This window comes from Tenrec ecaudatus, chromosome 14 (genome assembly GCF_050624435.1).
Source record: "Tenrec ecaudatus isolate mTenEca1 chromosome 14, mTenEca1.hap1, whole genome shotgun sequence".
In the NCBI taxonomy this organism is placed as follows: domain Eukaryota; kingdom Metazoa; phylum Chordata; class Mammalia; order Afrosoricida; family Tenrecidae; genus Tenrec; species Tenrec ecaudatus.
In genome coordinates, this window is record NC_134543.1 from 16,624,859 (window position 1) to 16,696,947 (window position 72,089).

Consider the following 72,089-nt stretch of genomic DNA (forward strand, 5'->3'; position numbering starts at 1 on the left):
ATGTTTCCACTGGTCTTAGATTCCAGAAACTCAGCACCCACTTCATCTTCCTGCATCGTCAGCCTGTAGCTGAAAGAGTCTGAAGTGGGTGCTGGCTGGCCTCGAACCCATGGTTTTGAGTTGGACTGGGAGAGGATGACTTCTTGACCAATTACTTCTTGATATAAAATCATTTCCCACATATATGCACATGTCACTGGTTTTGTTTCCCTTGACAACCCAAACTAACCCCAAAATATTCAGAAATCTGGCCACACGGCATGTGAGGTGATGACAGCTTCTTCCCAATATCCAGGAAGTCTAATCAGCAGTGCACATACTCTGCCTATTACACTTGTACAGGCCAGCATATGTTTCACACCTTATTTTTCTTAATTAATCGCCAGTCCAAGATTAAACACAACCAATGCTTCTTGTTTCCCCTGAACAAATGACTTAAGACCAAATATAATGAATATTTGGTTTTAATCTAAATCCAGTTTGTTTTTCATCTAAATCCAGTTTAATCTAAATCCAGTTTAGCTTTTAATCTAAATCCGTGATGACATTTGATAATCACAGATCCGGAGCACTAAGTGTCAGGCCTACCATTTTAGACTCATTATCATATTCATATATCGAAAATCAAACCTAACATTTTTTGTTTTATGACTGAATTGTCCGGTTTTAGCATCATTGCAATAGAGGCTGTGAACAAAATTTCCATTTGTGCAATTGGTAACATCAACATGGAGGGTGAGCGCATTTTGGGGACCTGGAAACATGTCTCATCAAAGTGTGAAACGCCAGCAAAGTCTGTGTGATTGTGGCCCCACAGACATGTACCACGAGGGAGAGATCTTCTGATTTTCGAGACTCCAGATTTCTAGGTGCTGTCATTTATTTTGGTCAATTAAAAAATACATACGTTGGGGTGTTCTGACAAGATGGCAAAGCAAACGGATGCTCATCCTTACTCCAACAGCAACCAACCCACTGACTGCTGAGCACCAATGAGCATGAGTTGAGAGCTCAGAACTCTGGGAGCAGACACAGTGTTAGACCTAGAGACCGAGTCGGAAATGGGCCTGGAGAAGGGTGCGGATGGCAGAGAAGTTAGGAGCACCTTTGCTAACATTGAGATCATGCTTTCATCCCAACCAGGCCTGGGAAGCATCCCCAAGGAGGAAGATGAATGGGAAGCAATCTGGAAGCGATAGCCCAGGGGTGGTTTTGTTTCTAAGGTGGCACACAGTTCTCATGGATGCTCACAGTCTGTGCAATGAGAAAGATGAAAGGAGACTGTGGAGCTGTAAGTTCGTGCTGTTGGATCAAGCTGAGGCACCAAGACAAGGAGACACAAGAAAGGGCAGGAAGGTAGGGGACTACCTTGAACTGCCACTGAGGGACACAGCTGGCTTCCTTCTCATCGAAGGACATTTTGGAAGGGCCTGTACAAGAATATCCATGAGAAAAGGAAAAACAAATACACATATAAGCAGCCCTCACCTTCCCTACAGGGAAGAAAGGCCTCCCTCATTACAGCAACATCTGCAACCAGCTAACCCCCCACTTCCAAATATGCTTTATAAATTCCAGATAACAAGCGTCCAGAAAAAGCACTAAAAAGAGTAAAGGTGAATCCCAGTGGTTATCAGGAAAAGGTACCAAGCCCAGTGTTATTGTGTAATTTCTGATTCATAGAGACTCTATGGGGCATAGTGAGTCGACCCAGTGGACTTCCTACGGATGTGGATTTTCCTTGTTTGTGATAGGTAGGTTTCTTTTGCCAATCTGGTCAATAGGAACATGTGGGATCAATCAGGTTGCAATTTGATTGGAGGGCAAAGAGATAAATGGCTCTGCAAGGTCCACCCCCCTCTCTCTTGCTCTCTGGTGATCAGAATGTGCTGGATTGTTTATGCTGCTGCTGGAGCTAAGTTCTCTGCCTCCACCTGTGAACTCTACCACCTGTGGACCGGGCCAACCCACGGAGCGTGTCCCTAGAGCTTGAGGCTCCTTGAGGTCCGCCTTGCCATGCTGCTGGTGCATACATCGTACATTACTAGAGCTTGAGGCTGGTAAATTCTCTTGTCTTGCATTTCTTAGCTTCGCTAAGCTCCTGAGCTCTGACTGTTGCTCACCCACCCTGCTGCTGGCTGCTGTGGGAAGACTCTGCTTGCCTTGTTCCAGGGAAGACACTGCTGTCTGCTTCCTTGACCTTGGGCCCCTCAGTCCACGTGAGTTGAAGGACTTTCAGTATATTAACTGTTCCACAAAAGTGAGTTGAACTGAGCCCTCTGTGCTGCTTGTGGACTAATTTGCTGTTATTGTATTCCTTCTTGCTGTATAAACCTTTCTCTCTCTCTCTCATTCTCTCTCTCAATCTATCTATCATCTGTCTATCTATGCGTGTCCTGGTCTCATTTTTCTAGAGAACCCTGGCTAACAGATTGTTGAAAGACTAGTAGGTACAAATTCCCAGTCTTTAGACTTAGGCAGAAACTTAGTAGCAGTACTACAAGAATGCCCAGTTAGAAAAATTTCCAACCAAATTAAAAATGCAATATTAAAAGGAATAAAAAATAATAAAAAATTAAAAATAATAAGTGGATCAAGTTCAACAACAACAAAAATTGTAAAACACATGAGATCAAAACAGAAGGACCAATCAACAAAACACAAAGAGGGAATTTCTCCTGTGTTCCCAGACTCGTATAAAACATTGATAATCTGTAGACTAAGGTGCTAAATATGTATAAAGAAATAAAACTAAACACAAACTTTCAAAGATCAGGTCACAAATGGGGAAACCAATTTGAGAGTTTTAGCAAGGAAATAAAAATACCAAAGCAAACAGGAGAAAGAAAACTACTAAAACTGAGGATAAGGCAACTCAACTTCAGAAAGCAAGAGAAATAGTCAACAATAGAGACAAACAGAATAAATGAAAGAAAACACAGAATAATGGAATGATAAATTTCAAGAAAAACAAAACAAAAGCCAAAAACCTAAGAACACATATGTGGTGAGATTAAAAAACAAAAATACCTAATATTAGAATTATTTAAAACGCATAGTACCATGGCAAAAATAAAGGCAAAGAAACATTTTTTCCAAGAGATAATCAAAATTTCCCAACCAGAACAGAGAACCACACACTGAAATAGAAGTTACACAAACCCCAATCAAAGAGAAATAAAAAGCTAAATAATTTGCTATATGTTAAAGAAATTGCCATGTAATGACTAGGAGCAATTTTGAGAGTGATACGTACATGTTTTCTGAGGGTCTTTGATAAGAATGATTGCAGTTCCCCCCCCCAGAAACTATAGACTAACAGATATTAGGGTGACATATATAAAATAATGAAAACCATAATTGATTACCAAGAGTGAATTTTACAAAAGAAGTTCAAAACTTGTATTTGAATATATTGTTCAAATCAATTAAAGGATAAATAAATAGAAGAAAATTGTTGATGAATCAAAACAATTATTAGAGCATCAAGACTGCAATACTTCTCAAATTAACCTGCAGATACCGTGTAATAAATGCAGTTTTTTATTTTTCCCTCAGAATTGATGTTGATCAAGAATTCATACAGAATTATACAATAGTCTTTGTACAAAAGAGAAGGGAAATGTTGAAAAGCGAATGTTTGTCAATTTCAGAAATTATTCAAAGCTACAGTAAACAATACAATGTGATATTTACAGAGCATATATTAGGAATTTAGAGAATGGAATCAATTGTCATAGAAACAAATCCGTTTTTTGTTTGTTTGGGGTTTTTTTTTTTTTTTTGATGATCAAATTGACCCTCAGCAAAAACGCTAAGACAATTGAATGGCGATGGAGATATTTAAAAGTTAGGGGTGATAGTTGAAAATTTCCGTGAGTACACTGTAATAAAAATCAAGTAGCAACAACAACAAAAATACCCTAAAATCTGTAATTTTTAAAAGGTGACTTTTATGATATATCAGTTATCCTTCAACAAACTGTTGTGATATAATTAAATTACGTTATTTGTGAACCAAAAAATAGAAACGCATAAGTTAGTATGGATACCCAGAGCAGTTGGTTGCATGGCCAAGTTGAATGAGAGTTGTGCACCCTACCAGACGGCCAGCTGCTTGAAATCGCCAGCTGCCCTGCAGGAGAAGGAGGAGGCTTTCTACTCCTGTGAAGAACTACAATTCCAGAATCCCACAGGGCAGTTCTACCCCGCCATGCCAGGTCACTATCAGAAGGCATTGACCTGAGTTTGGTTTGCAGTTTTAACTGAATGGTCTTAGGAGATTGAGATCTCATCTCGTGGAGGGCATGGTACGCTTTCACCAATAATTATGGAAAGGGAAAGAGAGTGGAATGGAAGATATAGATGCTAGAATGCAGGCATGGGAGAAGCCTTGCAACCAGATTCATTCTCCAGGTAGGAAATCAACTGCAGACAGACTTTTTGATAAAGTCACACTTACATATTTATCTCATGAGCATTATTTTCAGGTAGAAAATTAGTGGCTATAAGTTCTAGTTCCATATTGATCGGCATGTGAAGACATCAGAGTGACTATTTTCCTTAGACTATTTTTCTTTTTAATCACTCTTAGTACACATCACACAGACTAGTCATCAGTGAGAAACCAAGTAAGGAATCACTGGCTCCAAACATTACAAAATTAGCATTTACTTAAACAACCTCAAATATCTTTCTAAACTGCAAAAATTATGTGCAATATTAGCCATGTTCCTTTTGTGTTTATTGACTTATTAACTTTGGAAATCTTATGAAGTTGGTATGACATGATTTATTAGCGATAGTTTCATGCTGCTTGTATTCCATGATTCCATTATCTTCTTTCTGAGTTATGATTTAATTCATTATTTTCCCATCATTTCAATAAATAATTAGATTCATTTTACTGCAAGCCAGGTGGTCATTGCTTCCAAGTGAGTTCTTCAAAAAATTACCACAGTTATACTATATTAGATCACAATTGTGTGATTAACCTACTGTTGGCCTACCTAAGCCAAGAGTTTTGAGACTGTGTGATGCTGTTTTTACTGTTGCTAATGGCGGGCTCATCAGCCCCTGGCCCGTAGCAACCCATGCATAGTTGTCATTTACTGATTTGCCAGAGGTAGAGCCTCAAGCCTTTCTTCCTAATCTGAGTCTGAAAGTTTCCCTGAAATGTATTCCACGTCATGGCAACCTGCCAGATTTCAATGGCAGGTGAGTGGAGGTCCTGTGTGAGGCACACTGGCCAGGACAGAATGCAGTCCCTGAACAGAAAGGAGGAATTTCCATGCAGCCTTCCATGTCTGAGATGTACTGTTTTCACAGCACAAAGCTATTTGCTTTTATTTACCTATTTGTAATTCTGCTGTTAAATATTTTATCTTTATCTTATCTTTACATCTAGAAGGCGAATCTGGGGAAATAGAAACCTCTTACAGTCGGGAAAATGAGATAAAACACACCTTTTAGATACATTACTGTTAATATTATATTCGTGGTGTTTCTTCTTCAATCCTAAAATGTATCTTTAAACCATGGAAGCTGCATCAGAATTCATTTGTGTAACCACTTCTGAGCATTATTATAGACCACAATCTCTTCATTTGAGCCTTAGAGACTTTTTCAAATGAATCTATTAGGATGTTTCCAGGAATCATAACCAGTTCTAACAGGATACAAATATTGCATAAGTCCCTGTTGCTGGTATGTCACATCTCTCTGAAGTACATTCCTAATGGGTCCCACTTAGAGCCAGCAGAGAAACTTTCTTTCTAAGGCTGCTTAGGTCATTTATTCTTTTTTGAGCTATTGCTTTATTTTATCATTAATGAAAAAGAATCCATAGTCTGGCAGAAAAGAACAAGGTGTTCTTGAAGATTATTCAGGGAATATCCCTGACTTAGTGAACATTATTTACTTTAACGCAGACATTTAGAGAATGCTTGTAAGGTGCTAGTTTCTGGTCAACTGGCTTCACAAAATGCCTTAGATCTAATCTCGATAATATACCTACAAAATTGGTATTAATGTTACCTTAAGTAAATTAGCATGGGAGGATGCTAAGCAGGTAAGCATCCTGGGAGTGAACTAGCTATTAATTGGAAGATGGGATGATGTTGTTTGGTGTCATGGAGCTGGCTCCCAGAGAAGGAAGCTCTGCCCGGGCCTGCACCCCCCTCACAAATATTCCCACGCCTGAGTCTCTGGTTGCAGACACTGGAAAAATGCATCTCATTGAGGGCCTTCGTCTTTTGGGCTGCCCCTCTGCTTTACCCAGCGTGATGTCCTTCAAGAACTGCTCTCTCCTGGTAATACGGCCAAATTTCTTGAGCTAAAACAGTGCCATCTTTGCATCTAAGGAGTATTCTTATGATAGTTCTTCAAGACAGATCTGTTTGTTCCTTTTTTTTTCTTCAATCATTTTATGGGGGCTCGTACAACTCTATCACGATCTATACATACATCGATGTATCAAGCCCATTTGTACATTTATTACCATCATCATTCTCAAAATATTTGCTTTCTACTTGAGGCCTTGGTGTCAGCTCCTCATTAAAATAAATCATTTTATTAGAGGTTCATACAACTCCTATCACAATCCATACATACATCAATCGTGTCAAGCACATTTGTACATTCGTTGCCCTCATCATTCTCAAAATATTTGCTTTCCCAGGATACTTTCAATAATCTTCGCTTACACCACAATCCAATGGATCAGTTTTAAAAGGTCTTCCTTAGAATGTCTAACTTTCACAGGAAAACGAGGCAATCAAAATACCATGGCTTGGTCAGGCACACCTTAGTCCTCAAAGTAACCTCTTGTCTTCTCAACAAATGGGAGAGCTCTTTTGCTGCAGATGTACCCAATGCAATGCATCATCTGGTCTCTTGACTGCTGCTTCCATGAGCATTGATTTTTGGATCCAAGCAAGATGAAAACCTTAATAACTTCAATCTTTTATCCATTTATTACGAAGTTACCTATCGGTCTAGTTGTGAACATCAATCAAAAATTCACTGACATCAAGTAACTTCTACCCATGGTGACCCTATGGGCTTCTGAGACTTCCAATCTTTATGAGTCCAGGCAGCGTCATTTTTCTTCTGTGGACTAGCTGGTGGTATTGAACTACCGACTTTGTGACTAGAAGCTCAATTCATAGCCCACTAAGACACCAGGGCTCCTAAATGTAGATACACAAGCAGTGAAAAATCAATACCCAAGTAGCTCTGATAGCAGATGCAGAAGATATCTATTTAGGCAACACGTGTTGTTGGACTGTACAGTGTGTCTATCTTACACAGGAAATATTGCCTAGTGGAAAGCAGGAAAGGCAGAGAATGATCATCTCATGTTTACAATAGGTATAAGCACATCTTCTAGGAGCATTTTTCTCAAACAAGCACAACTCCAGGTCAGGAAATTGTAAATAAGCTGTTTTGGGTTCCTTCCTATATTCAAAGTATACAATTCTGTAAAATACTTTGCACTCAATTCTATCCCAGTGCTAGAGAATGAAGACAGACGATAAATCCTGAATGTCTACCACATCACCGAGCTGGTTTGTTTCTCTTCACTGACGTATGTTTATTTAGATTTCTGAATCCTCAAGTGTAACGATTGGTAGTTTTCATTTGTTTTTTGTGTTTTCTTTTTGAGTGTGTTTGTTGTTAAGCCCAAACAAATATACTGCCACATAAGAGATATTCAAGAGAAGGACGAGGCTGTCTGCTCCCACAAACATTTACAGTCTTGGAAACCATATATAGGGTGACTGTGAGTCAGAATCAACTTGATGGTGGTGGGTTTTGATTTTTAATAGATTTTATAAATTTTTTTAATGAAAGAAGACAAGAAAGGTGAAGGGAAGTTTAATGAATAAACAAGTTCAATTTCCATAGTGAAATGGCTAGGTATTTTTATGGGAACATGGTTCCCATAGGAAAATGTGGGAGGAGTTTAGTCTGTCAATCAGGTCACAGCTTGCTTGGAGGGCGACCCATATTAATGACTCCCTGAGGCTGCCACTTGCTCTTTCTTCCTGGTGATCAGACCAGCCTGCTGCTCCCTGAGTTAGCTGCTCTGCCTCAACCATGTGCTGTGCTACCTGTGGACCAGCCAACCTGTGGACTGTGGTGGATCATGTCACCTTGCCACACATCCCTATGTCTTCAGGCTCCATCAAGACCTGCTTCTCTGTGTTGTTCCTGCATTACTGGTTTATTGCTATCCCTTGACAGCTCATCTTCCTGCTGTTGCCGCCATACCTTGCCTTGTCTGCGGTCTGCAGGCAGACTCTTGTTTGTCTTGACTGTGGGCAGCATCCGTACCTCCTTCCAGCAACCTCACTGTCTACTTTCTTGACCATGGACTGGCAGCTGGCATAAGTAGGTAGGACCTTCAGTGTATTAACTTTCCCACAAAAATGAGATGAACTGAATCCTCTGTACTGCTGTGTTACTAATTAGCTATTGAATTCCTTCTTGCTATATACATTTCTCTCTCTCTCTCTCTCTCTCTCTCTCTCTCTCTCTCTCTCTCTATATATATATATATATATATATATATATATATATATATATATATATATATATATATATATATATTCATAAGTGTCCTGGTTTTGTTTCTCTCGAGAAACTTGCCAAACACACATGCTAACTAAGTATGTTTCTTATATCCAAAATTAAAGGAAGAATCATTGTCTCAGCTCTGTTTAGAATTTCTTATAATTCCCTTTCATATTATTAGCTCACTCATGTACACAATTCATCATATATGAATTGCTAAAAAGGCACGGAAATCTTTATAAAACAAAAATATCAAAAGCATAAGGTGTTATTTTACCACATATCCTTCATCTAGGTTTATGCACTTCTGAAGATGGAGTTTCCATCTCTCTAAGCCTCCCCCAAAGGGTTTTGTGCTCTTAGGATTATGACACATCAAAATGGCAGTTTTAGCTTCCTTGAATAAGTGAAATCTTGTTCATTTGAAACATTCTTTGCATTTGAGAAATAAAAAGAGAATCTTAAGAGGTGAGATCTGGACTGCCGGGCAGATGGGTAAAGTTTCCAGTGAAATTCTCAGAGAGCAGCCTTTGCTACTGTGTTAGTCTGGGTACTTTAGAAAAACAAATTCACAGAAACTCATGTATAACAGAAAGAGTTTTATATAAAGGTTAAGTGCACATTAAGAAAACATGCCAACCCAGTGTTGCCCAAGTCCACAAGTCCAACATTAGCCCATATGGCCGACACCAATCCACAAAGTCTTCCTCCATCTCACTAAACACAAGCAATGATGCTGAATGCAGAAGGAAAGCAGAATTAGTGAAAGTGTAAGCATCTCAGCGCTGGCAGTGATCTCCACATGGCTGCTCCAGCACCCAGGGCTCCAGCACCCAGGGGTAGGTCCATGTGGCTTCTCCTCAGGAATGTCTTGCAGGAAGTGAGCCTTGCTAGCTGAAGCAGGGAACTGGTTATGGCAGCTGCACCCTGGTCCAACCATCACAAAGCAAGAGACCTTAGAACTAGAAAGGCAAGGCTCACTGAGCCATTTATCCCACTACCCTTCAATTAACCCCCCATATGTTTATCGGCCAGGTTGGCACAAGAAACTACCTCAACTACCTTTGAAGAATGATTAGGTCATGGGGCGGGGTAGGGAGATTTCCTCAATGCAATTTCCTAGTCTCTTTCTCAACAGTACCATTTTCAATTTTCTTAAAAGTTCTTCCTAATAAATACCATGATTTTCAAGGAATTTTATCAAGATTAATCCCCAAGACTCACTGCCATCAAGTCAATGCTGACTCATAAGGGCCCCAAAGGACAAAGTAGAGCTGCCTCCCATGAGTTACTGTGACTATAATTCTTTTTGGGAGTAGAAAACCCAGCCTTTTTTTCCTTCAGACAGGTGGTAGTTTCAAACCACTTACCTTGCAATCACTATACCAAAAGGGCTCCTTGGAATCCCCAAATATGGCCATTCTGTGACCTTACTAGTAAATTTAACTGTCTCCTGCACATCTCCTGGCTTCTTTTTTCTAAAACACCTTGACTTGACTAAGTCAAGTGCATGGTTGCGAGACTTTCTGCAGCCATTAACTTATGGCAGAAGCATAATTAAATATACCTTGTTTGGAATTAACCATGTATGTATGTAGTGGAACCACTGGAAATAGATAACTAGATAGAAAGATAGATAGAATGATAGATAATTACCATGACAGAGATTAGCACCAGTATAATTCACACATTTTCAAGAATAGCACTTCTTGCTTTTAGCGTTTATTAATTGGAATGCCTTCCTATTGGCTATGGTAGGAATTAATTAACAGTAACAGAACAACATAGACCACTCTTGTTTATGCTAGGCACAGAAGATAAGTGAACCTGCGGTGCTGTCTGTCTTTCTTAAAAAAAAAAAAAAAAAACAAAACAGGAAAGCAAATGAACATCCAGGAAACACCTTCAGAAAAGCAGCAGGCAGATAAGGATTTTTCCTCTTTTCACCTTCTTCCTAAATGTGTGGAAGAGGCACTTACTTTGCGGTTCCAATGTTTGCATCTGATTCCCTGTATTTGCATCACTGGCTACTAGGGATATCATTGTCCAGTGAACCTCAGCATAACTACCGTGCCACAGGCGGACTGCAGACTCAGCAGAATGCAGACTAAAGACGGCAGCATATGCAATCCTCTGCAGAAAATAATTACTCCAATTCTTAATGCAGCAAATTTCTCACTGTTGCACAATATTCCTTGGTCTAAAATATAAAATAATAATCTTGACTAATGAGCTGTTCATTAGCAATTAACAGTGACTGTCATCACTTGCAACTCTCCCATACCAAAATCCAGTTGATGAGAAAAATATGTCAGTAGGTTGTTGTGTCTATATATGATGATGCACCTACACATGCACACGCATACACACGCACACACACCTCTCACATGTATGCCACACCATTATGTGCATAAGGCCTAAGGAACATATGAAGCTTGAGACATAAGAATCCAGATAGACTTCACTCCTTTCCTAGAACCAAAAACGCTTGTTGTTTCATTGAGAATTAGTCACAAAAATCTGCAAAACTCATTACAATCTGAATCTTTTACTTTCAATTTGTATCTTCCTTTTATGCTCAATCCATTTCTGTGCCTCTCCCAGCTTGAACGTTGCTTGCTCATGATAAAGTTACTTGGAAAAGAGGATTATATGCACACAGTCTGCCAGAGTTAATTTTCCAACAATTTGTATCTTGCAATAAACTAAAAGTTCAATGATCACATATAATTGATGATATATGAAAATAATAAAATGTCATTTCTATGATTGATTATTTGTATATCATGCCCTTGTGCTATAATTAATGTTTAAAGGCTATTTGGAACAATGTATGCCATGAAAATGTCATAGAGTGAACAATATTCTCACATGTCCACAAAGGCACATTTTCTATAGAAAATATGTGTATGTGTATAAACTAATCGCTATTTTAGACAAAGTCTAGCTCTTTGAGAATATGACAGCATATCATCTGAAAGATCAGTGAAAGCCTTTATAAAATCATCTTCTCTTCCTTTCACCCTCATTCCTTCCTTTTCTGTTTTCCTAAATGTCCTGTGCCAAGGGCAGAATTAATTAAGGAGATGGTCATAGGAAGCTGCATAGATGGAGTCTGGCCTCTGTGATGCTTACTGTCTAAAGGAAGTGATAGAAACATAAATGCATAATCACAATGATGTATGTTATCTAGGTAAATCCATTATACTCAAAACCAGGCAATAAAGCGAAAGTGTGATAAGGCTAAAAGTCTACAGACTATCAATCACTCCACTCTGGTGGCATGAGCACCTAGGCCCCTACACAGTCAGACAATAACTTCATAGACACCACCGACAGCAGAACTGGGGATTATACTCTACCTTCACCATCCATCATCAGAGGCCAAGTTCATTTAGCGGCTGCCTTGGCTGTCACTATGGGAATAACTGCTTTACTAAGAAGTTAGCATCGGCTCAGAGATGAGAGCTAAAGAAAAGAAACCAGAGGAGATCATTTCATGTCTTATTGCCTTGGCTGTTCCTTGACCTCTAGACCTCCTTGGACCCTAGGATAGTGAATGTCCTGCGAAAGGAAGGGTTTCTCGCAGTTTCTCAGGAAAACAAGGGGCTTTATGAATGATCATGGGCAGAAAGCTGGCTGACCCTTCATTACATCAGCTCCCATCGTATTGCATATGAAGACAGCCCTGTTGCACTGGACATGAGTGTGAGGTTCAACCACTTTAGAATGTGATATTAAACTAAGCCCCAAATCGTTTCCAAGGATATCATAAGCGATGTGACCATGAAGTGTCTTTAATCAGACCCAACTCCAGTTGTTTACACAGGTACATGCTGTCTAGACTAGTAATACAATTAAAAGAGCTTAGATGATAATGCTAGGCTTATATTGTTGTTTAATTCAGAGGCAGCAAATTTTCATAATGCAGTTTAAGTTTCAAGAGGACACTCATTTTACAACATGTTAAGTGCTTCATAGGCATCATCTTGTTAAATCCCTAAGCAAGCCTACACAATAGGTATTTTTTATTCTTTATTCTTTTTCTTTTTAAAACGTGAGATGCCTAAGAACTCAGAATGTTTGTATCTAAATAACACAGCTAGCAGTGGCTAGGTCTAGGAGAGAAACCCCTATTGATCAACACAAGCACCAATTATAGCACTTAACTGTCATGATTGTGTCACTATTATTAACCGTACTTAATAAATTAAGAAACTGAGACTGAGCGATCAAGAGGTGGAGAGAAAGAGACTAAGGTTATCCGAGGGGTAAATAAACATACAGGCTTGGTCTATGGAATGCCATAGTCTATTTTGTTAAGAAAAATGCATGTTTATTCCATCCCTTCTGGCATCCAGTCCCACAGAGCCCCCTCACGTCACCTCTTTGTTGGCATGGACTGCCGCTATAGACACAGATGCACGAGGTCTAAGAGACAATAGGTAGACCTATTGGTCCATTTAAATCAAACAAGCTGATTAAAACTCATGACGGTCTCTGAGTAGAACTGTCCCCCACAGGGCTATCGTGGCTGTGCTCTTTTCTAATGAGATTGCCAGGCCTTGCTTCGAAGGCACACCTGGGCAGGATTAAAGCGCCACATAGTTGCTTCCTGGTTGAGGACTTAACTACTTCTATCACTCAGTTGCCCACAGGAGTCCCTAGAACCAAGACTTCCATATTTTTCCCACGTAAAACCTTATAATTTTTATACATTCAGTAGAACAGGAATGCTGTGGGTTTGGAGTTAGTTTATTTATTTATTCATTTTCTATTAGAAGAACCATGTTGCAGTCTACCATGGAGGGTTTCCTGGGCCACACAAGCACTCCAGTGCTTGGCCGCTAGTCAAACTCTTGAGGTTCAAAAGAAAGGCTTGGCCACCTACTTTCAAATGCTCAGAGCCTTGCTGCTTGTTGTTGGTGTTTTTAATCAATTCATTGGTGACCAATCTTTTCCCTCTTTATTTGCATAGGTATGCATGTCTATCCGTATGTGCTTCTGTGGGGTTCTCTCATTTTATTTTGATTCGTTTCTTCTGGCTTCCTTTCTTTTCCTCCCCTGTTCCCCTCCCCGAGACCTCTGAGTAATCTTCAAAGTTTGCCTCTTTGGATGTGAAAACCATTTTATTCATGTGATTGTTTTCTGCTTTAAGAGTAGTCTTATACTGTGTTTACGTTTATGGGCTTGACTGACTTTGCTGATCATAATGTCTTCCAAATTTTTCAATGTCATGAGCTGCTTGACAGTTTAATCATTGTTTTTCAGGAGTGAGTAGTATTTTATTGCATGCATCAAATCAAGCTCAGTGCCACTGAGTTAATTCAGATTTTACCACAGTTTCTTTATTCATTTGTCTATAGATGAACATTTTGTTTGCACCCATGTTTTTGCTACTGTGGCTAGTGCTTCAATAAACGTAGGTATTCATGCATCAAGTCGTGTTTTGCTCTGAATATCTCAGGGAGAGATGACTGGGTCATATGCTATTTTCATTAACATTGGTTTGAGGACATTCTATGCTGGTTTCCATGGTTGCTGGACAAGTCTGCAATCCCACCAGCAGTGTATGAGTGCTCCAACCTCTCCACGATCTCGCCAGCATGTGTTATTTCTGTTGGTTTGTTTTTTAACTTTACTGTCATGACTGGTATGAGAAAGTATCTAATTGTTGTTTTAATTTGCAGTTATCTCCTCGCTAGTGATGAGGAGCATTTCTTCATCTGGTTGTTGGAAGGTCAGAGCTTTGAAAACCTGAACAGAGAAGTTCCACTCTGCAAAACCTGTGAGCATCATGATTTGACCCAACTGGTGTGGTTGGACCTTGCATGAAGTCTGCCCTGGTGAATGTATAAGAGAGCATTAGGAACAATGCCAGTAATTGTCTTTAACCATAAAGATTATAAAATCACATATAAATAATTGTCCATGGGTTTTACATATCCTTGTGTACATAATCTGGTGTCAATTTGGGACTTGACAGAATTAAGAGTGAAGGGGTGAAGTTTAAACTATCAATCAGATCATAGCCAATGAGGCCTTTGTGTGGGCATGGTCTTCTTCTGAGAATTCTGGGAAATCCTGTATTTCTTCTTTGGAGGCAGAAGACTTCTCTCTTTCTGCTGACTCCCTGAGATGTTGCTTTACTGGAAAAACCTGACAAAACACATGGCACTACGCTGATAGACCCCGCACCCTGGGAACTGGAGAAACCATGTAGAGACACCTGCTGTGATGAGATGCTTACAACATCACTGGATCCAAAGACTTTCTACCCTCTGGCCTGTGATGATCCTGAATTCAGATTCGTTGTATGTGTTTCATGAGTCTGAAAAGGACTTTATAGAATGGTTTCAGACCTATGGGCAGACATGGGACTTATGGGCTTGGACTAGACTGGGTTGGGATATTTTCTTAATGTAAAATTACCCTTCATATAAAGCTCTCTCTTATACACGTGAGTTTCTACGAGTTTGTTTCTCTAGACTACCTGGACTAATGCACCTAATGATATAATAGTAGCATCATTGGATCCTCAAGTTAGGACCCAACTATGGAGAGATATTACATGGTGGCAGGGAGAAGCAGCGCTAATCACAGTCACTACAGATGTGATCAGATGCCCTGCGGTCCTCCATAGGTTACTGTCTCTATATCTTAGGCCAAAAGCAAATCTCCTTTGCGTCCACACAAAACTCTTCCTTCATCCCAAGCCATACTGCTTGCAAATGTGTCTTCTGATCTATATTGTTGAGATTTATTTCCTTTGGGGGATGGGCAGGGTGGGTGGGGACTGCAACACCTGCACTGCTCTCCCCACCTCTCTCTCCCCTAAAATGCTCATTTATGGAGGCACGGGTTTTTGGTCTCGGCATGATTACTCAATGCTTGGCAGGTGGAGATTTTGGAGGCAGGTCCATTAATGATTTCGAGGTGACACTGAGGCTTTTGAGACTGCTTGGCAGAACAGCTCGCAGGGAGCTAATGAGTATCCCAGCACGACCCTGGACTATGAAAATGGGGGGGTTGCAGGGAAGAGGGGAGAAAAATAAATTATAGAGCTCCACCTCTGGTAAGACTATTTGGGAAGGACCTTAATAGAGTCTCAGAAAGAAAATTAATCACTCATAATGATTAGGGTGTGTGTGAACATTTGATTTAGCTCCACTTATAAATATTTTCCTGCAGTATGATGCATGACATCAGAGAGAGCTGAGAAATTCAATCTGAACTTGATTTAATCTTGAGATAATCAACAAGTGATAGGAATGGGAAAGACCGCCGAACATATTTGGAAAATATCATTCATTTTCTAATGTACTTGTAATCCTAGCTAAAAGAATATGAAATTCCACTGGAAAGAATGCATCTTAGAATTCATGATCTTAAATATTAGGACAAAACAATTAATAAACTGGCAAATTAGGGGATATTTGCATTAACACTAATCCACTATTAAGTTATTAGTAAGAAACTGCTCTTGAAATCTATAATTTTACAGTCACTAGGTTCAGACATGTAATTGTTAATCATGAAAGTAAAACAATAACATACTAATAATTCAGTAGCTGAATACTAAATCTAATAGAAAAAAGTATTATATGAAGAAATTAATTTTTAAAAAAAGATTTATAATAGAAGAAAGGAAAGGCACCTGGGAATACAATTTTCATTTGCACGATTCATAAGATTTACATGCTCGCCTTATGCAATGGAAGGCAACACACACACACACACACACACACACAAACTAAGTGTTTGGATGTTAGAAGTCACGTTAAACTTGCTTATTCGGGCCTGGAGGTCGTAGTTCCTAAGGAAGAAGCACTCCCACCTGTAAACACAACACTGAATCCATGGAAATGGCAGCTAAAATGTCCCCTGGCCATTTTGGGCTCCACAGGCCCTTGGATCAACAAGTCAAAATGGGTGTCACTGCACAGAGTGGTGTGATTTATCTTGATTACCTAGGGGAAATTGGACTGGTGCTGCATAATGGAAATCAAGAATATGTCTGGACTCCAGGCGCTTCCTTAAGCCCTCCCTTAGGACGATCATGCATGTGATTAAAGTCAATGGTCAACTACAGAAACCCGATCTGGACAGTAGTGCTAATGAGCCAGACCACTCAGGAAAGAAGGCCATCCCCCAGGCAAAGGGCCATGCTGGCTGAGGACAAAGGAAACACAGAAGGGGCAGTGGAAGATCATGTTCTACCTATCAGTTACGACCACATGATCAATGGCAAAAGCGAGGGTTGTGATTGTCAGTATGTCTTCTTTATATGTACTTATTGAATATCTTTCTCTCGTTCATGTACAATATACCAGATACAAATAGGTTCAGTGTGTTTTCATTTATATGTATGCTATGTGTATGATGTTGGATAAAAGCATAATATCATTAATGTCTGGAAATTATAAATAGCTAAATAATTGTGTACAGGTGCCAAATTGGCAATGGGGTAGACTGTGACAGTTATGTTTATTGGGCCAACTAAGCCTCCGTAGGAACATGTGGACAAAGTTTAATCATGTCACGGCTTGAGTGGAGGGTGACCAAGATAGATGCTCTCTGAGGCCAGGGCTTCCGGCTTCTCTTTCTACCAGGTGATCTGACCAGGGTGCTGCTGCTGGAGCCAGTCCATTGCCTCAACTGTGTGCTGCATTTCCTTTGGGCCAAGCCAACCTGTGGATCATTCCTAGAGCTGGAGATCCCATCAGGACCTGCCTCAACATGCTCCAGAGCTACTGACTGTTGCTGCTCCACCCTGATGTCTGCTACCTGCAGGCCACCTCTGCCTCTCTTCCTGTGGGAAGACTTCACTGTCTGCTTCCCCAACCTTGGACCTGCAGCCCTTTAGCGTTGAAGCACCTTTAGTATATCAATTGTTACACTAAAGTGAGTTGAACTGAGCCCTCTGTACTGCAAACCTATCCATATATATATATATATATATATATATATATATATATATATATATATATATATAATGGTTTTGTTTATTTTGGGGGGGGTGGAACAACCCTTTCACAGACCATTGGAAAATACATTTTTTTGGTGATCTTAGAAACTGAGACACCGCTCCTCTATCTGTCTCCAGGCGGTTCTGCCCTCATGCAGATCTGCTGATCTGGTGAGAAAGAAGCTATGTCAAACTTCTCACTGAAGTTGACTTTTTACAAATACTGTTGCAAAATGTAGCAATGTAGTTTCCTGTTGTTATTTTAAGACTGTTACCCATGCTGCACCATGCAACCAGACAATATTTCACGTATTTGTAATTAGAAATAAATATTTTACAAAATATAATTACATATTATTTTGTGATTAATTACTATGTTTTAATTATGTTCAATTTGTAATAATGAAAATACATCCTTCAAGTCAGATATTTATATGACAATTCATAAGAGTAGCAAAATTACAGTTATGAAGTAGCAACGAAAATAATTTTACAGCTAGGGGTCACCACCACATGAGGAACTGTATTAAAGGGTCGTGGCATTAGGAAGGTTGAGAACCACTGCTCTAGAGAGTCCTGCTTAACACACTTGCATAAATATCATCCTTACCCTTTATCAAACTGATTAATTTACTCGTTTCCTCAATATCCCCATATTTAACCTGAGATTCTATTTCTCGGTTCCTAAATTGAGAAACTAGTCAATATGATTAAAATGTTTAATTTTTGATAGTCCAAATCTAGACTCCAAAAAAACAAACTCGCTGCCACTGAGTCAATGCTGTGTCAATAGAGAGTCAATCGTGATCCCCGTGGGGGTGTCTGAGACTGTAACTCTTTACAGAAGGAGAAAGCAGTCTTGCTCCAGTGGATTTGCAGGTGGTTTGGGATCGCTGACCATGCAGACAGATGTGTAACCATTAGCCGGAGGCCAATTCTCCTGGGCAGTCACTCTCACGATGACTCACTGAATATGTCAGTTTGTACCCTGGCCAATTGTCCCAATCATGTCAGGGAAGACCAAGACCTGATTCCAGGAGACGACTAAATCCTGATCTAACCTCATTGGCATTTCATGAGCATTTGGTCCAGGGAAGCCATTACATTTCTTTATGGTTTAATTTTTTTAATCCCCTGTAAAAAGTAGTTGACAATGGGTTGCCTTAGGCTGAAATATTCTAAAAGAAAGAGAATATTTTTTTTAAATTAAAAGGATTTCAAAGTCTACAATTGTACAAAAAAAGGAGGTAAAGTCAAGGAAAACTAGTAATTTCAGAAGGAGGGGCAAGAGATACCATGGATGGAAACTGAAACTTTCAGTAATTAGATGAGAAATTGTTACGTTGTGACACATAAGCGGATACAGACCGACAGTCACACATAGAAGAAAGAACACAGTGTCTTGTCTACCAATGAGCAGTGAATGGTACCAAATGATATCAGAATTCAGCATCTTTCCCATGCCAAATTCTAGATAAGAAAAACCAAAACTAGGAGCCGGGGGGCTTGTGTCAGCCTATGGACTTGCTCCACTTGGCAAAATTTGAGAAGTAAGAGAGTGCTCTGACCTAGAGCTACCAACATACAAATGTGTGACCAATGATGTTATCCCTCTGTTTCCTGAGAGAACAAAAGGAGCAAACTGCCTCTGGTGGACAGAATGTCTGGCAGGATTGTTCTGTGTACATGTCTTCCACCCAAGGCAGTTTGATAGAACACAATTTCCCTAAAAGCCAATTTATCTCGATTTCCTATCAGCTGACGCCAATCGCTGATCATCTACTGTGGCGATGGCTTCCTGGGATGTGCATTGTATAAAGTGTCCCTAAATGGCACCTGTGCCATATCAAGATGCTCTTTTCTTCTGATTGACTCTGAGCCTAAGAGTCATTGGGAAATTTGTTGGAATGTAGGCATTCATGTTCTTCTAAGGCAGTGGTCCTCAAACTTCCTATGCCGCAACCCTTTAATACAGTTCCTCACGTTGTGATGACACCCCCAACCATAAATCATTTTCATTGCTACTTCATAACCGTAATTTTGCTACCATTGTGAATTGGGCAACCCCTATGAAAGGATCATTCGACCCCCAAAGGGGTCACAGCCCGCAGGTAGTGAACCACTGTTCTAGGGTATTTAGAATCAGTTAGCATCAGCCAGGAAATGGAGTTCTCATAAGCAGCTTTTAACAAGCAAAGGAAGATTACTTTAGCCAGTAAGTTGGAATAGGCTTCTGTTGAACATTGACACCCGAAGACAAATAGATTTCATCAAGTCTTTCAAAACTCATTGCCATTGAATAGATTCCACATTATGGTGACCCCTGTCTTAGAGACTGGCACTAACTCCATTTGTTTTTCTTGGCTATTATCTAATCAGAAGGTCAGGCCTTTCTCCCATGTAGCTGTAAGTTGGAATTGACCTGTCAACATTTTAGTTAACATCAACCTAAAATTGCTGGCAACATATGGATTCTGGTTCAAGCAACCCTGTGGGACAGAGTAGAGCTGTCTCCATGAGTCTCCAAGACTATAATTCTTTACTGGAGTAGAAAACGTCCATCTGGTGGGTGGTAGTTTTGAACTGCCTACCTGTCGGTTAGCAGCCCTACGCATATGCCCTATCCAAGAACACAACCCAAATTCACATAGAGCCCCTATCAGAGAGATTAGAACTGCCTTTGTGTGTTTCTGAGGCTGGAGCTCTATGAGAGTAGAAAGCCCAGTCTGTCTCTCAACCACGAAGCCACTTCGACCACAAATGCTGTCACCTATGAACCTCAGGCCATTCAGAAACCTCAGTAGATATGAAGAGAAATTCATCTAGCACTCTTCTTGAGGATACTGGACAGAAGATAAAGAACAGTAGTACAGGAGTCCTGTTGGCATACTCGGCTGGGACCTTGGGCTGCGGGTCTAAGATTTGAACCCACTAGTAGTTCCAGAAGAGAAGGTGAAGTTTTCATTCCCACAGATATGTATAACCTCAGAAACCCCAAGTGGCAGGTTGACTCTGTCCTATAGGGTCATTATGAGTGAGAGGACACTCTGTGGCAGTGAGTTAGTAGATTTTATCAGAAAAGAGGCTGGCAAGAGGCAGAACTTCCACATATACAAGAATGGCCATTTCTTGAATGATATTTTAACTTCTCTTGGAGTTTTTCTTTTTTACTTCCTTTTATACAGTCATAGTTTGATTTCACCTCCTTTTGAATAATACAAGAACACTCCTGCTTTATTTCTTACTTATTTGAGGAATTCACTAATAAACCATGAATGTTAGCTTTTTATGTATATATACTTCTTTGTGTTCCCTTTTTCAAAACCACTTTATTGGAAGATAATATAGATACAATATCATTCCATAGTTCAATCACAGCGAGCAATTTTGTGCAATGGCTACCACTTTTTATTATGACAAATATTCCTGTCTCAGAATTCACACACTGTTAATGTGCTTGGCTGTCAACCAAAAGGCTAGAGTTCAAGCCCACCCACAGGTACCTCAGATGAAAACCTGACAACCCACTTCCGGAAAAATGAGCCATTGCAAATCCTGTGAAGTACAGTTATACTCTGATACACGTCTCAGCTCCACAGTAGTTGATTTTGCTGGTCTGTTTCTGTCTCATGTGACCTTTTAATTTTATTTAAGAAAACCAGCATGTATCTAAAACCATTACAATTGAATGTGCTCATGCTTCCAGAGTGAGAGAGAAAATATGCAGGTTTTGTAACATTCTTGGAAATCCCTATTTTAATTCCTGATTTTTACATACATCAAAGTGGTATATTTTGTTTTGCTATGAAGATTTTTAATTATAACTGTGAATGGGTTTTTAGATATTTATTGGGTCAGTCATATTCTTTAGTTTCTGTATATTATGTTGCAGACTTTTACACATTCTGAAATGGAGAAAATAACTGGAAGATTCGCTTCTTTTTCCTGGAGGACACATAGAATTCTGGGAAAGGTCGAATCGAAATATGATCATCTATCCTCAGATATTGTGTGTATAGGAGAAGAAGGTATTGCTTTGTACTACTAGCTTCAGGAAATATAACTGCCTCACAAGATGCAAATTCTTTGTATCATCTGCCTTTGGTATGCATGTCCTTGCATTTGTGAGGTCCGGAATAAGGGTGCAATTAACCAACCACTGGACTAGGAATTCATTCTCTGATTTTCCAACCTGCCAGCTTCTACTTTGACCGCGGATAAGCTGACCTTGCAGTCCTTATCCAGTCCCGTCACAGCTGAATGCAGCCATCTGTAAGATTAGGTTCGGGAAATGGGATCTTAGATGAGTAAGCGAGGAAGGGTTCAAAGTCTGAGATGAGACATAAAACTCAAAAGCTGTTAGTGCTTGGGATGCCTAAGGAGAGCTTACCTCCTCTTCCTTCACGCCTGCCACCTCCCTCCGTAAAGACCCTTCACAGGTTGGGTCAGCTGCATAGGGCGCGGCACCTCTAAGACAGGGCTAGCTTCCGGCTCTTTAACCAGAATTGTCCTGTGATGACATAGGCTGCAATGTATATTTTATCCAGTATATGTAAAAATAACTTGAAATAAAGGGCAGATAATACAGTGACAATATTCAGGAAGCATACTCAGCCTTTTTGTTTTTAAAGTGACGTTGTTCAGAGTGAATGAGTTTAAAAAGTCAGAATTGTCAAGCAAGATGGAATCTGAGTATTTTTGTCTTGTTAGTTTTCTTGTGTAGAATATAGAGGAATATCACGATTTTGAAAATCTAGGATGATCTGGTTCAAATTGACACAGTCACAGGGAGCCTGGTGGAAATTCAATATTTAAATGCTCATTTCTGATATCCCAACATATTGTCCTTAATATTGCCACACATTTAGGTTAGTGCTCACCTGTGGTAAAACAACTGAGCAGGTCTGTGCTCCGCAAAGATATGAAATCTCTACCAACAAACATTGGTAGGTAGTTCAAATCATCATGCTTTGTCTGACATTTAACACCCAGAAACCAGATAACTAGATAAGCATTGGGGAAAATGAATTGCCCCTGTTCCTGAGTCCTTTTCGTGAGCTATAAGATGGCCCCAAGCAAACTGCTATAGAATACTTCTTTGCAGAATGCTAATGTAAATACTTGTTGGCATCCATTGCATTCCAGAAGTGTCTATCAATTCCCCCTCCCCTGGAAACTAGAGACCATCTGCCGTAATCCAGACCCACCATAAGGAAGCAAAGCATGCTTTCCTAAAGGAGAGCAAGTCATGTTTCTGGTTTGTCATCTGATGAAACCCCAGCCAGCAGGGCCTACCTGGAAGCATTAGTTTGTACCTCATTGTCCAGGTCTATGTGTGCAAGGGCTATTGCTGGAGTCTCTTTAAAGAAAATGACCCGATTGAACATGGAAAACTCCCCAAGCTCCAGGAGACTTATGGGAAAGAGCTGCCCTCTCATAATTTAGGCTGGCTTAGTAGCTGACCTCACCTTCTATTGCCATGAGCGTCCGGTCGTCTCTGCAATGGAGTGTGACAACAGCTTTAACAGCACGTGAAAGCACATTTTATTATGAGGTTGTTAATTTGTCCTGCCTGCTAGGCGATGTTCTCCATATGCTTCATGGGAAAGTGCCCTTCTGCTCTGAGGTCTTTCCTGATGAGTACCCCTGTTCTTATGGTGTGGAACTCTAATGGGTACCCTTCGCCTTGCTCCGTCCTTGGCAGAGGCTCGCGTCATTCCGTCATCTGGTTTATGGATGGGAGAATGGAATGACATGGAGTTACACCCGGCAATTGCACATTTTCTTTTACTACCACGAGATATTTGCCAGGCATCAGGGTTTGAGGACCTAGTCAATGAATTTAAGAGCACTGTTCTCAATGGAATAATTTTTAGCGTATAGCAATAGCAAGGAAAGGCTCTATTAATATTAGAAGAAAGGGTCTATGAGAATGTACCTGGGTGAAAAATGTATATGTGCTCACACACGTGTCTACTCATTAAACAAATCAAGCAAATGACATTCACACACAAATTTAGTGACTGTGGGGGAAAATAAATAACTAAATCCCCCTCAAGTCTGTGTTTTAGAAAAATGAATTCTCTCTATTATAGTGACATTATCTCTGGGGGTAGTCTGTGACACAAGTAGCATTTTCCAATCTCACTTTTTGTTAACACTCAACTTTTGCACATTACTTATTTCATTAAATAGTAGTATATGGCATATTAAGGACAGCTTTACACTGAAAGGGAGTGAAGTGGCCAGAGGCGAATCTGTGTGGTTTCTGCTTTTAGGAATTTCTCCTCTGACATATTGAAACATGGCGATTCTTAAGAAATAGTTGATTAATCAATACACACTTTAGATAGCAAAAATAAACAAAGACTGAAGCCATGGCTCTGTGATCTGATAGAAATCCCAGCCTGGGAAATGGGCTGGAGCACTTCTGCTCTACCCTGCCAGGTTACAATGAGTCAGAATCAACTAGCCCACTCATGACAGTGATCATAATGTATCTATGTGCAATAGGACAAGTATTTAGGGATTCAGAAAATGGGGATGACAGATTAGGGAATGCATTTCCAAGATGCGCATTCTTGAGCTAACTCTTGGGAAAAAAATTTGTAAGAATTCAAGATGGAAGGAGAGGCAGTACATGGAAGTTATAATGCCAGCTCCTTGTGAGAGCAAAGAATGGCTAAAGATTTTACCAAGTTTAGATTCCTCGTTCAGATGGTTTACTATAGATAATGTCATAGATTCTGCCTCCCTCAGAATCCAATCTGGGTAGGCCATCGTTCTAGTATTGCGTGACTGGCATCCGTTTTGTCCCCTGGTGTAATTAACTTCCATTCCGGGAGGTGGTATCCTGTGTCTAAAATCTGCCTTTGTTTAATGAGGATTTGGTTTTGTTTGCCATGTTAATGAGGCAGGGTTAGCACAGGATGCCTCACCTTCCTGAACTTGTGGCCTTGATCAGATATCAGGGGAGAGCCCCTGAGGTGTGGTATGCATCACTTCTTATCTGACAAGAGATAGAGGGATCGAAGTAAAGCAAGAGAAATGGGATTCGGTAACACCAAGAAACAAGAGCATGGAGCAGAGTGTCCTTTGGACTTAGATTCTCTGTACTCTGACTTGCCTGGAGCCCCGGGACGCTTGACAGCCAGGCACGTGGAGCTCTCCAAGGACCGCCAGGTCAGCCACCGTTGAAAGAAGGCAGGACCTTGTAGTTAGCGGTCCCATGCAGAACCCATTGCACCACTAGGGCTCCTTTCTGTAAGTTACGTTTAAAGACGACATTTGTAAAATGTTAAAAAATAACAAGATAACTGTGTCACGAGTTATGGCAGGTAAATCTCAAAAAAATTGATCCTAAGCCCTAAGATTTTCTACTACGTCCCACCTACTGAACATTTCCATAACGAGCTCTGTGGCATAGTGGTTATACAGCGGGCTGCTTAGGGCAAGGTCAGTAGTTTGGAACCACCAGTCTCTGTGAGGGACAAAGATGGGGCTTTCTGCTCCAGTAAACACTTACAGTGTCAGAAATTCACAGATTCACCCTGTTCTCTAGGGTCACTGTAGGTCAGCATTGACTCTGTGGCAATGAGTTTGGTTTTGAGTTTATAAATACGGTGGAGTTTCAATTCAGCTATTAGATTATGTTATGTTGTACAATTGATTTTAAATTAGACATGTAAAAATATCCGTGCAACTGTGGAAGAGGTTTGATATGGGCTATTTACCCAATAGTTGGTGGTTCAAATCTACTCACAACTTCTAAGAAAGAAAGGCCTGGCAATCTGCTTTCATACAGATGACAGCCAAGAAACCCCCAGGAGCTCAGCTCTACTCTGAAGTATATCAAGTTCGCTTGAGTCAGAATACACTCATAAATGATGGGGGGAGGGTCTGGTAAGGGGGGTACTTTGTTTCCTTCACTTGAATGAGCTTAGACTAGGGGACCGTAAATATTTGAGAAGAGGCAAGCCTGCCCACCATAACAATTTAAAAATTATATAAGCATATTTTGCAAACAAATGAAATCATTAGCTGAATAATATCCATTAAATGAAATTATGATGGTTTTATTTTCATTTTCAATTTTATTTCAGAGCCAAATGTATGTGCCAAGAGAGCCAGCGAGGATTTGTGAGCTTGCAGTTTGCTAAATTCATCCCCAAACCGAACCAAATTCACTGCCATCATGTAAATTCTGACTCATAGCGACCGTAGAGGACAAGATATACAGTAGCTGCCCCTGTGAGCTTTTGAGACGGTAATTCCTTATGGGAATAGAAAGGCCCTTCTTTTTCCTAAGGTGCAGCTGGTGGTTTCGAACCACTTACCTTATAGATTGCTGCCCAAAGCATAACAATCTCTGGAATGGTGGTTGTGTTTTTCTCTCGCTCATTAAAGAAGCCAGAGATGGTTTTCTATAAGAAGTATTCCATGGATGTGCTGGCTTGAAGATAGTATAAAGGAGACAGGCAGCCTCCAGGCACTGAGACTAGCTCCCTGCTATCAACAAGAACGCTTCAGATGGCCAAATGAAAATGCACGTATGTTTACAAACCCTGGTAGGACATTGGAAGTTTTTTTTTTCCTACAGAGAATGAATAGATTTAGACAAAGCAGTAATATATTTTTGGATGTATCCAACAAATATTCAGTAGAGCACCTACCCAACCTACCTGTCAAAAAAATTCTCAGCACAATCATCAATTTTGTGTCACTTGTAAACATGAATTGGCAGCAAGGATCAGCAGGAATTTCAAAGATTTCAATAAGAAATGAGGGATCACCACACATAACTAGGGAGAAATAATTCAGAGACAGTGTTGAGACAGAAAAAAATTATAATAAACTATAATTTGTACTCTCTGAGAGAAGAGAGAGACTAATTTATTATGAAGAATGGAAGGCTATTAAAATCAGAAAAGAAGTAGTTCCTAAAAGTTCAAACATGATACAAAAAAGTCAAACGGAATCTGGTGCCGTCAAGTCAAACACATCGCAACTCTGTAGGAGCGGGCCGAGCTGCCCTGTACGACTTCAATGGCTGTGAATACTTACCAACGCTCAGCCTTTCACCTCTCTCCTGCGGGACAGTTGCTGGGTTCCAACCTCCAGTCTTTCAATTCGCAGTCAGACACTTTTTGGACTGAGCCAGGGTAGTTCCTTTAAACCATGAGAGTCCCTTTCAAAAGTAAAAGATGTTGGGCTTTTCTGACGTGGAGGGGCAAATGAACAAATCATGAGTAAAACTCATAAGCGTAGAGAAATGATCCAGACGGTGAATGATCCAACCAACAAGAGTTACAGAAATTGGAAGCAGGTACCATAGAGGCCAAGGACTGTATTATAGTATTGTAGAAAATATATTTCTCCAAGCACAGGAAAAAAACAAACAAAAAAAAAACAATAACAACAGCAAGAAACAGGTGCTCCTAGATTAAAAGGGTCCGTCAAGCCTTCATTTTAATGCACTGAAAACAATTTTGAGAACATAGTTATATACCTGGAAAATATTGCATATAAACGAAAGATCTTAAGTAACTTGGGGAGGGGGGTTGGGAGGATTGAATTATGTCCCTAAAACCCTGTGCTAGAATCCTATCTCCTGTACTTATGGATGTAATATAATGTAGTGTAGTATAATTCCCTCCCCTAGAGCAAGCTGATGCAATAGGTTCAATCTGTCGGATACAGTGGATTCTATAGTTAACCATTTATGTGTGCAGACAGTATAGACAAAAGGGGCATGCACACATACATAGGGAAAGAGAAACTGAAGTAAGGACCACAGAAGGCCAAAGAATGCTCTGGTCTACTGGTCTATCGACAAGGATGAAAAGGCCTTACTGTGAGCCTTCTATGAAATGTGTTTCTCTTCTTTAAAGCCACCCCTGGGTGGTCTTGTAGTATTTAGGTTGTAGCAGTATAAACAGAAAAAGACCAGGGGACATCAGATAATACGATAATACATTAGGGGTCAGGGCCCAAATCCCAGTGGGGGACACTTGTTAAAGTGCTCCTTGCTCACCATAAAATTGGCGGTTTAAACCCACTAGCTGTCCCTTGGCATAATGAGGTGACAGTCTGCTTCCAAAAGACGTACAGCATAGAAGCCCTCTGGGGCAAGGCTCCTTTGGCTGATACTATGAGTTGCAATTGTTTGAGAGCCTAAAGGGGAGGTTTGGTTTATTGGATTCAAAAATTTAAGAAACAATGCTATTCTGTCCAGAAACCTATGCCCCCAAAAGTGATCAATGGTGAGCATAATATGTACTTTTCAGATGTGCAAGGGCTCCAATCATGTTTGAAGGGGCTTCAAAAGGTTGTTGAAATTGAATTAAATGATAATAAAATGCTGTGTGTACTCTTGATGCCCCCTCGAATCCCTGCCATTCCTGCTTTGTCCTAAGAAACTAGTAATGTATGTATTGTAGTACACATGAGGGAACCTCATGATTCAGGAAACCTGATGTCTGATCTAGAAAAAAAGCAGAGAGGGTCCACGGGGACTTAAAGGAACAGCCTGGAAAACAACCCAGGCTGATGCTAGCAGGAACAAGGAGAATGACTAGCAAAATGCCCCGAGCGCAAAGTAGAAAGGGTCACAGTCTTCTTAGCTTGCCGGAGATAAAGAAAAACAATATCAATGTTGACATGAGACAAAGGACAACAGGAGGCATGGAAGAATGAAAAGTACACGAGCTTTGTGGCACCAGACTAAAGTAAGGACAACAATCATTTTAGTAAATGGGGATTTATGAATTACATTTCAAGGAAGTAAGGAAAGAGAAAGGTTTTATGAGAAAACATTCTCATATACTATTATAGCATTGATAGATAATTACAAAGTAATTGAATCAAGAAATAGTAGCATAATTGCTTTATTAAGACGTGGTGAATAACGAAAGAAAAAACATTAAAGTGTAGAAAAGTATTGCTTTAGGGAAGTGGGGCTGAGAATTTGCAACAAGTGAAGCACATCAATTTTCCATTTTTGTTTGTGGAGAGTGAGGATTTCCAGCGTGTTTTGCTTTTTAAACCTAGTATATGACAGTATGCTAAAAATCGCTAAATAAAGAACGCAATAACCCCTTCGGATTCCTTGTCCCTCAGATCTAAATATTGGTGTGAGTGACTAAAAAAGAAGGAAAAGTAAAACTGAAGTGGACTTGGAGTCTTTAATAACTTACAAGCTCATTTCAAACATAGGAAAAAAGAAAAAGGAAAAAAATAATGAACACAATATAAACAGTCGATAAAAAGCCAAGTTCTTCAAAGTGCATTGTGAATACCCAAGTAAAGAGCCATTAAGCATAGGATTCTGAATCGGTTGATTCTCTCTTCCTTTTGGGTGTGATTTTATTTTAATATCTCATCTTTTATGGTTCTTCCCAGTCTCTGCAGGTCACACATGTCATCTGATGCAGTTGTCCAGGTAATGCTCATCCCCCCACCACAGCCCATCTTGAAGCAGAAAGAGCAAGGCCAAGTGTCACTCTTACTGACTAAGATGTCACTAGTCTGCCTCTAATCTCAAAGAGTAAAAGTCTTGCCCGTTTTCTTGTCATGAACGTAAAACAATAATAAAAATTAACAAGGCTGAACAGACAATTCATGAAGATGGCACTTGAATGGTTAAGATAAACATATGAAGAAATGCTCCCTTTCACTAGACATCTGGAAAATGCATGAGATACAATCTAACACCTATAACTGCAACCCAATTAAAATAACAACAAAAAAACCCCCAAACAAAACCAGAAAGTAACAAATGCTACAGAGGGTGTGGTGGGATTGGAACTCTTACCTACCACTGGTGGATTTGTAAAGAGGTACAACCATTGTGGAAGACAATATGGCTTTTCCTAAAACAAATGGCAATTGAAACATCATATGACCCAGAAATACCATTTTGGGTACTTAGCTCCAAGGTGTAAGAAACAGATCACAAACAGACCTACACTCCCCCAAGTTCATTGCAACATCATTCACATTAGCAAGAACCTGGAAACAGCCTAGATACCCATCAGTAGAAGATTGGATAAAAAAATCCCTGGTGTATAACACACAATGCGATCATATGTATCCCTAGAAAACAGCGAAGAAACACCCCAAGCAGTGGAACAACAGCACAAGCTCAGGCTTGTGGGACATCCAGTCTGCTGGCCAGGTAGGGCACAGAGCCTGGTAGAGAGGCTGACAGGCCCCAATGAACCATAGAGCATCCTCTCTAGGTTAGTATTTGAAGAACACTTTGCCAGAGGGGACCTCACCTCAGCTGAGATCAAATGGTCAAGGGAGGGGAAGGGGATATCATCGACTGAGTGGCTGCCATGGACTCTATGATGAGGTCTCCCCTCTCCCGCCCCCCTGGAGAGGTAGACAACCCTATCAGAGGGCGAGAGAAACTGATGGGAAAAACCAGTCACCAGAGGGGAAAAGGACAAAATATGTCTGGGTGAACATAAATGCATGTCTATTGGTAGGAAAACGATTCCATATTTCTTTCCATCACATCAAGAAGTATTGTGCAATTGCTTCCACAATGAGTTTCCAAACATTCTCTTTCTTCCTGAACTTCTTGACATCAGCTCCCTTTTTATCCACCCCTCCCTCCACCCCCTCTGTACTCCCGTCCCCAAACCCTCATTCTACCGCCTGTGCCTATAGGTTCTTCAATCCTGGATTTCATTTACTGAAACCCAGAAAGACATGTAACATGGCTTCAAGAGCCCCGATGACATAACACCTGTGAGATAAATCCTAGTATGAATGAAACAAAATGAAAATACAGAAAATGTTGAAAGCCAGATCAAGTCCAACATTTGCATCAGAGGGGGGGCCACCTGACCAAGCTTGAACTCCTCCAGTCAGGTTTATCCCTTTGATAGTCCACACTCATCTCGCCAACGCCCTCTAGTAACCACTTCCCTACCCTCCATAATGATAAAGCGAGATCACCCAACGCTGATTTCCTGTGTCATTCCCACAAATGTATCTTGGGTTTCCATTGTCATCTGTAGTCTTCTATAAACCGGATTTTCACAGTTTAGGCTCTGATACTAATCCCTCTTCAGCTTCAGATTCTATGATTTACAACCCTTTGGTGACTGATGATGGTCTGCTTCTTCCATGTGGACTTAGTTGACATTGCACTTGGATGGCTGTTTGGGGACAAGCGTTGAAGACCTGCTGCTACCTTATCTGATAACTAGCCACCACCTAATTTCTTCACCACATTTTTCTACAGCACCTGTGTCCGTATCTCCTGTGTTCCCTTCCTGAGGGCAGGCATTGGTAAGGCCATGATGTAAGAACTAATGGTTCTCAAGTTTCAGCTAAGATTTAGTGTGAACCTCAAACCCATTCTTAATCTATACTTTTGTTATTGGTGGTGGTGGTTTTTGTTTTATCTGCATTTGGCTTGCTTTCAAAACCTGCTTGTTAATTGATGGTAGAAAGTCTATAGATTATCCCCCCTAGAGCATAATGATCTTTATGTGGTCTTTGATTAACGCTTGGTACTAATTTTTGTTATTTTAAACTTATTATTAATTTTGAGTTAACACATATCATTCCATAGGTCAATCACAGTCAGCAGAATTGTATATTTGCTGACACACTCAGTTGTCGTACATTCCTTTTCTAAATGGGCTCCTTGACTTGGTTGCCCTTTACCCTGCTACCACCATTGTACCTCCCCCCCCCCGCCCCCCGACCATTATTATACTCGCTATCTCTATAGATTCACCATCCTGGCGTTCATATCCTAGAGAATGAAAAAAAAAACATATAACACAACTTCAAGAGGGTGACCCCAATGACCTAACACCTCTGAGGTATACCCTAATATGTATAAAGAAAACCCAAACAAAACAATACAACCCAAAAATACAAAAAAAATTGAAAACCAGATCAGGGCCAGCATATATTACAGGGGGATCTACTGACAAAGTTTAGCTGTTCACATCAGATTTATGCCTTCAATTTTCTATAGTCAACCCTCTAATGAGCTCTGTTTAGTAACCACTTTCCTCTTTTCCCTCAAATGTGGATACAGGATTTCACTGGAGGCTTACTTCTTAAGTCATTCCATATATGGATCTTGGGCTTCCAATTAGTGTTAGGCATGTCTGACCTGTGCCTCATGGCAGCCTGCCTTGAACAGGTTGGAGATAGATACTACTTCTTCCTTGTGTAGACATAAGAAGTCAGATGTGGACACTATACCATTTCCTCAGGTGGTAATGAAAATCAAAAGCAATTTTCAGGTGCACAGCATCTATACAGTGTCTGGTTCTTTGTGGTATTCCAGCTTTACCTCTGCAGTCCTGGGAATTGCAAAGGCTCTAATCAATTAACTGATTCAATCATGTGCCAACTCAGTGGGTTACAAAATCAAGACATAGATTTTTAAAATATATTTAAATTAAATTAAAATTTCAAATGTTTGATTTGACATCCTATGGCTAAATTTAGATATGCTTTAATCGTTTATTTTGCAGCTTTTTAGCCTGAGCATCAATAGATCAATCTACACACATGCAATCAACATGTGTTCCATTTTATCTTGCTCATAAATATTTTCCCATAAAATACTTTTTAGTATGACAGAATCACTTCTACTAAGAATAGGTTTCCCACTGCATATTTTATATTAGGCATTTACATATAATAACTGCTTTAGGTGAATTTCTCAAGAACTGCATTTCATTGAAAGAACAGACAGTTTTAGAATTTTTTAAGAGTCATGATTACTGCTCATCAATATTCTGGTAGCTGGTAACCTCTTCTTGTGTGGGGGTTGCTCTTTTCCTCTGTCCTGTTAGCAGGGACGCAAATACCTGACCTTACACCTGATATCCAGCAGGCACTCAATAAATGCTTGTTGAATGTGTTCATGATGCTTGGGCATTTTTTATTTTTGTAGAATTTTACTTAGTGGGCCCTCTTTGGATTATGGGCATTCTGCTCTAGAAACGCACCACTCATGTCACTTTGTCATATTGTGGGGGCTGTGTTTTACTGTGACCCTGAAGGCTACACCATGGGTGTTTCAGGTACCATCAAGGTCATTTAAAATGAACCAGGATAGATGACAAAGGAGACTGCTGAAAAAGTAGCCACTGAAAACTTTATGGATAGCACAAAAAACATGATCAGATACGGAAGGCCTAATGAATAAAATAAGAATATTGTCGGAGAGAGTCCCAGAAGATAAATCCCTCAGATCAGAAGGCACTCACAATATGACTGAAGAAGAGCTGCCTTTTCAAAGCAGAGTTGACCATAATGACATGAATTCAGAAAAGCCTGCGGGCGTAATGCCATCAGAATTTTCATTTGCTATGGGACAATGAGAAGACACAGCTGCAAAAATGCTACTATTCGAGGGAACTCGGAATTTATGAAGTATGAATCTGGGAAAATTGGAAGTCATCAGACATGAAATGGAATGCATAAATATCAGTATTTTAGGTGTTAGTGAACTGAAATGAACTGGTATTGGTCATTTAGAACAGAAAATCTTGTGACTTATTATGCAGGGAATGACATAATCCAGAATAGCCTTGCATTCATCTTTAAAATCAGCATCTCAATATCTATCTTGAGGCACAATGTCGTCTGTGATATGATTGTATCTGTCCACCTTTAAGGAGCTCTAATCAATATTGCTATTATCCAAATTTATGCACTGACCAATAAAACTAGTGATGAAAAAAATAACTCTACGTGTTAAGTCTGAAATGTATCAAACATGCAATAAAGATGCATTAATAATTAATGGTGACTAGAATGGAAAAGTAAGAAATGAAGAAATAGGAACCATCGTAAATATAGGCTTGGTGAAAGAAATGAAGCTAGAGATTGCATGATGGAATTTTGCAAGACCAATGACTTATTCATAGCAGATACCTTTTTCTACAAAGCAAACAGCAACTATACACAGAAGTTTTCCTAGAGAAACAAATCCAGAGACACTCGAATGTGTGAGAGTTTTTTTAAAAATAATTCTATTGGGGTCTCATACAACTCTTATCACAATCTATACATACATCATTGTGTCAATCACATTTGTACATTTATTGTCATCATCATTCTCAAAACATTCACTTTCCACTTGAATCCTTGGTATCAGCTCCTCATTTTTCCCCTTCCTCCCCATTGCTCCCTCCCTCATGAACCACTGATGATTTATAAATTATTATTATTTTGTCATATCTCACACTGTCCGACGTGTCTCTTTACCCACTTTCCGGTTGTCCATCCCCAAGGGAGGAGGTCAAATGTGGATCCTTGAAGAGAGAGTTTTATATCCAAGAGTAATTGTATATTAAGAAAAAATCCCAGCCCAGTTTAGATCAAGTCTGTAAGTTCAATATTGGCCTACACATCTAATATTAGTCCATGTGTCTGATGCTAGTGTATAAATTCTTCTACAAGTTCCTGTAGCACATGCAACGATGTCAGAAGCAGGAAGATCACAGGCCAGTGGGTGAAAAGTCTTGTGGAAGCATCGCAGTGCTGTAGCAGCACTCTGTGAGTCTCTTCCAGCTCCTGGACTCTGACTGCCATCAGTGTATCTCCATGTGGCTTGTCAACAGGAATGTGAAGCCAAGAGAGTGTGTGTCCCACCTCCAGGGTGGAAGACAAGAGTTCCCAGAATCCTCAGGAGAAGCCCACGCCCCAAAGGAGGGATCAATCAGGCTAGACTCCACCCCTTCATTATTGTGTCAAGTTGGCATAACACTGTATAACTACCACACTACTACTGTTGTAGGAAGAGAGAATGGAGAAGCTCAATGCCAGGCCAGGAGCTGGCTGTGGAACAGACCACCAACTGCTCATATGTACAATCAGGTTGAAGTTGAAAAAGTGGAAACAAGCCCACATATATCAAAATATGACTTTGAGTATACCCTACCTGGTAAGTGTAGCCCACAGAAGGCCCAAAGAGCTATAGCATGACATTAATACAATTATTCATGAAGAAAGCAAACGGTCATTAAAAAGAAAGGAAGGAAATGAAACATGAAAGTTGATGTCTGAAGGGACTGACACTTGTTCTTAATGGTAGTGTATGTAAGGCAATTGGAAGAAATGATGAATGTGGAAGACATTCTTTAAAGAGAAAATTTCAAAGGACACCTCAAGAAGACAAAGTAAAATAATAGAATGAAATGTACAAAAATCTAGAGTTAGAAAAACAAAAGAAGAAGAAAGAATATGTCCAGCATATCTTAAGCTGAAAGAACTCAAGAAAATATTCGAATCTTAGTTGCAAGACTGGGAGTCTATGGACAAAATATTGAACTATGTATGAAACATGAAAAGAAGATGGGAAGAACAATACAGAGTTGCTGTATCAAAAAGAACGAGTCCATATTCTACCATTTCAGAAGGCGAAATGAGCAAGAACAAATGGTGCTGAAAGAAGTTGACGCTGCGTGGAAAGCATTAGTCAATACAAGGCTTCTGGAGTTGATGGAAATGATTGAAATGTTTCAACAGGTTGATGAAGTACCTGAAGGGCCACTCACTCCTCTATCCCAGGAAATTTTAAGGACAGACACTTGTCCAAGTGACTAGAAGTCATCCATATTTGTTCCATTTCAAAAAAAAGTGACCGAACAGAATGCACACATCATAGAATAATGTCACCGGTTTCACAGGCAAGCACACTGTTGCTGAAGATCATCTAACCAGCGTTACAGCTGTACATTGACTGGGAGCTGCTAGTGATTCAAGCTGGATTCAGGCAAGTACATGGGACCAGGGATATCACTTGCAATGTCACATGGATCTTGCCTGCAAGCAGAGAATACCAGAAAGATATTTATTTGTGTTGTATTTGCTATGAGAAGGCCTTTGGGCTGTGAACCATCACAAACCAATGGCAAGCCTTAAGAATGGGAATTCCAAAACACTTCATTCTGCTTATGGGGAACTTGTCTATTAATCATGATGATGACGTGTGAACAGAACAAGGGAGCGGCTTAATATCAGAAAAGTTGTGCATCAGGGCTGTATCTTCTCCCTATACGCTTGTGGGGATGCCCCAGCACCAGGTATTTGTATCCAAGGCCACTTATGGAGTAGAACCAACTAGACAGCATTGAACAAGAGCTAATGTTCTAGAAATAGCTAGTTTTTTGTTCTCCTGTGTCCTTCAGGGTTCTCCCTATAAAAGATAAATAGGTAACACACTTACTTAAGTCACACAGAAATGATAAATTTAAGCAAATCATGACAGAGGTGAATTCCCTTAAATAATATTGACTAGACGTGATTCTCTGTGTCACGCAACTATACTCGCCCCCTGAGTTGACTATAGGCCAAACTATAGAAAGTCGATTGGCGTCAGCTCCATTCTCACGTCCTACTCCACAAAAAATGCTCCATCCATTCTGGTCAAACGGATTGTAACTCAGCGTGACTCTATAGGACAGGGTGAAGTTCCACAGGGTTTCAAGACCATAAGGCTTTATGAACTCCGACTGTCACAACTTCCTCCCACACAGCAGTTGACCTTTCGATGAGCAGTTTTGTGCTAAAGCCCTGCACCAAGAGTGAGCCTCATGGCCTCTGTGTTGAACAGAAAATCAACCAGAAGAAAGTACAGGCAGTCTTGTGTTCTAAAGGCTGGCTTGAATGGACAATTAATCATCTTTAAGGATGTGTGTTAATCCTCATTAGAAATGTTTTACCTCACCCCTCAAAAACTCTCAAATGGAACTCACTGTCTTGAAGTGGCTTCTGACTCAGAGACTCTTCAGCACAGAATAAAACTGCTCCCTGGGCTTCCGGAGACTATGAACACTAGTGGGAGTAGACAGTCTCCTCTCTCTACAGGGGAGAGACTGGTGGCTGACCTTGAGGTTAGCAATTCTACTTAGTAATCCACTCAATCACGGGGGTCCCTAAACGAAGCCCTACTCATAAGAAATTCTTCAGCACGATAATATTCATGTGCTTTTTCTTCATCACAATAGCATGAATTGGCTTCAGTTGTAGCTTTGAAATAAGTGAGAAGTTTTAGGATTCTATTTGCATTATTAGCAAACTAGCCAGTCTTCTTGAAGGCCACCGTTACCTACCATTTGCAGAGTCCTAGTTGGTCTTTTTTGTGGGAAATACAAAGACAAAGGCTAGAAAAAACATGATCAATTCCTTCATTGGACCACAGACCACAACAAGGGCATCACTGAGCACATCACTCTGTTTAGCGTCAGCAGGATCCTAAGAAGGTGGTTCCCAGCCCTGGCCCATGCTGAATGATCACACGGGAAGTCATAGAGGGCTGTGTTTCACCACCCGTATTGATCATGAGGTAGATGACTCAAAGGAAACGGGTCCTATTCTTTTTGTAAAAAGAAATCGATTCTGATGCAGACACACACACAAAAAACCCTATCTTATTAGGTCTTTTTTTCTTCTTTGCCTCCTTTTCACAGAAGTGAGACAGGAGCTAGAATGAAGTGTGAGTGCATTTGAATTATCCTGCTTCTGTGACCTCCTTTTAGGAACCCATATAAAAAGACAACTTTCATCAAATAATTAGAAATTTTCAGGCTATATTCGGAATAGAATAGCATCTCATGTATTATTGCTTACCATAACCCAGGCAATGTGAAAATTTTGTCTTGCTTTCTCTGGCTGATGTTTCAGGTTGTTCCAAGCAACTGAGAAATATGAATTTTCCAATGTAAATTCACCAGTTGTAAAGTAGTAATATATGATATGAACTGCTATGAAGGAACATCTATATTTGTACATATGCAAACACTAGTTGAATAAAGGAAATCATCGGCGGGACCTACATTTTACTTTAAATCTCACCCACAAGGTGTTGATATATATCATGTGTTCACAAAAGCTAATGGTCAGTTTTATATTACAAATAATCATGAACATATTTGAGTACTAAATTGCTTTAAAATAAATTCTTAATGATAATATTTCCCTGTATCTCAATAAAAATTTCTGCTTTAACTTTCTGAGTCCATTCACTTATACCTCATAAAACAATTAGCTTAAAGAGAGATTATCAGAATATAAAGTTTCCAGTGCTGTGATTTCATATTCAAAATAAAGCCAATTCACTGCTTAACAAAGAATGGGCAAATGGAGCAGGTAAGGGGGAACATTTCTTTGGGAAGAATATAACTAGGACTTGGTTGGAGAAATGGTGTTTGCTAAAAGCTAAATGAACTAAATAAATGACTTAGCTTGATCAAAAACAAATAAAAACCCAACGGCCCATAACTCACAGAAAGAGCCAAATTTCTGAGTTTGTGCATATTAAAAGCAGTTAAGTCCCTGAAATCTGATTCAGAGATTGAGGCCAGTGCACAAAATGTCTATGATCGATTCTGCAAAGCACCATCCTTCACACTGGTTGTTTTCACATGTTTCTTAAATTTTCAGAAATTGCTTGTGGGTCATGTGGTGTGAAGAATCTGGAGTCTGAGGTCCTCTCACGCATAGAATTAGAGCTTGTTCTAACAAGCAAGACTTGACTCGTGTAGGAGATCTCACCAAGTTAGGAATTATAAGCAAGAAAAAGCATAAAATCAACAGCCACACCAATTAGCAACCAAACATACAGAAAAAAAAGCAACAAAAAAAATCAACTAAAAAAACCCCAAACCACCAAAACAAACAAAACACATATACAAATAGAAATGGTATCTGTCAGGGGTACAAATATGGTGGTTATAAAGCATGCAATGATAACTCCATGACCACAGAGTTGTTTCAGACTCACAGTGACTCTACAGGACTGAGTAGAACCGCTCCTTAGTGTTTCCAAAGCGGTAAATTTTTACAGCAATCGCAGCCTCATCTTGCTACAGTGGAGAGACTGGGGGGTGCAAACTGATGGCTGTGCAGCTAGCAGCCCAACACATACCCTGTAAGACTACTAGCTATGATGATAGAGTTTTGATTTATACTCTGAATATAGAGTTGAGAAAGAAGAGGTCCATCTCTTTCAGGTGGGAGAGAATGGAAGGAATGGGAAAAATGCATAGGAGATAAAGTTTCTAGCGTTTAACCAGTGTAAAAGATGACTCTAGTCAAGAAATAAGCAAATAAACAAAAGCACTGCTGGTAAATTGATTCTGACTCTTGGCAACTAACCGGACAGAGGAGAACTGCCCCTACGGTTTCTGAGTCAGTGGATCTTTATAGAAACAGACTTTATAGAAACATCTTTCTCAGAGCAGCTCAGAGGTCCAAACTTGTGTAGATTTTCAGATTTTGTGGTTCGCAACCCAGTGCTTAATCCACCATGCCCTCGGGGCTTCATTGATGACTCTAGCTTTATGCATACATCATTCAATAATTAGAGCAATCGCTAAGGCGACTATAAAAGATAAACACCGCTGACAAGTCAAAGTCATTCTTCAACATGTGCCATCACTCCACATGGGTCATAACAAAGACAATATCGAAATGGTTACCAGTGAGACAAACAGAAAACAACATACAAGTGGTAGCTATAAGCTCTAGCAATTCAATAATTACACTAAATGTAAGAGGTCTAAATACACCGAAAAAAATCACATGAGTATCTAAAAAAGCATAACCTAACTATATCCTTTCCACAAGTAACTAATTTCAAGTTTAAACGATCAGCATGTTGAAAGTAATTTCATGCAAATGTAATCAAAGCAGTAGTGGCTATGTTAATATCAGATAAAGCAAACCCGAAAGCAAAGAAAATTACTACAAACAGAATGGTTGTTAGGCATTCCGGAGGGGATGCCTGTAGGCATGAAGCGGGCACAGGGAGAAAGCAGTAACATGAGGAGTCCTGGCCATAGACGCTTTCTGTGTGTTCACTACCAATGGAAGCATCTATGTCTGCCACTGTACTCGTGTTTTGAAAAATGTTACTGCGGAGAGAACTAAGTGTGAACTGAATGTCTCAGTGTTATTTGCTGCAAGTTCAACTCAAAATTAAAAGGTGAATTAAGGTATAATCAATAAGGAAGTAAGCCTGCTGCCTCCAATTTACCTACAGTTCTACTAAACTTTAATGATGATTATGTATGCTGGGCAATGCATACATGATATTATGGTGAATACTCTGTGTATGCTATTTCTTTAGAATCCATGGTATTGGTTAGCTCCTGGTTTACTTAAAATTTTCTATTACATTGTTAGTTAAATAAGTACAAATGTAAGCAGTGTGTCTAAAATTATTTACTTATAGTTGATATAAGCTATAAAGTCAAAATGAATTTATAAATTAAGTACTGACATCGGTTTACTGCAACAAAAGATGTTCTGTTGTTAACACTAAATCACAATTACAAAATAAAAATGGCTCTGACTACTAAGAAGCAATTTATCTTACATTATTGTGGTACCGTATTTTCTCAATTAGTGTACCCACATAAATAATGCACACACACACACACACACACACACGCACAGATGGAAATGATGAAAGTATGTTAAATTGCGGCTTGACAAACTCATACATCTCCCATGCATATTTAGTGGCATTGCCAAAGTGCATGCCTTATTCACCCTCGTTTGATAGTCCAAAATGACTTTTGTTTCTGTTTGTGTAAGAAATGTCATAGATCTTTGAGCTTGGTAGCACCCTGATAATTGTAAAATAAGCCATTAAAAATATGCGTTAGTTCTGCTGCAGTTTGAGTGAAGCCCGAGGATGATAGAGTTCTTTGTGGCCTCTCTGTATTGGACAGGGTTCTCTAGAGAGACAAACTAGATTGCTAGTAATTATATATAAATATATTTATAAAGATAGATATATAATTCAAGAAATAAACCGTTAAATAATATACAGATAGATAATACAAGAAATTAACAGTTAAATTATAAAGCAGTGAGACACTAGCAGTCCTTCAAGTTTTTGAGAGCTGCCAGTTACTAGTCCCCTTCTGTAGAGAGAGCTGGGCTATATATACCCAGGCAGCAAACTGCAGGGCAGGTCCCCAACTGTCATCAACTGTCAGTCCCCAGCTCCAGAGATGAAAATTCCAATCGTGTGGGCTTAAAGGGATCTAAACTTTCAGCGACACAGTTCACAGGCTAGGCATCCCACAGGTAGTGTACCCCTTTAAACTGAGGCACAGAACAAGCAAGCCATTTATCCCTCTGCCCTTCAGTTAATCCTACTTGTGTTTATCGGCCAGGATGGCACAATAAACTATAGCACTCTCTGTGGATAGTTATGTCCCACGGAACACCGGTGGTTGGTTGGTTGAGAATTTACCGCCATGGCCAAAGCTTGCAAAGTCAGGCAGCAGGACGGTACAGGTATGGACATCTATGACCCCGACTTTACTGCGTGTCCTGGAGGATAGTCAGACCCATGTCTTCTGCATGAGACCCATGCTGGCCCTCTGTGCCCATGGCTGGCACACCCATGAAACAATACACACAAGCAGGAGCTCCACGTGGCTTTAACGCAGCACCCAGCAGCTAGATGGAGGAAGAGAAGCATGTTTGGCTGCAGCTTGTTGGCCTCACCTGACCGAGTAGCCTCTGAGGCCAGGGTGAAGGGAACCACACAGGCCCCCGGGGCACAGCTCCAACTGAATGGTGAGGACTTTTGCCTCTAAGGCAAAAAGAGCAGGGGGGGGGGCAGTATTCCTGTTACTGTTGAAGAAAGCAGTTTGCAAGCCCCAAAGGAATCCTGCAGGGAGAGGGGCAGCTTTGCCGATGTGAGGTGGTGAAGCTGGTGATGGGGATTCTGGGGGAACCTAGTCTCCAGGTCAACAGGCACCAAGGCTTAATCTTGAATCAGTAGACTATTTAAACAAAACGAAATGGAAAGGAGACACATGTTAAATAAAAACATTGCTATGGAAATAATAGAGGGGGTTGAGTGATACACAGGAATGTGTGACGCTGGCAGTATTTGGGCAAAGATGCATCGATTGTGCGCTGGTGAGCCACACGGTGACTCAGTGCTTCTGCCACTTTCCTCACTTTACACCAACACGCTAGTAGAGCTCAAATTCTACGCACGTGGTTTACAGAAGGCCATGTGTTACCGTGAGAACTTCCATGTGAATTCTGCCTTCACTGAGTCTTACTGACCAGGAACTTGGCACTCTAAAAAGATCTGCCTTCATGCAGAATGTGGCTGAAAGAGGATTATTTTGACTCCCCTGGCCAGACAAGAAAGGAGCCATCTTTCAGGGATTTGTCTGCATGTGTCCTTAATGGAAATCGAGATATCACGGTCACAGGGTCATAAGTCATGCCACAACTAAGGTGGTCAGAAGGACACAGAATCAATCCTGTACACTTCCTGATCTCTGATAGTACCGTACATGTACTAACCTTAAATGCAGACGATCTTTCGATATTTATCTATTTACCTCGCTGCAGGCTAAAAACACTACTGAGAGATAGGTGTTTTTCACAGTTATTACAAATAGAACTCGATATAAATTAGATAGAGTGATATTATACAAATACATATATAAAATCAAATGTAACTTAAATGCCTATGTATTCATAAAGAGAAATAAAATAACCATTTGGGAATTTATAAAGTTTGGAATCAGTTTATTTCCTATACTCCAAAGTTTTTTTTGTTTGTTTGTTTCTGTTTTGTTTTCTCCAATTTCCTGAGTGCTTCCAGAGCTTCCTCAGCCTCCTGAAATATTTCAATGGGTATTCTATCAATTTCTGAAACCTTGTTTATGGCAAATGCATTCAGTGACATTTCAACTCATTCCTGATGCTTCCTGAATATTTTGCCTATAGAATCTTTCAGAATTCCTACTCAAGCTTGAATTTTTTCTTGAGTTCTTTCAGTTTCAGATATGATGAGCAGGCTAATCCCCTGTGTGTTTCTAATGGTAGGAAATATACCAGGAACGTTGGAAGACAGCTTCCTGGCCAACTGAACAGACTAGATCCATATTTGTGCCTATTCCATGGAAAGGTGACTCAGCAGAATGCTCAAACTATAAAAAAAGATCATTGATATTGCACACAAGTACAATTTTGATTAGACCATCCAGCATTGCTTTCAGCAGTACATTGTCAGGGAACTTCCAGGAGTTCTAGCCAGATTCAAAAGATGATTTGGGACAAGGCCTCTCATTGGATAGACCTTGGCTCAATGCAAAGAGTAGCAGAAAGTCATTTATGTGCATTTCATTGACTATGCAATAGGATTTGACTGTGTGGTCCATAATACTCTATAGGTAACTTTCATAAGAATTGGAATTCAGGAATACTTCATTGTGCTCATTTGAAACTTGTCCATGGATCCAGAAGCAGTTGTGCAAGAGAACAAGGGAACACTGCATGGTTAAATCAGGACATGAGTGTGCCAGGGTTGTGTTCTCTCAGCACACATGTTCAATGGCTATGCTGAGAAAATCATCAGAGAAGCTGGATTACATGAAGAAGAGTGTGGCATAGGGATTGGTGGAAACCCTCTTAACAAGGTGATATAGCGTTGCCTGCTGAAATTCAGGAAATGAATCACTTGCTTATGAAGGTCCGGGACTAGAGCCTTCAGTATGTATTACAGCTCAATGTCAAATAGACCCAAATCCTCACAATTGGACCAGTAGATAGCATCATGATAAATGGAGCAAAGGGTGAGGCTGTCAGGGATTTCGTCTTACTTGGATCCACAAGCAATGTTCATGGAAACAGCAGGCGAGAGATCAAAAGATGGACTGCATTAGGTGAAGCTGCTGTACAAGACCTCTTTAGAGCATCCAAGAGCAAGGATGTTTTCTTGAGGACAAAAGTGCACCTGACCCAAGCCGTGGTATTCTGCATCTCTTCATATGCATGTGAAAGCTGCACGTTGAATAAAGAAGACCATAGAAGAATCAATGCCTTTGGATTGTAGTTCTGGAGAACAGTATTGAAGATGCCACGGACTACTAAAGGGCCAACCAATCAGGCAAAGGAACAATTGTGAAAATGGCAAAGGACCATGTAGTGTTTCATTCTGGCGTGCATAGTGTCACTATGGATAGGAGAGGACATGATGGCATCTCACAACAATACTGCCAACATTATTATTTGTTGTTTGTAAATAGAGCTTAGGCTACTCTGTTCTGGGCTAATGAAAATTAATGCTTCAAATGGAATTTGCTGCCTATGTTTTAATCTTTTGAGGAAAACTTGAAGAAGTCTATAAAATTCATAATGTTAAAATAAGTATAATAGACACCATCACAACATAACAATAACAGTAGTTGTTTCAGGTATTAGCTTTTGGATGCCTTTTTCTAACTTATTGAAAGAACATAACACTGTCATGTAAAAATGAGCTAGTGACTTTATAGTTTGTTCCTTGATACTGAAAATATGGTATCTCTAATGCTTATCTTTATGCAAAGTTATTAAATTTGAGTCACATAACATTAGTTTTAGTAGAAATTTTATTTGTCCAATTGTTTCATTAAATTTAAAATTTCACTTATCTTCCTCTGTAATCTTATTCTTCTTCCATTTTCCATTAGTTTAGTCGGCACTGTATTTTCAAATGGTTGACTGTGACAACTTAAAAAAGGTGTTTAACAATGGTTTCTTTGATGGAAACTACTTATTAGTCCCGGTGGGTACCTCAACAATTTGAGTAATTATTATCTTTCAAATATTTTTTAAATCTATTTACATTTTAAATATTTAAAATATTATTTGATCAGAAAATAAATCTTCATCGTTGGCAATTTTAGTGCTTTCATTATTCCCACAGTAACTTAGCAGTTTACTTTTCACTTACTTTTGAATATAATATGTGTTGAAACTGTACAGTAAATGCAAGATACCTGCTTTCAAATAACTTGTGCCCTAGCATACACGATAACTAGTATAGATTTAAATAATATTAAGAAAATATAGTGTACAATTATTGAAAAAGAAAGATGTTACATAGAGTTGGGTAGGGAAATTTTTTAAAAGATGACATTTCAATAGGGAATGACATTCACATCATAAAATAAACAAGATGATAAGAAACTGACATGAAAAGCCTCAATGGACAAAAGGGGATGAACTTGTTCATCTAAATTAAGAATAATTGTTATTTTTCCAGTGTTCAAAGTGGAAAATGGAACAAGATTAAATTAATGATTTATTGGGCCAAATTATTTAAGACTCAAGATATCACAATGAATTTTAGTATCATTCTAAATACTGAGCTATTGAAGAGAATGGTTTACATTTAAGGAACTAATTCTTTTTTTTTTAATTTTTTTTATTTTAAAAATTTATTGGGGCTGATACAATTCTTTTCACAGTTCATACATATACATACATCAATTGTATAAAGCACATCTGTACAGTCTTTGCCCTAATCATTTTTTTCTCTTTTCTTCTTTTACATTTTATTAGGGACTCAAACAACTCTTACCACAATCCATACATATACATACATCAATTGTATAAAGCACATCCATACATTCCCTGCCCCAATCATTCTCAAGGCATTTGCTCTCCACTTAAGCCCCTTGCATCAGGTCCTCTTCCCCCCCCCCTCCCTCCCCATTCCCCCCTCCCTCATATGCCCTTGGTAATTTATACATCGTTATTTTGTCATATCTTACCCTATCCAGAGTCTCCCTTCCCCCCTTCTCTGCTGTCCCTCTCCCAGGGAAGAGGTCACATGTGGATCCTTGTAATCAGTTCCCCCTTTCCAACCCACTCACCCTCCACTCTCCCAGCATCGTCCCTCACACCCTTGGTCCTGAAGGTATCATCCACCCTGGATTCCCTGTACCTCCAACCCTCATATGTACCAGTGTACAGCTTCTGTCCTATCCAGCCCTGCAAGGTAGAATTCGGATCATGGTAGTTGGGGGGAGGAAGCATCCAGGATCTGGGGGAAAGCTGTGTTCTTCATCGATACTACCTCACACCCTAATTAACCCGTCTCCTCTCCTAAACCCCCTCTATGAGGGGATCTCCATTGGCCGACACTTGGGCCTTGGGTCTCCACTCTGCACTTCCCCCTTCATTTAATATGATATATATATACATATATACACATATATACACATACATACACACACTTATATCTTTTTTTTTTTGCATGATGCCTTATACCTGGTCCCTTGGGCACCTCGTGATCACACTGGCCAGTGTGCTTCTTCCATGTGGGCTTATTTGCTTCTGAGCTAGATGGCCGCTTGTTCACCTTCAAGCCTTTAAGACCCCAGACACTATCTCTTTTGATAGCCGGGCACCATCAGCTTTCTTCACCACATTTGCTTATGCACCCATTTGTCTTCAGCGATCATATCATGGAGGTGTGCAGTCAATGATATGATTTTTTGTTCTTTGATGCCTGGTAACTGATCCCTTTGGGACCACTCGATCACACAGGCTGGTGTGTTCTTCCATGTGGACTTTGTTGCTTCTGAGCTAGATGGCCACTTGTTTATCTTCAAGCCTTTAAGACCCCAGTCACTATCTCTTTTGATAGCCGGGCACCATCAGCTTTCTTCACCACATTTACTTGTTCACCCACTTTGGCTCCAGCCATTGTGTCGGGAGAGTGAGCATCATAGAGTTCCAATTTAATAAAAGAAGGTATTCATGCATTGAGGGAGTGTTTGAGTAGAGGCCCAAGGTCCTTCCACCACCTTAATACTTGACCTATAAATATAGACACATAGATCTATTTCCCCATCCTCCTATATATATTTGCATGTACATGTCTTTGTCTAGACCTCCATGAATGCCCTTTGACTCCTAGCTCTTTCCTCCATCTCCCTTGACCTTCCTCCTGCCCTACTACCATGCTTCATCGCCACCTGGGCTAGAGTATACCTCTTCTCTAAGCAACCTTACCCTTGATCATTTCCCACCAGGCCTGCCACTCCCCCTTCTCTACCATTTGGAGTCCCATGTTTTTCCCTTGTCCCTGGGTTTGTTAACACCACTTCCTTACCCCCCCCTACCCCCCCACCCCAAGTCCCCCCGGAACTGTCGGTCCCGTTGTTTTTCATCCAGATAGTTCATCCAGCCTGTCCTATTCAGACAGACCTGTGGAGTCACTAACATGCACGAAAACTAGACAGAGGAAAACAAAGCAACAGTATACAACCAGACAACAAAACAACCAAAACAAACCACTGAAAAAGAACAGAACAAAACAGTTCACAAGAGAAAAGCTTGTAGTTAGTTCAGGGATCGTTTGCTGGCCCTTAGGAGCGTTTTCCAGTCCAGTCTGTTGGGGCACCACACCCTGGCCCCAAAGAAGGAACTAATTCTTATTGGTAATGGGGCGATAGAAGGCAGTATGACTCGGATTGACAAGGCAAAATACAAAGCTATGGCTGTAATCCAAGTTAAAAACCAGACTAGCTGGGCTTGCAGTAGTTCATTAGAGACATATTTGGAAAGCTAAATGAGTTTCTTGGGTTGTGGGAGAAGTTGCAGGACAACACTGGAGACACGGTGCAGGAATTGCACCCAATCTAACCCAACGCACCATGGCCATCTCTAAGGACATGCACAAGAACAGCAAGGGGAACAGAGCAAGGCAGTCACCATGGAACATCAGATGAAGACTTTGGGGCCAGGCCCTGGCACCCCATCAGACTCCACTGGAAAACACTCCTAAAAGTCAACAAACAGGCTTTGAATATTTACAGGCTTTTTTTTTTTTTTTTTGCTGTCATTGTTTTGTTTTCTTGCTTTGTTTTGGTCATTCTTGTTTTTTGTGCACATTATTATCTCTGCAGGTCCATGTAGATAAGATAGGTGGGATAAACAATCTGGAGGAGAAAACAATGGAAACAATGGTTCCAGGGGGACATGGGAGTGGGAGAGGTGAGGGAAAGGAAGTGGTGTTAACAAACCCAGGGACAAGGGAACAATAAGTGACCTAAAATTGGTGACAAGGAGGGTGTAAAAGCCCTGAACATGATAGTGGGGCAAGAGGAAAGTAAAAAAGAAATAAAGGAAAGAACTAGGAGGCAAAGGGCATTTATAGAGGTCTAAATGCAGGCATGTACATGTGTAAATATATTTATATATGATGATGGGGAAATAACTTTATGTGCATATATTTATAGGTTTAGTATTAAGGTAGCAGATGCACATTGGACCTCCACTCAAGTACTCCCTCAATGAAAGGATTCTGTGCTCTATTAGCCTTCCATTTCATTATGCTCATCTTCCCAACATGATCACTGTAGACAAAACGGTTGCATAAGCAAATGTGGTGAAGAAAGCTGATGGTTCCTGGCTATCTAAAGATATAATGTCTGGGGTCTTAAAGGCTTGAAAATTGACAAGTGCTCATCTAGCTGAGAAGCAACAAAGCCCACATGGAAGAAGCACATCAGCCTGTGTGATCACAAGGTGTCAATGGGATCAGGTATCAGCAATCAAAGAACAAACAAATTATATCATTGTGAATGAGAAGGAGTGTGGAGTGGAGACCCAGAGCCCATCTGTAGGCAACTGGACATCCCTTACAGAAGGGTCACATGGAGGAGACAAGCCAGTCAGAGTACAGTATAGCAACAATGAAACACAACTTTTTTCTAGTTCTTTAATGCTTCCTCTCCCCACTATCAAGATTCCAATTCTACCTTACAACTCCATCTAGCCCAGACAATGTACACTGGAACATATAGGAAGTGGAAACACAGAGAATCCAGGAGAGATAAATCCCCCAGGATCAATAATGAGAGTAGTGATACCAGGAGGGTAAGGGGAAGGTAGATTAGAAAGGTGGGACAGATCACAAGGATCCTACATATAACCCCCTCCCTGGGGGATGGACAACAGAAAAGTGGGTGAAGTGAAGAGAGACCTCAGACAGTGTACGACATGACAAAATAATAATAATTTGTAAATTATCAATGGTTCATGAGCATGGGGGTAGGGAGGAGGGGGGAAATGAGGAGCTGAAACTAAGGGCTCAAATACAAAGAAAATGTTTTGAGAATGATGATGGCAACAAATGTACAAATGTGCTTGACACAATGGATGGGTGTATGGATTGTGGTAACAGTTGCACGAGCCCCCATGACATGATTTTAAAAAGAGATGAAAGGTCCACTCAGATGCATATCCATCACACCCAGATAGTAGCTACTCTGCTTTAGAAACTGAAAGACACTGGGTTAGTGATACCAAAATACTCCATCATCTCACTTTTGAGAAATCTATTATTTCCCCAAATAAATCATTTCACAGGGGAAAAAATCCCCTGAAGCTGAATATGATGATTAAGCAGAAAGAGAGGGCGGAGAGGGGAGAATGAAGAGGAAGAAGAGAAGGAAGAGACAGAAAGGGAAGGTAAGGCAATGGCAATGAGGACAATGGGGGTGGCATTTAGCATTTATTTTATATTTTACTTGGGCAGCAAATGAAAATTGGAGAATAATGTTTTGCAATGAATAAATGAATGGTCCTGAAAAATTCTATGATGTGAATTCAGGCTTTGTTCTATTACTAAGGCTATATTTTTCAGGTACTGCTACTTCCATTTTGTTTGCAAATTTCTCTTTCCAATCTCTAGTCCTTGGCAATGCATCTTGATAGCATGTGTGTGTGTTTGGTCAAGTGGTCTAGAGAAACAAATCCAGTGACACTCATATATGGATAAGTAACAGCTTTTATCAAATAGTAAATTTATATCAAGAAGGCATCCCAGCCAAGAAAACTCAATTCCGTAAGTCCAAATGCAAGCTCAGATCCTCGTCTGGCTCATATAGCTACAGGCAGATGGCGCAGAAAATTACAGCCTGGAGCAGGAATATCACAGACCAGTGAGTGCAGTCACCCATGGACCCAAAGTTGATGGGAACATGGAAGGGTGCTGACAACTCTCAGGTTTGGGCAGCCCACCTGAAGCGATCTTTGGGGGCAGGCAGAGGCCCAGAAAGCAGGAAGGTGAGGGGACAGAGAGAGAGCAAAAAAAAAAAAGAGAGAGAGAGAAGTTCCCAGCTCCTTCCATAGAAAAAAGGCTACACCTCCCAGGAAGCATCATGTGGCTGTGACCTGACCAACAGGTTGGACTCTACTCTTCCACAAATACAAGTTGACATGCCATCATCCAACTACCACAGTATGTTTGCTCAATTTCTGATCATAGAAGTCAAAAGAATTCTTCAATTGGTTCAACACTGGCCCCAGAAATTGATGAATAAATTAGTTTTTCTTGTAGGGATATAGATATTATTCTATCACATATAGCATTGTACTTCAAGATAGATCTAGAAAAAAGTGACACTATTGCTCATGAATTTGTCATTCTCAACATAGAAAACCATATGATTCTCCAGTTTGGAGTGACCCACACCAGTCCATTTTAGTTTATTAATGCCTATAGTATTGATTGTTACATGTTCTACTATTCCTCTGTCAGTTTGCTTTACTTTGGCAGTTTGCATGTTGCTGTGCTACCTAAAGATATGCCACTGATATCTCAAATGGCAACAGGTTAGTGCTGAAGTATGAGCCTCCCTTCAGGTTGTAAGGCTTTCAAACACAACCGGGAAAGAGCTGCCTCTTCAAAATAGAGTTGAGCTTATGTCATGGATGAATCAATGCTTTTGAACCTTCACTATTTCTTCACTGAGAAGAAACAGCTGAAAATCACCATTAGTAATCTGAAAATGGAATGTACCATGCATGAATCTAGGAAAATTGGAAGCTGTCATGCACGGAATGGAAGGCAGAAGTTGTGTGGGAATGCAAAAGTATCTAGTGGATTTGACAAGAGGAGAGAAAGTTAGAAGCAACATACTGATTAGAATGCAGCAGAAATGAGAACGCCTAGCATGTGTGTATATGGAGGCACTGTGTTTTCTAAATCATTTTTAGTAGCAGAGAGAGAGGAGATTGGTAGGTGAACTAGGTGAGAACATCATTAAATTAAAACGTCCCTTTTATTTTCATATGGGAGTCTTTGTAACACATTTGTATATACATGTGTTAAAGAAAAAGAATGTTAACTAAATGCACATTAGTTATTATGTATCAAGCTTGAACTCTGTGCACTGCACACTGATGGATGCCTGGAGTATGTGCTACTTCCAGTTCCCATATAACTGCTATGAGGAAGACCTTGCTATTTGTGTTTTGCAAATGAACGTACTGTGTGTGTGTGTGTGTGTGTGTGTGTGTGTGTGTGAATTTACATGTGAAAGATAATTCTGTTATTGAGCAGTGGATGTAGACTGATGATATAAATAAATTGCTATCACTCTCCATTCCATTCAGTCCCATCATCTTTACCTTCTTTGAAGGAAAAGATTTGAAGTAGGGTGTTAATAAATAATATTGAATATGCTATGGACTGCTAGAAGTATGAACCAATGTTTCCGGGAATAAGTACAGCCAGAATTTCCTCAAGAGCAAGAATTGTGTCACTTACTTGGAACATATTATTCTAGGGAATGACATCAGGCTTGATGGTGTACATGAGGGCATCAAAAGCAGAAGTCCCTCAAAGAGACAGATTGCTACAAAGGATGCAGTAATGGACTCAGCTTGGAAATGATTGTACAGATGATGCAGGAACAGACAATGTTTCTGCTCATAGTACACAAGCTTATGATGAGTCAGAGCAACTCGATGCACCTACAACAACACAATTTGTAGAGCTTTTTAAGAGCAGGAATATCTGTTAACTACAAGTCTCTTGGAAGTCAAAATTCCATTTGCTGCCAAACACAAATTCAGGTCTGAGGATAATAAGACAGAAGATATATTGTACACTATAGATTTTTAGTGCCTACTTTAGAAAGGAATATATGGATGTATTTCTACATCTGGTCTCATTTGCATTCAGTTCTGTTGCAAATTGTGTGTGTGTGTGTGCGTGTGTGTGTGTGTGTTTTATTTGTCTCTCTCCATCCATGGTTTTAGAATCGAGAGCTTTTTTAGCACAGTAAATGTCAGCATCATTTTCAGATACCTTTAGCAAATTACCAAAAAAAATTTTTAAGCTATTCTTGGCTGTTACCACACCTCTATTTTTCAAAGTTATGTCGTTAGGCTGGCAAGGAAAGAATAAGACAAAACAAATACAGTTAATCTCCTACTTTTTCCCCCCCACCCCCAAATAATCTGCAAATGATTTTCATTTTACTATCTCTCAAAAATCAAAAGCAAGTCTTCCCCACAATCTTAAAACTAGTCTTATTTCAAGACATCAGTTCATCGGTAAGAAAGCTGTGCTTCTATGATTTTAGATGCTGTAGAACTCCCCTAGCTCTAGCTGCTTTACACAAAGAAGAAGAAAAAAGCCTTTCTCAATGGGAAAGTTCTCTATGTGAAATAAAGACTTTATATGACCTTGCAAATAACTGAGGTGGGAAAACTAAGGAGTTTCTGTTCCTCTATTACACGAATCAGAAAGAAGGGTTGTCTTCCGATAGGAAGGGCAATTATAGATTGTTTGGATACTGTTTTGGTTTGGTAGGCAGTTTGTAAGACTCTGATTCAAGAAGTAGAAACTCAGAGATAAAGCTGGGTGTCTAAGGACGCCGATTTGATGGAAAGTCAAAAATGTCATCTATCTTGGAAGGAAAAGAAATACGGCAGCTAAGATTTCAAGATCAATTCTGAAAGTCCCAAGGGAAGCTGTTGGCAACTCTTTTTTTAAAAACATTTCATTAGGGGCTCATACAACTCATCACAATCCACACATATACATACATCAATTGTATAAAGCACATCCATACATTCTTTGCCCTAATCACTCCCAAAGCATTTGCTCTCCACTTAAGCCCTGTGCATCAGGTGCTGGTGGTAACTCTTGAGTGGGCTGACCTAGAGTTTCATTATGTTGAAAAGCTCACATATTGTTAATCAATTTTTATTCTGATCACGAGCTTTCATTTGTTTTAAGCAATGATCAGCTCAGTTCTTAGCATAGAAACAATCACGTTTCCTATAGCCTTAAGTCCCAGTTCAAAGGAGTCTAATTTACATCTCGGTTATCATTCTGTTTTCACTGTAACATAGGTTTGACTCTAGATATTGAAAGAGTCCACAGGGCAATCATGTCAACATGCAGATCTGACTAAAGTGATGATTTTTCATCTCTAAACATGCCCCATCTTGAGGTTGTACAGTTAAGCTCATGACTATTTTTACATATTTTAGGCTTAATTTTCCTTTAATCGATATATATTTAAATTTATTATATATATTTATTTGTTATATGTATTTAAACTTATTTTCCATAAAAACTGAGAATTTTTGCCACATTATTCTGAATGTATCTATAATCCTATTGTTAATTAAATAATATCTTCAGTTCATTCCATCTAAACATAATTGGTTCAGAGGGCTAGTTAAAAGCCAAAAAAAGCCTAGAAAAAGTTTGTTGCCAATAGATATTTAGTATTATAATTCATGAACGTATATTTTAATGGAATCTGTAAATCACTTGCTGGAGAGAGCGAACTGGTGAATTTGGCTTGAAAAGAACCATGGCCTCTTTCCTTCTCTTCTATGTGTTCATGCAAGTTTTATGACAAAATAGAAGAGCCTGGGAATATTGAATGTGCTCACAAAGAAATGTTCTTTGTCCTTTCTAGGCTTTTTCAAGGTTTAATGTTCCCTTTGTGTGGAAATTAAAGCTGGTTAAGATGCAGTTGAAACAGAGTTAGATCTCTCGAATTTTATATCCCACATAGAGTTCTAAAGGGAGATTTAATAGTTCCCCTAGTTCAAATCATACCACTTTTTTAGCTTACAAAAGCATTCCTACCAATGGTTGGAGAGAGAGATACATTTGATAGGTTAGTTGACTCTCTTCCCAGGCCCATTCCTCTTAGGTATGAAAAATCCCAAAGGGCAAAAAATACCTAAGGCATTTAACAATGTGCACGACCATGAAATAAAAAGAGGTGAAACAGAGAAAAAGATTTTATTTCTTGGAAAAGTCAATGATTCAGCCCTAATACAGTTAGAAATGGTACATAACTTAGTACAGATGTTTAAAACGCAAGCAAGTTAAGGGGACACCTCTAGAAAATAAAGTACTATAAGATTACTCAGGGAAAAACAAAAAAAAAAGAAAAGCCAAGTGCCGTGTCAGAATTTGGCTAACTGGGGCTTGCTCTCAGCCTAAACATATAAATGAAATTAGATGTCCTTTGGCAGCACCCCAAACAACCAGAAAAACGCACTGTCCTGGAGTTCAGTTCAGCTCATGGGAACCCTAACCAACTCAGTTGACTTGTTCCCTAGCGGACTTTCAAGGCTGTGAAGTTTTACAGAAGCAGTTGCTCTATCTCTCTCCCGTGGAGGAAAGAGGAGCTGGAGGATTCAAACTGCTGGCCTGTGGTCAGCAGCCCCACATGTCATCTTCTAAGCCACCAGGCTCCCTACTGGCTCTGGCGCACTCTCCCTGGCTTGCTTTCGCTCTCTTTCCATCGCCTCCAAGTTTCCAGGTGACAGACATTATTTGAAACGGAATTCTTTAAGTAAAGCTGACTCACTCCTAGACAGCTGTAAGAAAATATGTTAAGGACAATGATTCTGGCAGGAAAGTATTAGGCACTTTGATTTTGAGATCCATTACATTAGTATGTGTGCAAGGCCAGAGACCTGTGGTTAAGTTGCGTCCTCACAAGCAATAGGCTGTTTTGCTGAGCGGGAACAAGGTGGATACATATACAAAAACCTCTGGTCACTCTACTTAATATTGACATCAATAATGAGATATCTTTGAGAATTCCTGGAACGATAGCCTAACTCTATCTCTGGAACAGTTTCCCAATGACTTTGGGATACAAATGTTTATGTTGCTCTCAGAGGAAATTTCTGACTCTGTTTCATCTCATGAAGCATGACAATCAATACTCCTATTCCCTCTCTGGGACTTAATGCTACTGCTCAATGGGCAGTTAACCTTGTAGATCTGGTGGCGGGTCTCAAATGAACTGGAATATAAAAATGACAGACTGTAATCCTCATCCTTTATGAGAATCTAATAAATTAACGGGACAAGCCCATGACCTCTGGTGTTCAACCCTCCTCCTCATTCTTCTCAAGAGGTTTTGAAGCTCTGCCGAGGGTGTCATTTGTGGGTGCTTTTGGTAGACAGGGCCATCTGCTGATTTGTTACACTGGCAGTCGACTGAATGATAGCTATCCATGTCCTGGCTTGGATTTTAATAGCTAAATCTTGTTTTGTAGATATTGTTACAACTTGTAAAACTCTGCAGCTATTGTTCAGTCTATTTTGAAGGAGGCAGGTGTTTCCATGGGCCTTTATCAATTTGCACACGTAGGCTTTTATGCACAGAACTTCCTTTCTGTCGGGGTTGCCACCCGTTGCTCTTCTCCACCTGTCAAAATCCTCCTCACGTTTCAAAACACATTTAAAAATTCACTTCTGGGAAACTGTCCGACTCCCCCAGGCAGAATTCATCAACCTGGTTCCTCTGTGATTTCTCTTCATTGTACATACTTTTATTTTGGCACTAAATATATTTTGTGAGATCTAAGAGTCAAAGTAGTTGTTTTGAAGTTAGAAAAGACAAGGTTGAATTTCCAATTCATCTTCAGCGTATCCAATTTCTACTTAGTCTTTTTTTTTAAAAAGAGCTCTGGTTGTGCAATGGGTTGGGCTGCTAACTGCGAAGTTAGTGGTTCAAACCCACCAGTCACTCCAAGGGAGAAAGGGGAGGCTGTCTGCTTCCATAAAGATTTTTATTCTTAAAAACACTCTGAAGTAGTTTTGCTCTGTACTGTACAGTTGTTAGGAGCTGGAATGGACTAGGTGTTAGTAGATTGTGTGTGGGTGGGGATAGGATGTCTGTCTGTGTGACTAGTCTTCTGGTAAGTAATTTAACTATCAAGTTCTAGTTTCCTCATCTTCCAATAAGAAAAAAAGAGATTTATTCACATAACAATAGTTTTATATGGTCAAATGCTTACTTAGAAAATTGAATTAAGGCCTAGAACATTGGAAATTCTAATACATTATTTTTTCACCTCTTCCCGTTTCCCTCTATGCTGAACATCATTCTCATTGCTGGAGATAAAGTTGTGACTAGGCAAGCTAGAGCTCTGAATGTTTGGTGATCCTATTCCAGGTGAAAGAACAAGAGTAATTATTAAGCCAATAAGTTTATACCAATGATTCAGAAATAAGTATGCTGAAAGAACTATTGTAGACTCATAAGACAGAGGGGACTTTTAATTGTGGTATGTGAAGTACACAATTCCATTTTATCTGATGTTGTGTCCTTTTTTTCTGAGATATTAGTCTAAACTCTTGAAATCCCCTGAGTGATAGATGCTGTAAAGGAAGCGTTGGGCTGTTAACAAGTTAGAAGTTCAAAAACCGCCAGCTGTCCCAAGGAAGAAAGGTTGGGCTATATGTTCCTTGGGGTAGTTAGTTTATTGTGCCAACCTGGCTGATAAACACATGTGGAGTTAATTGAAGGGCAGTGGGATAAATGGCACAGTGAGCCTTGCCTTTCTAGTTCTTGGGTCTCTTACTTTCTTATGATCAGACCAGGGTGCAGCTGTCTTAGCCAGTCCCCTGCTTCAGCTTGCAAGGCTCACTTCCTACAAGACATTCCTGAGGAGAAGCCACATGGATCTACCCTGATGCAGTCCTGGGTTCTGGAGCAGCCGTGTGGAGACACCTGCTAGCTCTGAAATGCTTACACATTCAGTGAATTGGCTTTCCTCCTGCAGTTGGCATCATTGCGTCTGATTTGTGCGATGGAGGAGGATTTTGTGGACTGGTGTTGCACATATGGGTTAATGGGTTAATGTTGGACTTGTGGGCTTGGACATTACAGATTGGGATTTTTTTAATGTCCACTTAACCTTTAAATAAAACTCTCTCTCTTATACATGAGTTTCTGTGGATTTGTTTCTCTAAAGTACCCAGACTAATACACTCCCATAAAACTTTACAGCCTCAAATCTTTATATTGTGCTGTTATGAGTCAGATTAACACAATGGAAATGGGGGTAGTGTTATTGAACCCACTCTATGGAGGAAAGATGCAGTCAGCTTCCTTAAATATTAATAGACTTGGAAACACTATGGGACACTTCTACTTGGTCCTACAGTGTTTCTATGCATTGAAATCTACTCTACTATAGTAGGTATAATCCCTGCTAGTCCATAAATTCCTCTTCAGATTTACATAGTCACAGGAAATGTTGCTGAATGCAGGAATATCACCAGCCCTTGGGTGAAAACTCTTCTGGATCCATTGGCAGTGGATGTATCTACATCTACAGAGTGCTGTGAGGTCTCAGAATGACTGACCGGCATGAAGATGGAAGCAGAGTGAGAGATAGGAGGTTCCCAGGATCCTCCTTAAGAGAAGGCCACACCCACAAGGAGGTACCTCAGGCTGTAACCTGATTTGACAAGCTAGACTCCACCCCTACACTTCTATATATCAAGACTACCTCTTGCCAACCTGACACCTTTACACAACTCCTTAGACATACAACATTTTAAAACAAAACAGTAATAAAATCATATATGTGCCAACAGGATAAAACTAAAATGCATGCAACTCAAACTGTGACAGCCTCAATTAAAATATTCTACACGTGAACAACACAAAATATTCAATGCTTAAAAATTGCAGTTATGTGAACACCTAAATCATAATCCTAGCAAAACATTCCCCACCCATGAAAGTTTGCAAGTCAGCCATTCCATGCTTCTATCCCCCAATTTTAGGTATCCAGTTTCTGTACTGCCCATATATATCAACCCAGTGCTCTGAGGAGACAAGCATGTTCTTGGATGTGAAGAATCTTCATTCCAGTTGGAACCTTATGAGTCCAAATCCATAAGAAAAGTCAAATCAGGACAGGCCGTCCATAATGTCAGCAGTACTCTGCATCAAGTCACAGGCTCAAAAATCTTATTTTCATCTGATCAAGTTCTAGTCCATTCATGGGGACCACCTCACCATTATGCTCATTAGCCAAGTTGCTTTCGACCATGAGCCCCTTCACAAATTTTCAATAACCCAAGTCCCCTTGGGCGAGGTCATGCCATAGCATCAGGTTCCACTCAGCTTTTAAACTTCAGAGCAGTAAAGTGGTCTCATCCCCTCCTCTCATTTGAGTGAACCAGATTCATGAGTATCAGTGGCAAGACTCAACCTGTCTCTCTACTGTTTCTTTCCTCCCACTTCTACTCACAAGTGGATGGAGGTGGTCACAGAGTGAGCTTTCCAGGCTGCCCACAGGCTCTCATTTGATCCTAGAGAGGAGGAATCCCTCATGGATACTCATTTATCCAGCTTCAGGAGCAAACATCCGGTTCAAAATTATGAAAGGCCAACTGGCTCCTATTCCCCGCCCCCTGCCCACTTCAATCTGCCATCAGCTCTCTCAGCAAGTCTTTTCAAATGCAAATTTCCTGATCAGTCAAGGCAATGGGTAGGGTTTACCTTTTCTAACCATTCTTTGCAGGGATTTTCTACACTTCTTTTTAACAGATCCAATTTAGTGCTGAAGCAGTGGGTTTACAGACTCATTCACACTCCCCAATAATCATTCCTTTCACACGTGACATCAATAAGAATAAGAAATCAATATAATTCTAGTACAGCCAGATCCTGAGTATGATTCTTAAAATAGTCTAATTTAATTCCTTTCATATCTAAACTATCCCATTCATATGCAATATGGCCTTTCGCCTCAGGCTACATCAAACCAAGACCACTGGGTTATCTGCCACCTATTGTGACTAAGCAGCATTATCCAAGAGAATTTCAAGGTGTCTTTTTGACTCCTGAATATTAATTTTATATTAATTTACATAATTACAAATCATTTTCACCATTTCAGACAGGAAAAAGCAAATATAATAACCAAAGAAAAGAATCAAAACTTTAACTTCCTATGCTCTTTCGAGAAAACAACCTAGTAAACTGCATGGCCATATATGACCTCTGACTAGCCAAAGAAGAAAATCTGTGATAAGAACATAGAAAAAGTCTCCAGTCTTCGTCTTCATGATAAGTTTCTCTAGTACTCTGCTCCCAATGTATTGCATTGTGTTAGGCTGGCTTAACCAGAGAAACAAATCCTGTGGCACTTACATATGTGTGAAAAATTGTTTTATATCAAGAATTAATTATACATAGCAAAGCATCCCAGTCCAATCCAGCTCAAGGCCAATAGTCCTATACTAGCCCATAAGTCCCTCTTCAGATTCATAATCAATGACGCGGAAGGCAGGAATATCACTGGCCTTGGGTGCAAAGTCTTGTGGATCCATCGGTGCTGAGGGCATCTCCAGGGCTCTCACAGGTCACAGAGTGGCTGGTCAGAATGAAGGTGAAAGCAGGAGAGAAGAAGGGCGGTTTCCAGGACCCTCTTTATAAGAAGGCAATACCCACAAGGAGGTACCCGAGGCTGTGACCTGATTGGTAGGCTAGTCTCCATCCCTACACTTCTATACACCAAGTTGACATGAAATTATGTAACCAGCACATACAGTAAGAAGTCTTCAGTGGGTATTTGAGAAAAGGTCAATAGGCAGGAAAAGGTCAATAGGCAGTGTGTAGAGGTACGGTACTTGAAGTGGGAGAGCAGTCATGAGGCCACTGGGGTGGGGTATGAACTAGGGCAGATATGTGAAGGACTAGCCTCTACCAAGCTGACCCTGTGGTGGAATCTGGATTAATACCAGAGCCCGCTCTGTTCACTTGAAGCATAGTCATAGTTATTGAAGTTCCTTTTGTGAATTTAAAACTTACCTTCGGCATTTGAGAAACCATCTAGTGAGTTCTTATGGTGAAAAGGTCAACTATGAAGGAACCGTGCTGCTCAAACTTTGGCTGCTCTATAGAGTCTATTCTCACAGAACTGGGCACTGCTATGGACGTGATGCTAGTGTAAGGTTAAGGTAAGCCACTGAGTCATGGAGAACTGGATTCAAATTTCTATGAAGCCACATGCTCATTGGATGGTCTTAATTTGACCTTTCCAAACTTCAGGTTCTTCTTCTATAAATGGGAAATAACTAGAATATGATCTGTCTCCTAGGGGATTTATTCATTTAAGCCATAATCGAGGGGACACACTTGGCTGCTGGATTGTAGACAGTAAATCTGGCTTAATGTGATATTGTGTTATTAGTTGATAGACTTTCTGTAAATGAGCATGCCATCTGTTTCCTGGCAGGCCTTACCAATATATATCATACTTCCATTCTTCATTGAATCACCTTTGAGTCCAACCACCTCTTGGGTACATCCATTACAGGCTGCACAGAAACCGATCCCGGCGAGTATCAGGACGCTGTAGTTTTCTGTGCATCTGTTTCTCAGCTTCCCACCCCCACTGAGAAATGATTATTGTTTTTTATTGTTGTTCTGTTTTAAAATTTCCTATATCCAATGTAACTCTTGATTTCTAGTAGGCAGATGAATTCATTTGTAAAATAAGTAAATTTGCACCCTAATTGGGCAAACTGTGATTAAGTGTGCTCATTATCCTTTCATGAAATATGACTGCGGTAGAATTTAAAGGCAGGCAAATCTGGAGTTCCTACAAGGAAAGTCGTCCTGACGGCCCAGTTGTTGCCGGTGAAATCAGTGACCTTCTTTAGGGAATATTGAAACTTGCATTTATATGACTAAATGGCAGTGGCAGGCTATAGATGAGGTTCTTAGCAGTATTTTCTAACCTCACTTAATTTTTTAATATCCATATTTTCATGACTGCATGCACTAATTAAAGGACTAGGTTTAGAAGATGAGATTGCGTGGCCCATGGGACTAACAAATTAATGTCATATCTCATGATCCCCAATGCCAAACTACACCCTATGATTTTCTACAGGATTCCACTTTTAAGACCTGTGTTAGATCGAATTTCAAGCCTGCCCTTATTCAGAATCTAATAGTGCTGCATGTGTAGTAAGCTTTGGCAAAACTTGTTAAATAAATGCTCTTTCAATTTGCCTGATAATAAACGAAGCGAAGACGGGCAGAGTTAACTGCTTTACTATTGACTAGCATCATAAAGTAGTGAACGCCTATTGACTGGTAGATAGTTACAGAGCAAGTCAATGACAAAATGACGGAAACATCTGTCATTATCCTTCCATCTCCTTGTTCTATCAAATACACAAAACCACACTTTATCGGTGCAGTGTTTAGACTCCGGGCAGCAGCACATGAATGATACCTGATGTGGGCTCTTACAGATATTACTGGAAAATCACCAGCTGTGTTTGGACCTGAGAAAGCTATTTATTATTTTAAATGCCTGGAAGGAAGGAGTGATGCCCGCGTGTTGTGTCTATGTGATACATAGACATTCATAACACCTGATGTGTATATATCAGAACTCAGTAAGTGAGGGGGATTCTTTCCAGCTTCACATGTTGATAAACCTCTTTGCTTATTTCTAAAATATCCCATTGAGTTATCCCAGCCTAAATGATTTCTGAAACATTACCTCCGTGGAGTTTGTTAATACATTCTTTTATGTCTGCCCACTTTTTAAACACTCACTTTGCATTAGTTTTTCCTGGTTAACTTCACCCAGCTGATAGAAAAACTACTTTGCTCCCGAAAAGTAGTAAAATGAACTGCATTGCTGAAGTGATTAACTGATAGACACAGTATATTTCAGACCATGTTTGAGACACGCTGCCTAAGGTATTACAGAAATAATTTTCTGATAATTAAAATGTCTTTCTTTCATTAACTTACACAGCCAGAACAGCATATTAAAACTTATTTACAGAGAAGCACCTAATTACATTTATTTCTGCTCATTTCTTTACTGTTGCTAATGCATTATATAGGGTTCCGCCATATTATTCTAGTTCAGCTTTCTGCCCTTGTTCTTAAATCCCCCTTATCTCTTACTATGCTTTATTGGTAAGTACATAAAGTGGAATATACATTTCAGTACTCCAATGGCATTTTCAAGACTTATCCAATTACCCCATTTTCACATATTAAATAATTAATTTGGCAGCAAATACTCATTTTATTGAGACATTTAATAGAACATTTTTAGTGAAATCTTGACACAATTATTGTGAGAAAAAAATGAATAGGAAATAGGGACAAATATCTTTGCAGCACTCATTTTTGATAGTTTAAAACTGGTATTATTTTATTTAATTTTTAAAACAAGCCCAGAAGGAAAATATTGTATATTGCTTAATATATAAAAGAAGCCTTTTCAAAAGTGTGACACCTTGACCAATCACATCAGTTTAGTAAGTTTCCAGTCAAGGCTATAATAAAATTTGGTCTGATACTATATAGAGTTTCTAAGACTGTAAATTTTTACTAGAGAGGAGAGCCTTTCTCCCGTGAAGTGATTGGTAGATTTGAACTGCCAACCTTGAAGTTAGCAGCCCAATGCATAACCTAGAGCACTTCCAAGTCTCCCTAGCTTAAGAGACAGTTTAATAAAATTTTATCTGATTTGTATTCTGCGGCCTTTGTGTTACTTTGGAATGCCTTTATTCTGGGAATTATTATTTCAACCATTTTAGAACTGGAGTGGTCAAATTTAAATAAAATCTGGAGACATTTTCTCTACAGTTATATTAATAACAAAATGAAAATCACATGAAGTAATGTCTATGGAAGAGAAGTAAAATGCTACTATGAATGAGGAAATAAATTAAAACACTCAAGTAATTTATTTTCTTGTGTGATGAACAATTAATGCTAAATTTTGAAAGGAGTAGATAGGATAAAATCACAGGTAAATAGTTACTGATTCTCAGTGTGTGTATTAATAGTTGGGATGAATGGATGTACATCCTCCATGATCATTATAATGGAATGGAGATGGAGTACAACCGGAGGACTCTCAGCACCCTCTTTAATAGAAGATGAAGATCACCTTATAGCTTCACCTTTTGGAATGCTAGCCAGGAAACCTTGAAAGGTTTTTTTTTAATTTCCCTCAGTTACATGCTTATGCATAAATTTCAAGGTGTGAGAATTTGATACACGCATAGGATTTCAATGGAAATTAAGAGTTTACAAAGAAGCCCCCTGAAAACATTGAGGCAGAAGTTCTAGTCTTATAAAGTGGCCAGTCAGAAACTATCCAATCTACACGGTGAATTCTAGAACGTGTCATGAGTGTACAATTATGACACTCCGAAGCTGTAGATACATACATCAAACCAAATCCATGGACTCTAGGTCAAGTCTAACGCAAAGTGGCCCCGCAGGAGAGAGTGAAATTGCCCGTAGCGTTCCCAATGTTGTCATCGATGTGGAAGGCGATTGCCACATCTTTTTCCCATGGAGCTCCTGGTGGATTGAAACTACCCATCTTTCAGTTAGGCATTCAGTGCAGCCAGCCCTCCAAGATAAAGTAGGTAAGATCAAGTCAGGCTTTTCATAATGGGGACACGGATTTTGCTAAACCCCATTTCCAAAATGCACTCCCAAGCATACCTTGTTCTGACGTATTCTCAAGAGAACCCAGTCCCTGGAGAAGGACAACATGTGTGGTAAAGTGGAGGGCAGCAAAGGAGAGGGAAAGAAGAAGGCCCTCCCCAAGACAGGCTGACACGGTGCTTGTAAGAAAGGGCCCACGTATAGGAACAATTGTGAGCTGGCCCAGGGTGTCATTCTGTTGTGCGTACGGCTGGCACTGACCCCTAGATGGCACCTACGAACATTAGCGTACTTTCTTGACAAGTCACCCCTGACTGATGCAGACAGAAAGGAAGTGCTGTACAATGCATGACAGAAAACATCAATCATACAGTTTGAGTACTTTCCTTGTATTGCAAGAGCTGATCTATAATTCAGTGAGACTTCACATCCATAAGTTGAATTTTAAGACACACTCACTCTTTTAAGATATAAGTTCATATTGCAAGACTTATTTTGAGTAAGTCAGGAGGTTCTTACGCAGAGTGTGTTTTAAAACCCCAATCTACTGCCAGTCAGTTGATTCTGCCTCAGTGTAACCAACAAGGCAGTGAAGAAGTACACCTTTGCAGCGCTTCTCAGCCTGTGGGTTGCAACCCCTTTGGGGTCGAATGGTTCTTTCATGGGGGTCACTGGATTCATAACAGCAGCAAAATGACAGTGATGAAGTAGCAAGGAAAATAATTTTGTGGTTGGGGGGGTCACCACAACATGAGGAACTGTATGAAAGGGTGTCGGCATTAGCAAGGTGGAGAACCACTGAGTTTCTGAGACCGTAATTATTTGTGGTGATCAACAGCTTCATCTTTCCCCCCCCCAGAGATTGATGGGTTTGAAGGAGGAATTGGGGTTTAATAGCACAATGCTTAACCCACTGTGCCACCAGGAAGCCTATGTATGGTTAAGGAATTTTAATTCCTTGACCAAAATGAAACCAAATGTTCTATCACCAAGTTGATGGCTATTCTAGGTTAGGATAGAGTTGCCCTAGTGAGTTTCTGAGGCTATAAGTTTCTACAGGAGTGGAAAGCCCTGCCTTTCTATCTTGAGGGGCTGGTGGTTTCAAACTGCTGACTTCACAGTTAGCTGCCTGTGTAAAACCACTGTCACCAGGGCTCCTAGAATCCACATGCACTCATTTCAGAGGCTTCTCGCTAGTCACAGTCTGTCTCTCAGAAACCTCTCTTCCCTTAGTCTCCTTTAAGAAACTCCCCTTGACCATCTGCTATGAGGCAGACTACTTATAGGTGCCCGTATTACAAAGATGGATTTGTTATCTCTTACAACTTTCAAAAGTTCAAAGATCTAAGTGGATAAAAAGCAGCAATAACAGAACATAGATCCATGTTGACTTCTTAAATGAATAAATCTCTAAAAAAGGATGCACTAGCGACTGTTTTTATTTGTTTTGTCTTTTTTTTCTTTCTTTCTAGTTTATATATACATGAAGGCTCAGAATGTGGTGAAAACTTACACTGAAATTTTGCAAACAGTTTATGTCTCCTTAAAAATGAGTTTATCTTCAGACAAGCAAAAGGTACTTTTTATTCTGAGAAAGCTCCAAAATGGGAATGGTTTTGAAAATATAAACAGGTAAACAGAGTGCACTCCCAGAAAATGTAAATCATCATTGACTTAAATGCCTATGTGTTAGGCTTACAAATGGATTGTTCTGTTTGATAATTTAAATTGGATGCATCTTCCAGAACAATATGAGTACTTTTTTTTTCTCTTTTGCCTGTCTCTTTGGGAAGAAAAACTACTTTTAATTGTTTTTTGGGGACCACCTTGTGTTTATAAATTCGACATTTTTACCTTATGGAATTGTATGCAACCTTTGAGTAAACTTCGAGTATACTTTGGTTTATATAGAAGAAGAAGTCAAGCTGGAAGCTGTGCAGAAGGTATTGCACCCTTGGAGAAGAAGCTGTGAGAAGGACAAGTGGGTGGACACTGACATGAGACTATTGCTTTCTGTGAAGGTTGTCTTATTGAGGCCAGGAGGCAAAGCCCCAACACTAGGAGGGATGGTTGATTTTTCCTGAAGGAAATAGCATTTTTCACAGTCACTCAGCCTCATAAGAGTTCAAATGTGGGACAGGAAACAAAAAAAATTGATGATTTGATTCTTAAGTTGCAAGAGGAGACTCTCTTTTGTTATTGTAGCTGCTTAAAGTTCAATAAGCCCAGATTTTCACATGATGATGGACAAAATAGAGGCTCTGTTGATTGGAGGGCCAAGAAGATTTAGAAGTAAGAATATACTGCAATCCACTAAACCCGTAGTGCACCTTCACCGACTAGAAAATGGCCTGGCAGTGCCATCTCGGGAGCAAACTCTGTAAGCTTCCATTGATTGCATTGACAGCAGCCCTGTCAGAAGTGTATGCAATTTTGTATAACAGTTCCTACATGATGTACCCAGAGCCCCTATGTACCACGTGGCTGTAACCAGTGCACAGTCTGGTCATAAAATAAGACCAGAGAATTTGATCCCCAACAATTTTCCAGAGTTTATTTAATCCAAAGACAAAGCAAGTTTTTTCTAAGGTCCCCAAATTCATCTTACATGTTCCTGGGTGGTGCACATGGCGAAGCGTTAGACTAGTACCTAAGTGGCTGACATTGGAAAGCACCTAGCTACACCTTAAAGGATAGTCCTGGTGATCTCAAAAGTATATTCCAGAACACCCAGGGCACAGTTTACCTGTGTGCACAAGGGTGTGCCATGAACCAGAATCTGCTTGAAGACAATTACGCTCATATTAGGAGTAGGAAAATTGAGGGGCTAGTTATTAGTTCTCAATTGCAATTTTCCCCACCAAGAATCCCAGTTTGAACCTGTTTTTAGAAGACTATGTGAAATCAAAATAGAATTTCCTAAAAAGGAGGATGAAACTTGGGAAGCATTAATTTATAGAGGAGAAAATGGTCCTATGGTAAAGTCTGTGTATAGCCCAATGCTTTAAGACATCCTAAACTGTGCTGAAGAAGTTGAATTCAGAATGTTGTGGTTGGTTTTCTCTTAAGCTCTAAGATAGGCAAGATCAATTTACCTATGTGCCTGCACAAGTCATTTTCTATGACATTTTCACAGAGATTTAAAAAGAGGGTCCAGACTTCAATTATTAAAACCATTTGCTGGCTAGAGCAGAGGACGTCCACTGGTGCAGACAGGAACTGGAAACACAGGGAATCAAGGACAGAGAATCCCTTCAGGACCAGTGGTGAGAGTGCTGATACTGGGAAGGATGAAGGAAGGTAGGATAGAGAGAGGAAACTGATTACAAGGATCTACATATAACCCCCTCCCTGGGGGACAGACAACAGAAAAGTGGGTGAAGGGAAACATCAGACAGTGTAAGATATGACAAAATAATAATAACTTATAAATGATCAAGGGCTCATGAGGGATAGGGGAGCAGGGAGGGAGGGGGAAAATCAGGAGCTGATAGCAAGGGTTCAAGTAGAAAGCAAATGTTTTGAGAATGATGGCAACAAATGTACAAATGTACTTGACACAATGGATGTCTATATGGATTGTGATAAGAGTTGTATGAGCCCCCAATAAAATGATTGAAAGAAAGAAATAAAGGAAGAAAGAAAGAAAGAAAGAAAGAGAAAGACACCAGCGAGGAGACCAACAGGAATGCAGGCTGTCTTGTTGGTGACTTTCTTATGCTTAGAATACATAAAGGTTTTATACATTAAAAAAAAATAAAGCCATTTGATCTCAAAACCTGAAATCCAGGTAAAGCTACATATTAATCACCAAGTCTAACTGTTTATTTTCTTAAATGACACACATCTCCACTGGTGCCACCAAAGATTAAACCTCTGCTTGTGCTTCTGCATTATTGTTACAGGGAGAAACATCAGGTGTTCTAATATCCTGTGAAGGGTTACAGTCTCAGAGGCCCCAGTGGCAGTTCTACTCTGTGCTGTAAGGCCTCTATGAGTCAGCATGGACTCCTCTTCAGTGGGTTTGCTTCTGGTTGATTACTGTTACAACCCCCTAAGCTAGACTCCCTGCCACTAAGGTCTTTCTTTCTTTTTTTTTATTAAATCTTTTTATTGGGGCTCATAAGGCTCTTATCACAATCTGTACATACATCAATTGAGCAAAGCACCCTTATACATTCGTTGCACTCGTCACTCTCATAATTCACCTTCCACTTGGGTTCCTGGAATCAGCTCGGTTTCCCTTTTTTCCCCCCATCCCCCTCCCTCCCCGATCCCACCCCTGGTCCCTTGATAGTTTATAAATAATTATTATATCTTATCTTACACTCCCCGGCGTCTCCCCTCACCCGCCTCCCCATTGCCCATCTCCCAGAGAGGAGATTACACATAGATCTCCGAGATCGGTTCTCCCTTTCTACACGCCCTTCCCTCCTGGTGTCGCCACTCCCACCACTGGTGTTGAGGGGTTCGTCTGTCCTAGATTCCCTGTGCCTCCAGATCCCCACTGCACCGCTGTACATCCTCTGGTATAACCAGGTCCGCAAGGCAAGGTAGAATTGGGGTCATGATGATTGGGAGGGGAGGAAGCGTTCAGGAACTAGAGGAAGGTTTTGAGTTTCATTGTTGCTACACTGAACCCTGAGTGGTCCATCTCCTCCTCACTACCCCTCTGGAAGGGGTGTCCAGCTGTCTACAGGTGGGCATTGGGTCCCCATCTTTCTTTTCTAATTCAAGCTACGTCTTCACCTGGAGCTATTACTGATGTAATTGGATGGTGGCATTGCTTACCAGCTCTTTTTCTCCTTTCTCTGACCTCTGTCTCTCCAAGAACCCAGAACTTTTTTTTTAACGCTCTGATTTCTATTTTCACACCATCTCCAAGTGATACTATGTTACTATATGATGGCTTTTCGGACCATCAAAATGCATTGGACCCTTTCTTTTCCCTGAGTTATGTGTAACAGTTACAGTTTCAAAGTCAGGTGCATGTCAGATAAGCATTGCAAATTTAGCAAGCTCAAGGTTGATTTCTCATGTTTCCCACCAAACATTTCTTTCAGGATCTTCCTCAAATGGTATCAATCCAAGTGTGCTAAACTCTGACTTGCTAAAAAGTACAATTCTTTTTTCCCTACCACCCTTATCAGATTCGTTACCAATACAGGACTGTTCTGCCATCAAAATATTGACCAACTCCCCATCATTTAGTATGCCTGGTCCTTGATTTATTTTTTCATAAGGGTTTAACTCTTGAAATGATAATATGTGTATCATGTACATATGAGGAGGCTTCAAAATGCTTGTAGAAAATGTTCATTTTCTTTAAGTTCATTTTATATAAACTTCATAAAGTGTCCCCGCACAGACACACACACTGTTTAATTTAGTTCTGTTTACTCCACTGTACTATAAGCTCAAAGAAAAGTATGTCTCATTCTCAAGTGTATCTTCAGCCTATTACTAAATTAAAAGACATATAAGTCAACCACTATTATAAAGTGTCCTTCATTTCTATTGCTGTCTGACACGTTTCTGTCTTCCTCCTACAAGGCTGTGTTCAATTAGAAATCAGACCATTTCCACGCAAGGTGTTGCAGACATTTTGTTCCTTATTAAAAATAAAACTGATTAATCAATGATTGGATATGCAAATTCATTAGTAGTTAGAAATGAGAGCATAGAAACATGTCGTTTAATGTGAGTTTTGTTTACTTGTGTGGCAATGCACCCCTCATTAAATAAATTCATCTGTGTACCATGTAACTATCAATAAAAGTAGATCTACTTGGTCAGCAATTCTTTTTTTAGGGTATTGTTGGGGGCACCAAGAATATTAACACACTAAAGAGTATATTAGGAAAACTACTCCATACATCTTTAATGTGAAAACTGAAAAATAAAGAGCAAAGTGACAATGTGATTTTGACAATAATAAATATTAACAGCATCCTTTATTTTATTGAACTACATGCTAGGAGACAGACTGGGTTAACTCATCAAGTCAAGGTAGATATATTTGATTGCTTGTGTGAAACCATTAGGATTTCATCATGTCAAGCAAGAATATGCTTGACCTGACCAGGTGATTTGCATCTTGACAACAATGGTATTGTTGAGTAAATTTGCACTCCCTAGACCTTGTACTAGTAGTCTAAGATATAAGTGGTTTTCGGTATAGATGAGAGGTAGGCAAACTGTGGGTCTAGAGCCATATTCAACTTTTTTGGTATGTAGATATAGCTCTGAAATAAGATAGAAAAAAATTAAAGGACATTTGTGGTAGTTTATTGTGCCAACCTGCCTGATAAACACATGTGGGGGTAATTAAAGGGTGGAGGGATAAATGGCTCGGTGAGCCTTGCCTTTTGAGTGCTTAGGTCTCTCGCTTTGTGATGGTCAGACCAGGGTGGAGCTGCCTTAGTCAGTTCCTGCTTTAGCTGGCAAGGCTCACTTCATGCAAGACATCCCTGAGGAGAAGCCACTTGGACCTACCCCGAAGCAGCCCTGGGTGCTGGAGCAGCTGCGTGGAGACCCCTGCCAGTGCTGAGATGCTTACATGTTCACTGACTCTGCTTTCCTCCTGCAGTCGGCATCATATTGTATGTTTTGGGAGATGGAGGAGGACTTTGTGGACTGATGTTGGACATATGGATTAATAGGTTAATTTTGGACTTGTGGGCTTGGGCAGCACTGGGTCGGGATGTTTTCTTGATGCACACTTAATCTTTATATAACTCTCTATTATATATGTGTTTCTGTGGATTTGTTTCTTTAAAGTACCCAGACTAACACAACATTATGCAGACAATACTGATTTCATTTGTTTGTAAAATATATTCATGACTCAAATAATTTTTAAAAAATTGTTATGAGGGACAAGATTGGCTCTTCCATCTCAAAAGTTTGATGATTACTAGAATAGATAAAGATCCTAAAATATAAAATAAAATGTGACACCAATTTTGAATTGACTTGTCCAAATCCAAAGTAGCCATAGGTGTCAAATGATGCTTGTCATAGAAATGTAATAAGGAATTTAGCATAGGAAAAAAAAGTAGAAATAAAAGAATATTGAGAGTAAGGAATATTAATTACATTTTATTATGGAATTTGTTATTTCCTAAACATTTCTTTTAAAAAAATCAAATGCTTATTCTAAGCCCTCTTAATATACTTTTATTTAATAAAACCTTTATGAAGCAATATATGTAATTATTCAAATCAACACTCCTACCACCTGAATTTCTAAATTCTGATATTTCAAGCACGGGAATATTAACATAACCTATTTGTTTGGGGCTAGAAATTAATGGCACATAAATTGCCGCTTCTAATGTTCCTAAGAACTTTTCCGGCTGAAACCATCGTTTGCTCTTTCAGTGACACTACAGCTCACCTGGCTCAGGATCCTGTCCATCATCAAACAGATGATTAGCAGCATAGTTGGGTTTGGTCCCATTTCTGTCTAGCTCTAAATCCTAGGCGATTTTTTTTTTTTACTACACCTCCTGGCAGCCTGAACTTGGGAGGACATTTAAAATACTTCAAGTTCAATTTTTTTTTCACTTTTTATATGAGGAATCAAAGGTTTAAGAAGGCTAAATGATTTGCCTTATTGAAATGCAGATGTTACAGCCCCAACTGGACAGAAATCACAGCTCATTCCTTTTAAATATGAAAGGCTCTCATCCTCATCCTCTCCCCTATCTGACATGTAATTGATTCAAGTATGTGTAGGTCTGGACATGCTCGCTCCTTTCTCCCTTGTGTACAAGTGCATCCAATTAAGACTTTTATATTTAAACAGTCGTCGGCAGACACCATTATGGTGCAAGACAGCACATCCTACCCACCCGTGTCATGACTGTGGACAACAGCCTGAGACTGTGTGGTGTCCACAAACTGCACCCGGGTTTTAGATACCTCTGAAGACATTAGGAGACAGGCACCAACAACTCACAGGGGTTGCTCCGTAAACATCGCATATTTCCAATAAGAGCTTGTACACACATTAGCACATGGAAAGCAGCTTTTATTAATTCACAAGAATCATACCACATACAACAGGAAATTTCCCATCATGAGCAGTCCCCCCTCAAAAGCTATGAGCCAGAGATAGGGGCTCTTCCTTGCAGATCCTACCAGGGTGGTTGGTGAGCCTTGTAAAGGAGACCCTACTGACTGTCAATCTTTTCTGGCTTGGTAGGTCCAGTTACATGAAGTGCAATGTTATGCTAAGTGTGATCCTCCTTCACGGTAGCTAAGAAGACTAAGAAAACTTCTTCTGCCAGCTCTTTTATACTCTCGGCCTAAGTGAAAGCTGCATATTGAATCAGAAAGATCTTCGGAGAATAGACACATTTGAATTGTGGAGATGGAGAGTGTGAAAGTGCCCTGGGCTGCTCAAAGGACAGATTGATCTGTGTTGGAAGAAGTCCATCACAGTGCTTTTTAGAGGCAAGGACAGTGTGACTTTATCTTACATGCTTTAGACGTATTGTCGTGGACACCAGTCACTGGAGAAGAACATTACGATTGGTAGAGAGTCAGCCAAAGAGAGGAAGGCTGTTAGAGACGAATTGACACCGTGCCTGGCCCTATGGGCTCAGGCATAGGAAGAGCTGTTATAAAGAGGCTGCAGGACTGGCAGTATTTTATCCTGTTGTGTTGGAATGACTCAATGGCTCCTAACAACAGTGACAGATTTATCTTATAAATCTTGCTGAAAAGCATTCTCCCACATCATACTCTTCTGACTTTCTGCTGATGTGCTCAGAATTCTATCTTTTTAATCTCCCTAACAGGCCTACAGAGGTCAGCAGGGAGAATGGAGAACACCTGGCCATCTGACTTTCCCCAAAGGGTTGAACTCCTCATGTATGGCATGAAGACCAGGGCCCTTTCCAAGCGGTCACCAGGAATCGTGCTATACCAATCCACACAGATTTTGAATGTTACGTCATCCAGAATCCAATAATGAATCCTCTTTTCATTAGATCTTCCTTGGACCCTTGTGAGTCTTTGTTGTTTTTGTTTGTTGGTTTTTGAACCTCTGCATTCCATCCTTTCCAATAGCAATTACATATTTCTCTCCTTCAAAATGGGGGGGGGTGTTTTTCTTCCTAAAATCAGTGACAGGAGCAAACATTCTAAACTCTTTCTGCAGTATCATTACCGAGCGACGAGTAATGGTCTCTCCTCTTTTA